Source organism: Pleurodeles waltl, chromosome 9 (assembly GCF_031143425.1).
Source record: "Pleurodeles waltl isolate 20211129_DDA chromosome 9, aPleWal1.hap1.20221129, whole genome shotgun sequence".
Taxonomy (NCBI): domain Eukaryota; kingdom Metazoa; phylum Chordata; class Amphibia; order Caudata; family Salamandridae; genus Pleurodeles; species Pleurodeles waltl.
The window spans coordinates 1,136,855,987-1,136,928,075 of NC_090448.1; positions in this window are offsets into that span (position 1 = coordinate 1,136,855,987).

The window sequence follows — 72,089 nt, forward strand, 5'->3', positions numbered from 1 at the left end:
TGCCGGAGGCCTCGGTAACCTGGGCACGCATGGATGCTAGTTCTTGCTGCTGGCACATGGGGGTGCACTTGGAGGTCAGTGTACCCCCCCATCCTCCTTCCTCACTCACAGTACTTACGCATCAATGTGGTATAGTTCTAGGGTGCAGGCTGCTAAAATTAGGAATGGCAGCATGCCATCCCTCTACCCCCCTCTCTCTTCTCCAGCACCATAAGGAGGAGGGGGCAGTAGAAGGGCACAGGGGGTTCAGCTCAGTGGGGTACAATGGGACCAAGCCCCCCCTTTCTATCTATACCCCACTCCACCCGCACGGCCCAAATGTGATAACTCTTCATCAGGGAAAAGTGATGGGCCCCCCCTCTTCTGACTGATCTCTGATTCGCACTCTGGATGAGTTAGGAGGCTCGCATTCACCACTTCGTATCCTCTTTCGCAGCTCCGGTTTTGAGGGTGCCCATCATCAATTGGTAAAGGTTGCGACGTCTTCAAATGCCCTGTGGAACTTATGGCCTAGTGGAGGTTTGCATACAGTGGCAAAGAGGCCTGACCTGGGGACGCATTGGGAGACGGAAGTCTGTCTATTCTTCTAAGCCCCTTCTTTACCCACATCAACTGCAGCAACAGGACGTGGGAAGCAGGTGATTGACTGGGGGACCACCCGCACAGGTGCACGAGACAGCGGGGGTAGGGACGGACCCGATCTTGGCACATTGATTACTAGGCAGCAGACTCTTGTAGCCCACCTGAGTGAAGTACAGGGAGAGTACGGACACCTTCTCCTCTCTGTCCACCTCCCGTCATGCATAACATGCTCTGTGTCTCCTACACAACAAAGCGACTGAGCACGGGACTTATCCTATCCAATATTGCCACATTATAGACTAAGGGAATACAGTCCCGTGATGGCCATCGGAAAGTCCAGTGATAAATCCTCCGGCAAGCCAGCCAGACAGCTTCTCTTCTCTGAAACCCTCCACCACTCCCACCGCCGACCTCGCTCCGAGAATCCCAACCGACGAACTTGCTCATTGCTACTGAAAACCCAGAGCAAGGCACTACCATGGAGTGCAACCTTCAAGAAATCAAAGCGGTGGGTCAGTGGCTAGAGGGAATAGACTCCATCATATCCACACTGGCGGCAGAAACCAAATCCATACACCTGAATATGGCAGGCTTTCAATCCAGAGTGTCTTACCTGGAACAGCGTGTATTCGCAGTGGAGGACCATCTCAACACCATCCCTGAACCGGACCGCAGCAAGCTCATTGACTTGGAAGACAGGAGCCGTAGGGACAATGTACATTTCTTTGGATTCCCAGAGCACATCGAAGCGACGGATATATCTAGGCTTTCCTTAAAGAGACCCTCCCTACCCTAACGGGCATCTTGTCGCTTCGACTCCGCCTATGCCAAATGGAGGTGAAATATGGACTATTCGAACCGGCCCGCATGTGGGTTACTTAAAACAGACAGTCTAAAGACTTCTATGACCCAGAAGACCTAAGCTTTTACCTAGACGACCTGTCACTCACGTCTATGGACCTGACTCCTCAGATTCTGCCCGATGACACAACTACGGACTCCTCGGATGCACTCCTACCGCTCATTTCATCTGAAGTACAGCCCCTCAGTGGCAGAGAGACTCATCAAAGAGGCAGAGATCCGGTGAAACTTCTGAGGCCCCATGATGACAGAGGCAAAGCGCTCCTAGCTGTGTCTCTTTACACCCAGCAGTCAGTCATGGACAAATCTCGTTCTCCATTGAAACCCAGACCCACCTCCGCTTGAACTGTTGGGGGTATCCTGAATCCGGCAAACATGGAGTGCCACGGAGGGCTAATGAGTATTACACTTAGCACCCAGTCGTCTGACTATATGTGTGTTTGCAATTGTTAGACCTGACAGCCTTAGGGTGGTCACCCCTAACTTTTTGCCTGCCTCCCTCCACTTTTTGGACACTGTTTTTGCTGGCTTTTAGACCCTGCACACTTTACCACTGCTAACCAGTGCTAAAGTGCATATGCTCTCTCCCTTTAAACATGGTAACCTTGGATCACACCCAATTGGACTATTTGATTTACTTGTAAGTCCCTAGTAGAGTGCACTATTTGTGCCTAGGGTCTGGAGATTGAATGCTACTAGTGGGCCTGCAGCACTGGCTGTGCCACCCAATTAAGTAGCCCCTTATCCTTGTCTCAGGCCTGCCATTGCAAGGCCTGTGTGTGCAGTTTCACTGTCACTTCGACTTGGCATTTAAAAGTACTTGCCAAGCCTAAAACTCCCCTTTTTCTACATATAAGTCACCTCTAATGTGTGCCCTAGGTAACCCCTAGAGCAGGGTGCTGTGTGGGTAAAAGGCAGGACATGTACCTGTGTAGTTTACATGTCCTGGTAGTGTAAAACTCCTAAATCTGTTTTTACACTACTGTGAGGCCTGCTCCCTTCATAGGCTAACATTGGGGCTGCCCTCAAACATTGTTGAAGTGGTAGCTGCTGATCTGAAAGGAGTAGGAAGGTCATATTTAGTATGGCCAGAATGGCAATGCAAAATCCTGCTGACTGGTGAAGTTGGATTTAATATTACTATTCCAGAAATGCCACTTTTAGAAAGTGAGCATTTCTCTGCACTTAAATTTTTCTGTGCCTTACAATCCACGTCTGGCTGGGTTTGGTTGACAGCTCCTTGTGCATTCACTGAGACACACCCCAAACACAGGGTACTCAGCCTCATTTGCATATATCTGCATTTTGAATGGGTCTTCCTGGGCTGGGAGGGTGGAGGGCCTGCTTTGACACAAAGGACTGCCACACCCCCTACTGGGACCCTGGCAGACAGGATTGAACTGAAAGGGGACCTGGTGCACTTCTAAGCCACTCTTTGAAGTCTCCCCCACTTCAAAGGCACATTTGGGTATAAAACAGGGCCTCTGCCCTACCACCTCAGACACTTGCTGGAGAAGAAACCTGAACCAGAACCTGCATCCTGCCAAGAAGAACTGTCTGGCTGCCTAAAGGACTCACCTGACTGCTTTCTACAAAGGACTGCTGCCTTGCTGTTGCCCTGCTGTCTTGCTGAACTCTTGCCTTGCTGCAGAAGTGCTCTCCAAGGGCTTGGATAGAGCTTTCCTCCTGTTCTCTGAAGTCTCAGGACCAAAAAGACTTCTATCTTTCAACTAGACTCCTTGTGTGCTGAACAATTTGACGCACAGCTTGCTCCGCGGTGAAAAATTCACTGCATGCCAACCTGGAAAGACGCCGCTCGACCCCGTGAGGAAAAATCGACGCGACGCCTGCGGTGCGACCGGAACTTCGAAGCATGGCACACCTGGACAACGCCGCCCGACTTCCAGAGAGGAAATCAACGCAGCGCCTGCCGTGAGGAAGAAAATTCCATGCACAGCCCAACGGAACGACGCGCAGCCGAACAACAAGCCCAGGATTCCACGCACAGACCCCGGGGCGTCTGAAAACCCCGTGACCCACAGAGGAGACTGTCCACGCACCGGAAATCGATGCAACGTCTTCCCCGCGTAAAAAATAATGACGCAAGTCCATGTGTGAAGGGGTGAAATCGACGCACACACCATTTTCCACGCATCTTCTCCTCTGCGGCCCTTTGCGGACATTTTCCACTCCAAACCAGGTACTTTGTGCTTGAAAGAGACTTTGTTTGCTTTTTAAAGACTTAAGACACTTTGGGGGTTATTCTAACTTTGGAGGAGTGTTAATCCGTCCCAAAAGTGACGGTAAAGTGACGGATATACCACCAGCCGTATTACGAGTTCCATAGGATATAATGGACTCGTAATACGGCTGGTGGTAATTCCGTCACTTTTCCGTCACTTTTGGGACGGATTAACACCTCCTCCAAAGTTAGAATAACCCCCTTTATATCACTTTTCAGTGATATCTCTACAATTTCATATTGCATCTTTTATGGTTTTGACCTGCAAATATCCAGATAAATATTATCTATTTTTTTAAACACTGTGTGGTGTATTTTTGTGGTGCTATATTGTGTTATATTATGATTTATTGCACAAATACTTTACACATTGCCTTCTAAGTTAAGCCTGACTGCTCAGTGCCAAGCTACCAGAGGGTGGGCACAGGATAATTTGGATTGTGTGTGACTTACCCTGACTATAGTGAGGGTCCTTGCTTGGACAGGGGGTAACCTGGCTGCCAACCAAAGACCCCATTTCTAACAGCAATTGTATGCACTCTTGGACCCGTGGAGCTGTTCCCGGCTTTGTTGTTTTATTGTTTACTTGTTTGACTGTTCATGAGCTTGGCCCATTCTAGCTGCTTGCTATCTTGCTCTTTTGTCATATTACTGTATTGCCTTGTGAACACCCCACACCTCGTCCCTTCTTAATACCCTCCCACCTCTCTCTGTTTCCCCTCCCCTCCGCCTGTCTAACAATACCCCTCCCCGCTTCCCACTTCTACCAAAGAGCATAGGTCTCCGCCACGGCCGACGCTAATACATACCCCCTTCTCTCTTCATTCCCTCCTCTGTCGCATCGCTCCCCCCCTTACTCTCCTCCACCATGCCCCATGTTGAGACAGGGAGACATAGAAATCTCAAGATCTCCCTTCTCCCACGGACGCCGTTTCACTTTACTGGTCGCCATAGACTTAGTAGGCTCATGGCCCATCTATTGTGCTACGTGACCTCCTTCTCCAGCTCCCCTATTAAGTTCTTGTTCCTTGCTTCCTCTTGCCTGCCTTGTGCCACCCGCCTCCTCTAGTGGCCCTCCCATGGCATATGATCTCCTCAGGTTTGGACCCGCAGCTTACAGTTACGGACTTCTGAGAATCCTCTCCCCACTAAGGACTTGCTTTCCTCACTCCCCTCACCCTCTTTTCCTTTTTTCTTTCCTCTCTTTACTATCCCCCTCCTATCCACTTCCCTTTCTGTTTTTCTCTTCCTGTTTCATCATTTCCTGCATCCTTCCCCTCCCCTCTACCACTACCTTGCTTTCATTTCCCGTACCTTATATCCTATTTCACTCCCTCCCTGAAGATCATTACGGAAGAGCAGCCGGAGCCCCCCCACTTGCATCCTTATCTCCCCCCCTCTTTTTTTCCTCCTCACTGATACTCATCCCCCCTCACTCTCATCTCTCTTTTTCGACTCGCCCCCTCTCCTCCAATCTTCCTCTTTATCCCCTTTCCTCTGCTAGCCACAGAGACACGCTGTTGCTATGACTAATATGGCAACCACCCCTCCCCGTCCGCTTCAAATCCTCTCCTGGAATGTCACTGCCTTCACCCGGTACGTGAAGCGGAAAAAAGTACTTTCCTATTTATGCTCCAAACAGGCAGATATGGCCCTCTTACAGGAGACACAACTCAATGCTGTTGAATCTAGCAAATTGCACTGAGATTGGTCGGGAGAGCAATTTTCAGTAGTTGCCCTTCCCCTCAGTTGCCGGGAGGCGGGACACCCAGAAAGTGCAGGGTAACAAACCTGTTGTGTAAAACTCTTCCTGCAGAGTTGGTCAGATCATGGTCTGACCCAGAAGAGAGGTACGTGTTTGCCAAACTAAAGATTGGTAATCAATTGATATGTGTTGGATCTGTTTATGCACCCACAGGTCTCAAACGGTCCTTCCTCCTACGTCTAACTCACCTACTCCCAGAAATCAGGGCTTCACGCTATCTGATCAGGGGAGACTGGAGCCTTCCTAGGGACGTGGTTTTAGATAAGACCGGCCCCATCGACACCGGACACCGGTAACAATCCTGACAGAGCAATAATGGCAGATATGCTCTCTGATCACAGTCTTGTGGACCTCTGGAGGCTTACACACTTGGCAGACAGAGAATATAGGGCCAGATGTATGAAAAGTTGTTGCACTCGCAAACGGTGCGAATCGCAAAAATCGTCAGTTTGCGAGTGCAAAAACGTGGTCTGCGATGCATGAAAGGCATTCGCAGACCAAAACTAAGAAATCGCAAAATTAGTGTTTTTTTGCAGTGCGACCTGGTTTTGCGAGTCGCATTTTGCGTTTCGGTATTTCCAGTAGGAAATTGCGAGGTGCAAAATGCGATTTGCAAAAGCCAAATCGCCAATAGATGCATCAAAAAATCGCAATTAGCGATTTTTCGCAGAATGGCATTTTACACATGCAAAATACCACCAAGTGAAACCAGGTGGTAACCAGGTGCAACATATATAAAGAGGCCCAGAATGCCTCAGACTCTTTTCCACAATGGCTGCACTCTACGTCATGGCGAGGAGGATGAGGATCTTGGCAGGTTTGAGGAGAGGGAGAAGGAGACAGAAGCGCATTTTCAGAGTGCGCATTACACTATTTGACCTGACAGAGGAGGAAATATTTGAAAGGTATAGGTTAAGCTCAGTTATGATACTTGATCTGATAGCTGAGCTACAACCCCTACTGCAGCACAGAACACTAAGGACACATAGGGGGTCATTCTGAGTACCCCCGTCGAATGACCGCTCCGCGGTCAAAAGACCGCGGGCCATTTCGACTTTCCCGCTGGGCCGGCGGGCGAACGCCAAAAGAGCGCCCGCCGGCCCAGCGGGAAAGGCCCTGCAACAATGAAGCCGGCTCCGAATGGAGCCGGCGGAGTTGCAGGGGTGCGACGGGTAAAGTTGCACCCGTCGCGATTTTCACTGTCTTCAAAGCAGACAGTGAAAACCCTGCTGGGGCCCTGTTAGGGAGCCCCTGCACTGCCCATGCCAGTGGCATGGGCAGTGCAGGGGCCCCCAGGGGCCCCACGACACCCGTTCCCGCCATCCTGTTTCTGACGGTGAAAACCGCCAGAAACAGGCTGGCGGGAAGGGGGTCCGAATCCCCATGGCGGCGCTGCAAGCAGCGCCGCCATGGAGGATTCTCCCAGCCGAAGGAAATCCGGCGGTAAACCGCCGGACCCGGCTGGGCGACCGCGGCTTTACAGCCACGGTCGGAATAGCAAGGGAAGCACCGCCAGCCTGTTGGCGGTGCTTCCGTGGTCGTCGACCCTGGCGGTCGATGACAGCCAGGGTCAGAATGACCCCCATAGTATCCCCATCCATGTGCAGGTATTATGCTCCTTACACCTACTCGCCTCAGGGAGCTATCAAGGGGTCATAGCAGCGGCTGGGGGGGTGTCACAGAGCACCCTCTCCAGATTTTTCAACGCCATGCTAAGCAAACTCCAACAGTACATCAGATTCCCCCACACCCCACAGGAAATACAGCAAACAAAAATAGAGTTCTAGCAGATAGCACAGTTCCCCCACGTCGTAGGTGCCATAGATGGCACACATGTGGGAATATGTCCACCATCAGTCACAGAGTATGTGTACCGAAACCGTAAACACCAACATTCCATGAATATACAGGTGATATGCAATGCCTCCTATATCATAACTGATCTCGTGGCCAGGTACCCAGGGAGCAAACATGATTCATCAAACTTTCGTCACAGCGGCATTCACACAAGACTGCTACCTGGGGAGTTTGGTGAAGGATATCTACTAGGTAATGTTATTCTGTACACTGGCACATAGATGACAAACCCATGTCAGATGGCAGAGTTACTCATCACACCTTCTGTCCCATCCAGGAGACAGTGCCTACGCAGTGCGCACCTACATGATGACGCCCTACCTCAATCCCACAACACCTGCAGAATGGAGATAGAATGCAACACACAGGGCAACCCGCAACGTGGTGGAGCGCACATTGGGCCTTCTGAAGAGTCGCTTCCGTTGCCTCCACAAAAGTGGAGGGGCACTACAGTACAGTCCAGAGACAACATGTAGAATAGTAGCTACTTGTGCAATCCTGCACAATATAGCTACAACCAGGGGCATACCTATAGAAATCAGTGAGACTGAATCAGATGAGGATGACGATCCCATACCACCTCTACAGCCAGCAGACAGGACCAGTGCAGCAGAGGGAAGGCAAAGGCGTGCTGACATCACACACAACCATTTCAGACGTGAGTATGAATGACAAAACTCCACTGACAACTGTACCTGAAGTGATAGAAATTTATTAGCTTACGTCAGGTAATGAATGGTGATAAATGAAGTAAACAGGTGATGGCAAAAACTAAAATTGACGAAAGAACTGAGTCACGCACTATTACGTCATAGTGGTAACACCAGTGTTAATGCGGCAAGAGTCACTTTCTCCTCCCACGCACACCACTTGGGTGCCCAGTTAACTCACTGGCACCCTGAATGTCTCCTTCAGTGGCAGTGCTGCGCCTGGCACTGCGCCGTAGGGTGTCTGCTGCAGGTACGGCCACACTACTGAGGCTAGAACTGTAGTCAGTGTCCCCCAAGGCTACCTCACTGCGAGTGGCTGATCTCTGTCCCATGACAAATTCAATCACATTAGTGATGTGCGCAAGGCCCTGGACCACGTCCCTGCTGGTGTGTGCAGCCTCCACTTGTGCCGCCAAAGCGCGATGGGCGATGAGTGCTGTGGAGTTTGCCATCCTGTTGGAGGACCTGCAGTAGCTTGCAAACATTGTCCTGGATCGGTGTTCATGTCTGCGCCGGCTAACCCTCTCATGGCGCAGCTCCTGGCAGAGGTCACGCACTGCACTAGTAAGGTCCCTAGTGTCCTCAGAAGCCTGCACCTGTCCCTCACGCAGCTGTGTGATGTTGCTATTCAGTGTGTCAAGTTGCCGATGCAAGCCCATCATGTGTCTATTGTGGACTCTCAGGTTCCGGTCCAAACTAATATTCGCTTGTTATGCAGGCGCTGTTGCTGCAACATAGCAGCCTCAAGGCCCCCGAACAAGGATGGACCCTCACCTGCCTCATGCGGTTGCTGCTGGGACACTCTGGCACTCCTGCATTGTGCTGCCTGACCCCTGTCCTCCAGTATCTGGCTGCGCCTGTCTGGTGCAGATGATGTGCTTGGCCCCTCCTGCTGCACATCCGAGTCGCCACTGAAGTCTGGCAGTGGTAGTGCCCTGGGCCTGCGGCGCACAGTGGAGATGTGGCGGGACCCACTGGTGTTGGTGTCAGAGGGCTGCTGGGTGTCCATCTCCCCTACACATGGACTGTGTGTGGCTGCTGGGCCAGGCCCACCTGCAACAACAAAATGCGGGATATCAGTTCTGTATGTTACATTATCTGTCTGAAAATGGCAATAAAGGTACAGGTACTGCTCTACATGGTGTTGTGTGTGTTGTGTTACCTTAGGTGTCGCTATGCTTCATTACATTGTCATGCTACTGTCTGTACTAGTTTATGGACCGCAACTCCCATAATGCATTGTTGTGCTGCTTCTAAGATGTGGACTGGACTACTTCACACACTACTTCACATTACATGCTAATTCCTAAGGGGCTTTTGTGCATACACATATTGGGTTTACACACAACATTGCACTTACCTTGGCTGGTACTCGGTTGACCGGAGGTGTCGATATCTGTGACCCCTGTCACAGCTTCAGGGAGGAGTGTGGATTCCACCAGGTCCTCCAGTGGTGTGGAAGGTGGTTCGGTTGGTGGTCCGCCACCTGTGCCCCTGGCCTCTGCAAGTCTCCTTGCCACCCTCTCTTTTGCCCGGGAGCGCAGGTCGTACCACCTTTTCTTAATCTCCTCTATGGAGCGCTGTGCCACTCCAATGGCGCAGATTTTTCCCTGGATGTCCAGCCATAGCCTTCTTTTCTCGCTCTCAGGAACCTGGAGTGATGATTTCCCAAACAGGCGGTCATGGCTCCTCACTACCTCTTCAGTCAGTACCTCCAGCTCCTGTTCACTGAACTTGAGCTTGCACTTCCTCTCCTGCTTCGCCTGTGATGGTCCTGGGTTCTCCATCTGGCTCAGGTGTTGCTGCTCCTGCTGAGTGCTGCTCTATGTGGCTGGGCTGCTCTCTGTCAGGATGCTGGTTTGGGTGTGGCACCTGAAACTGCCTGGGATGACTCATTTCCTGCTGGTGATGTCATCAGGCTCGTCCAGGTGTGCATTCTCGAACTTTCTCGCATTTTACGATTTTTTACCGAATCGCAAAAAAATCGCAAATTGCGAGAATGCAAATTGCGATTCGGTAAATGGGACTGGCAAACCACAATTCAGAATCGCAGCTTTGTTACATAGCCAATTGCGACTCGGAAATAGCGATTTCTTAAAAATCGTTATTTGCGATTCACAGACCCCAGTTTTCATACATATGTCCCATACTTTCCTCTCTCCAGCACATGGCACCCAATCGAGGTTGGACTACTTCCTTGTGTCGCAAAAGGTGTTGGCTAAGGCCCGAGATGTACAGATTTTGGAAGGCGCTCTTTCTGACCACTCTCTGATTTTAACCTTGGTGGACATGGACCTCCTCTCACCGGGAGGTAAACCATGGCGCTTTCCAGTACACCGCTATAGAATGTCCCATGGCACAACTCAATTGCGGACGCATGTACCCACTTACTTATAGGATAATCAGGGTTCAGTTGGTTCCCAGAGGGTACTGTGGGCGGCCACGAAAGCCACAATACAGGGGCAGATGGTGAGGGATGCGGCGATCTCCAACCAACAAAAGAAAACTCGCCAACTTGAACTCGAACGCAATATTGCATCTCTCACCCAGTTGTATACAAACAAACCCTCCCTCCAACTCGTCGACACTTACAGCAGGCAAACTTGGTCCTTAATGAACTATACACCTCTCAGGCTGAATATGCTTTGCAGTGCCTTCAAGGGCAGCATTATGAACAGGGTGAGAAAGTGGGTAGACTCCTGGCGGCTCAACTCCGTCAACAGGAAGCTGCACAAGCTATACCTGCGCTTTCCTCCTCCACCAGCAAACTCCTCACTCGCCCACAAGACATAGTTCAAGAGTTTGCAAAGTTTTATCAAGACTTATATACTCCTGAAACAACGACTAGCCCTGCCAAACTGGACTCCTTTTTAGATGGGACCCATCTCCCTCAATTGACAGATGAGGGACGTGCCCTACTGGATGATGAGATTAATAAGATCGAAATAGCACAGGCAATAGCCAACCTCCCATACCATAATTGGCCGGGAGAGGATGGCTTCCCGGCGGAATCCTACAAATGGACCAGCCATAACTTGGTTGACTTACTATATGAAGCCTTTCGTGAAGCCAGCCGCGAGGGATCTCTAGCCCCTATTTCTAATAGAGCAGTGATAGCGGTCCTTCCCAAACCCGGATGTGACCCTCCCCTATGCGGTAGCTATTGCCCTATATCTCTCCTGAATGGCGATATTAAAATACTCGCCAGTGTCTTAGCGTCCCGCCTATGTAAAGTACTCTCAGCTCTAATCCACCCCACACGGGTGGGATTTGTTCCAGTGCGGACATCTAGAAATCATCTCCGCTCCCTCTCCCATGCACTTTGGTTTGCTAGAGATCTCCCAGAGCAGGCCCTCACCCTCTCTTTAGACACCAAAAAAGCAATTGACCGCATCGAATGGGGCTACCTATTTGCCACTCTAAAGAAGTTTGGCCTCAGAGATCACTTCATCTCCCAAGTGCATCTACTCTATGATTGCCCTAAGACAAAGGTCAATTGCGGTGGATTTATCTCCTCTGACTCCTTCCTAGGGCACAGGGGAACGAGGCAGGGGTGTCCGTTATCGCTCGCCCCTCTTATTCCTACTAGCAGTGGAACACTTAGCGGCCACCATCCGCCAATCCCCTCTCCTCACTGGTATACCAGTACAGTGGAACATCTCTAAGCTCTATTTATACGCTGATGATATAACCTACTCACCTTAACGGATTTGGATCACTCCATCCGGCACTTGCTAGAGATTATCGACTGGTTTGCACAGCTATCTGGATACCGGGTGAACTGGGACAAAAGTAAAGCACTACTCCTCTCCAACATTACCACCCGGGCATGATCCATGGTTTCCCATTCGGAAGGAAACCATCCCACCTTAAATATCTAGGAATCCTAGTAAATAGGGGCCTGGACCACATGGTGGTGTATAACCTTGGCCCCCTACTGACTCGTATGTCTCAGCACTTTGACAAATGGGCCCATCTGGGGCTCACTATGTGGGGCAGAGTCCAGGCAGTGCGGGAGGTCACCCTACCACGTTTTACCCATGTCCTTGGTATGCTGCCCATGCAATACCCCTCACAACTCTCAGGAGAATTGATGCATCAATCTCAGCTCGCCCCCGCTTATCATCTGCCAAACTCATGGCCCACTGCTCTAGTGGAGACATGAGACTCCCATCTGTGAAACAATACGCTCTAGACCTCCACCTATCTAAATTGGCGTATATGTTACCGGGGGCATCAGTACCCCCACAACGGGTCCTTATTGAGCATCAACTGCTCTCAAATAATGGTGGCCTGAGCATCTTATACAGAACCTACGAAACTCAGACAAGTCTCAAAAACCTGATGTTGCAGGCAGCACTTACAGCCTGGTGCCGGGTACACTGCCTTCTTCGCATACATCCCCATATTCATAAAGGGGCCCCTATATGGGGTAATGACCGGCTGCGTATAGGAGGGACCTCTTTCTACTGGTCACAATGGAGCTCTGCAGGTGTTAACGACTTTGGCTAACTCAAAGAGAGATGAACTTAAACCTTTCACTATACTACGGGAGGAATTTGGCCTTCAATCAGGCCAAGCACAATGAGATCTGCAACTTCGGCACTGTCTCCACAGTGCATTAGTGGTCCCCCTGGACCCTCTAAACCTCCCCTGTGCTGTCTTATTTAAACATGTGGGGACATTCCAAAGGAGTGATGTTGGGTCTCTATGGAGTGCTCACCCATCATCTCTACTCACAGCCCCTCCTTGCCGACCTACGCGCTAGCCTGCAGCGCTGTCTCCAAACAGTCTTCGAGGAAGAGGACTGGACAGACATACTGAATGCGCTGGATAGGAGCACGCGGGAGGCACGCATGAAATTCTGCATCTTCTAAATAATTAATGACTGGTATTGGACCACAGCAAAATTGTGCAAAATGGGCCTTCTGCCACATGTCCACTGCTGGCGTTGTACTGAGGTACACTGCAATTTAATACACATTGTCTGTGATTGTCCCTTGATGCGCCCCTTTTGGGAGTCCGTGAGAACCATTCTCGGCAGCTCCATCTCTCTCCGGCAGTCGCTCCCTACCTCTCCTATTCGCCTCCATGATATGAGGGACCTCCCTGTCCTGTCTAGACCACAACGTTGCCTCTTACATACCGCCCTTGCGCTAGCCAACATATGCATCCTCCGCCACTGGAGATCACCCCACCCACATCGGAGGAGTGTATAGTGGCAATGACGCAAACTGCAGCACACAAAGGCATCGTCTATAATTTGCAGGACCAGGCCGCCCTATTTACACAGGTTTGGACACCCTTCCTCCCTGGAACGTCGTAACTCGTAATAGTATACTCACTTATAGAGCATTCATAGAATATATGAGACCTGACCATGGAACATCCACAGGCTACTCACTGGCACTTTAACAGAATAAACCCACGCATCCACGTATATTCCCTTTAATTCAGGCTGATGCCCTCCACATTCTGTGGTATCATCTCGCCTTCTGTCATCCATTTCTCTATCTATGAGCTCCCTCACCTTCCGCTTGCCCTACTGCAGACCTTTCTTCTCCTCCCCACCATACTCTATTAGCCCCCCTCTCTATCTTCCCCCTCCTCCTCCTTCCCTCACACAGACCACGGTGCTGGGTGCCTCTACCATAGCATCCCTTCCCATCCCTTCCCTCCCCTCTCCACCCCTCTTTGTTATACTTCTTGTTGCCTCTCTAGACCTTCTGTTCCTCTACTATACTCTCCCTTGATTCACCCTGCTGCTTCTGCCTTGCACCCTAGTCATTGTTCCTACATATTCACCCGAACCTAAGGCAGCCCCGAGAAGCACTGCAATATTGGGGTTGGACGACAGAATAAGGGATCCATGAGCTACCCATAGTCCTACCTCTTACCATCCCCGGCTGCCAGTATCATAACCTCCACAGTGACCGGGATAGACCTGCGACCAGATCGAATAGACTGATAATCTCTGCCATGAGCTGCTACACCCTTTGGCTCCCAGGCACCGCATAATGATACTGCTTAAATACACCCTGCTCCTGGAGTGTCCCTCTCCTTTTTTCTTTCTTTCCCTTTCCCGCCTCTTCCGCCTTTTCTTCCCTCTCCATTCTTCTGGCTGCCCACTTGTTGATTGACTACGTTTATGTCTGAGATCTTGGTATTGGCTACACATGGTAGAACAATGGCCCTCATTCTGACCTTGGCGGGCTGCGGAGGCCGCCCGCCAAAGTCCCGCCGTCAGGTTACCGTTCCGCGGTCGAAAGACCGCGGCGGTAATTCTGACTTTCCCACTGGGCTGGCGGGCGGTCGCCTTCAGACCGCCCGCCAGCCCAGCGGGAAAGAGGCTTCCACGATGAAGCCGGCTCGGAATCGAGCCGGCGGAGTGGAAGCTGTGCGACGGGTGCAGTTGCACCCGTCGCGTATTTCACTGTCTGCGCAGCAGACAGTGAAATACATGTAGGGGCCCTCTTACGGGGGCCCCTGCAATGCCCATGCCAGTGGCATGGGCACTGCAGGGGCCCCCAGGGGCCCCGCGACCCCCCCTACCGCCCTCCGGATCCCGGAGGTCGGACCGCCGGGATCTGGATGGCGGTAGGGGGGGTCGGAATCCCCGCGGCGGTGCAGCAAGCTGCGCCGCCGTGGAGGATTCAATGGGGCGGCGGTACACTGGGGGGAGCCCGCCAGTGGTGCCGGTCCGACCGCGGCTTTACCGCCGCGGTCGGAATCCCCATTGGAGCACCGCCGGCCTGTCGGCGGTGCTCCCGCGGTCCTCCGCCCTGGCGGTCTTTGACCGCCAGGGTCAGAATGAGGGCCAATGTGTCTTGTATGCATGTAAGCTTCTGATTCTCAAATTTAAAAAAAAAATGCACAAAAAAAATATATATGTATTCTGAGTTAAGTATCGAAATAGGTCATAACGAGGCTGGGAGTAAGGGGTCGCGGCCTGGTTTTAATAGCGGTACAACAAAAGCCTCACTGGTCATGGGCAGGACGTAGCCTTGGCATTTAACTGTTTAGTAGAGAAGTCACAACTGGGAGACTAATCATGCCTCATACATTACATAAAACCCAAAGGGCATGCCATCGGAGACCAGTGCTTTTCTTTTAGAATGAGATTGAATACATTGGTGACTTTTTGTTCTGATATCAGGTCATCTAATGCTGCCACACACTCAGGAGACTTAGGGACAGATGTATCATGCATTTTACTAATGGCAAAAGGCCCGATTCACAGAATCGGCAATGTGCAACCTGTAAAATACATTTTGGTATGTATGAATTCCAAAATGCAGTTCTGTAACATGTTACCAAATCTCAATTTGGAATTGCCAATGCATACCGAAAAGGGGCATGTTCAGGGCGGCCCTTCATAATACCGAATCGCAGCGCTATGCAAGAATGTTTTGTGAACGAAATGGGATCGCAAAACATTCACATCTTACCATCTACTTTAAGTAGGTGGTAATCCATTTGCAAATCGGAAGGGGTCCCCCAGCGACCCCTTGCCCTTTGTGAATGTTCATAAAAATATTTCTTAAGAGCAGGTAGAGGTCCCACGGACCACTGCCTACTCTTAAAAAATGAAAAGAAAACTTTTCATTTTTCTTTTTTAAAAGTATTCCATTTTCCTTTGTGGAAAACGGGCTGTATTTATAAAAAACAAAAAAAAGATTGCTTTATATAAAAGCAATCACAAACATGGTGGTCTGTTGACCCCAGCAGGCCACCACTCCTGTGATTTGTGTGTTTTCCTAATGGGTCACAAATTGCAACCTACCTCATTAATTTTAATGAGGTGGGCCGATTTGCAACCCATTAGAAAATGCCAAATGAAGCCCTCTGAGTTTCATACATTAAGAATAGTGATTACCTAATTGTGATTTGCAGACAATCGCAATTAGGTAATCGCTATTTCTAACAATGATACACATGGCCCTTAATCTAATTTGTGGATTGTATATGCAAAGCATTTTCTTGTTTTTGCACTGCAGGAGGATTTTTTTTTTGCTTTTGTCATGGGTGGACTAGGAGAAAGAGTCTCTGCATGCCCCAAAGATGTAAAAGGCCAGTTCTCCTTTAACTTGGAGGCGCATGAGGTTACTAGTGGCAACCAAGCATGGCCAAGGAAAGCTGCAGTTTTACTTATACAGCCAAAAGATGTTGTCAGAGGAGAATACAATTGCTTGAAAGCTGAAGTTGCACTATACAGCTAAAAGATGACTCACAGAAGAATACAATGGAGATGGAAAGCTACAGTTGTGCTATATTTCTGACAGCTGTCCTCACAGAAGATGGAGGACTGCAGTTGCACTAATGGGAATACAGGTTTGCTCACATAAAACTATAATATAGAGGGAAGAGTAAACTGTAGCTGCGCTAGACAGTCTCTTATAAAAGATTAATGCTGAAAGAGGGCAGTAGGAGCATAACATTCAGAGAATAGCAGCACTTTTTGAGTGTCACAGCTCTTACTGGGTGAACACGTAATGGTTCATCTAGTTCAACCCGTCCCTGCATTCTGTTATTTGAAATCCTTTATTAATAAATATACAAAGAAATAGCAGTACCAGAACGAAAATAAAATACATTTGTCCTTTTTGCACTATTCTTATATAGGCTTCACACCAGTTGTAGGAGGCTGGACTGGCTTGAAGTGAGTACCAAGAGGTACTTACACCTTGCACCAGGCCCAGGTATCCCTTATTAGTGTATAGGGGTGTCTAGCAGCTTAGGCTGATAGAAAAGGTAGCTTAGCAGAGCAGCTTAGTCTGAACTAGGAGACGAGTGAAGCTCCTACAGTACCACTAGTGTCACTTGCACAATATCATAAGAAAACACAATACACAGATATACTGAAAATAAAGGTACTTTATTTTTATGACAATATGCCAAAGTATCTCAGTGAGTACCCTCAGTATGAGGATAGCAAATATACACAAGATATATGTACACAATACTAAAATATGCAGTAATAGCAAAAGAAAACAGTGCAAACAATGTATAGTCACAATAGGATGCAATGGGGGCACATAGGGATAGGGGCAACACAAACCATATACTCTAGAAGTGGAATGCAAACCACGAATGGACCCCAAACATATGTGACCTTGTAGAGGGTCGCTGGGACTGTAAGAAAACAGTGAGGGTTAGAAAAATAGCCCACCCCAATACCCTGAAAAGTGGGTGCAAAGTGCACCTAAGTTCCCTAAAGAGCACAGAAGTCGTGATAGGGGAATTCTGCAGGAAAGACCAATACCAGCAATGCAAAAACAATGGATTTCCAGATGAGAGTACCTGTGGAACAAGGGGACCAAGTCCAAAAGTCACGATCAAGTCAGGAGTGGGCAGATGCCCAGGAAATGTCAGCTGTGGGTGCAAAGAAGCTGCCACCGGATGGTAGAAGCTGAGGATTCTGCAAGAACGACAAGGGCTAGAAACTTCCCCTTTGGAGGATGGATGTCCCACGTCGTGAAGAGTTGTGCAGAAGTGTTTTCCCGCAGAAAGACCGCAAACAAGCCTTGCTAGCTGCAAAGCTTGCGGTTAGGGTTTTTGGATGCTGCTGTGGCCCAGGAGGGACCAGGATGTCACCAATTGCGTGAGGGGACAGAGGGTGCGTCCAGCAAGACAAGGAGCCCACTCAGAAGCAAGCAGCACCCGGAGAAGTGCCGGAACAGGGACTACAAAGTGGAGTGAAATGGTGCTCACCCAAAGTTGCACAAGAGAGTCCCACGGCGCCGGAGGACAACTCAGGAGGTCGTGCAATGCAGGTTAGAGTGCCGTGGACTCAGGCCTGGGTGTGCACAAAGGAAATCCTCGAAGAGTGCACAGGAGCCGGAGTAGCTGCAAAACACGCGGTTCCCAGCAATGCAGTCTAGCGTGGGGAGGCAAGGACTTACCTCCACCAAACTTGGACTGAAGAGTCACTGGACTGTGGGAGACACTTGGACAGAGTTGCTGAGTTCAAGGGACCTCGCTCGTTGTGCTGAGAGGAGACCCAGAGGACCGGTGATGCAGTTCTTTGGTGCCTGCGGTTGCAGGGGGAAGATTCCGTCGACCCACTGAAGATTTCTTCGGAGCTTCTAGTGCAGAGAGGAGACAGACTACCCCCACAGCATGCACCACCAGGAAAACAGTCGAGAAGGCGGCAGGATCAGCGTTACAAGGTCACAGTAGTCGTCTTTGCTACCTTGTTGCAGTTTTGCAGGCTTCCAGCGCGGTCAGCAGTCGATTCCTTGGCAGAAGGTGAAGAGAGAGATGCAAAGGAACTCTGATGAGCTCTTGCATTCGTTATCTAAGGAATTCCCCAAAGCAGAGACCCTAAATAGCCAGAAAAGAGGGTTTGGCTACCTAGGAGAGAGGATAGGCTAGCAGCACCTGAAGGAGCCTATCAGAAGGAGTCTCTGACGTCACCTGCTGGCACTGGCCACTCAGAGCAGTCCAGTGTTACAGCAGCACCTCTGTTTCCAAGATGGCAGAGGTCTGGAGCACACTGGAGGAGCTCTGGGCACATCCCAGGGGAGGTGCAGGTCATGGGAGTGGTCACTCCCCTTTCCTTTGTCCAGTTTCGCGCCAGAGTAGGGCTGAGGAATCCCTGAACCGGAGCAGACTGGCTTATGCAGAGATGGGCACCATCTGTGCCCATCAAAGCATTTCCAGAGGCTGGGGGAGGCTACTCCTCCCCAGCCCTGACACCTTTTTCCAAAGGGAGAGGGTGTAACACCCTCTCTCTGAGGAAGTCCTTTGTTCTGCCTTCCTGGGCCAAGCCTGGCTGGACCCCAGGAGGGCAGAAACCTGTCTGAGGGGTTGGCAGCAGCAGCAACTGCTGTGAAACCCCGGGAAAGGTAGTTTGACAGTACCAGGCTCTGAGCTAGAGACTCGGGGGATCATGGAATTGTCTCCCCAATGCCAGAATGGCATTGGGGTGACAATTCCATGATCCTAGACATGTTACATGGCCATGTTCGGAGTTTCCATTGTGACGCTATACATATATTGTGACATATGTATAGTGCACGCGTGTAATGGTGTCCCCGCACTCACAAAGTCCGGGGAATTTGCCCTGAACAATGTGGGAGCACCTTGGCTAGTGCCAGGGTGCCCACACACTAAGTAACTTAGCACCCAACCTTTACCAGGTAAAGGTTAGACATATAGGTGACTTAAGTGCAGTGGTAAATGGCTGTGAAATAACGTGGACGTTATTTCACTCAGGCTGCACTGGCAGGCCTGTGTAAGAATTGTCAGATCTCCCTATGGGTGGCACAAGAAATGCTGCAGCCCATAGGGATCTCCTGGAACCCCAATACCCTGGGTACCTCAGTACCATATACTAGGGAATTATAAGGGTGTTCCAGTATGCCAATGTAAATTGGTGAAATTGGTCACTAGCCTGTTAGTGACAAGTTGGAAAGAAATGAGAGAGCATAACCACTGAGGTTCTGGATAGCAGAGCCTCAGTGAGACAGTTAGTCATAACACAGGTAACACATACAGGGCACACTTATGAGCACTGGGGCCCTGGCTGGCCGGGTCCCAGTGACACATACAACTAAAACAACATATATACAGTAAAATATGGGGGTAACATGCCAGGCAAGATGGTACTTTCCTACACAACCCCCCCCCCCCAAACGAAGGACAATAAGACTAGCCATGACCTGATGAGTTTTCATTGTCTAAGTGGAAATATCTGAAGAGTCCATCTGCATTGGAGTGGGTACTCCCAGGTCTATGTTCCACTGTATAGTCCATTCCCTGTAGGGATATAGACCACCTCAACAATTTAGGGTTTTCACCTTTCATTTGTTTTAGCCAAAGTAGAGGTTTGTGGTCTGTCTGAACAATGAAGTGAGTGCCAAACAGGTTTGGCCTCAACTTCTTCAGTGCCCAGACCACAGCAAAGGCCTCCCTCTCTATGGCAGACCAACGCTTTTCTCTAGGGGTCAACCTCCTGCTGATAAAAGCAACAGGTTGATCCTGGCCCTCAGAATTAAGTTGTGATAAGACTGCCCCTACCCCTAATTCAGATGCATCAGTTTGGACAATGAATTTTTGGGAGTAACAGGGGCTTTTCAGGACAGGTGCAGAGCACATGGCCTGCTTCAGCTCCTCAAAAGCTTTCTGACAGTTTGCTGTCCATAATACCTTCTTAGGCATTTTTTAGATGTGAGGTCATTAAGAGGGGCTGCAATGGAGCCATAGTTCTTTATGAACCTCCTATAGTACCCAGTGAGGCCTAAAAAGGCTCTCACCTGAGTCTGAGTTGTAGGGGGAATCCAATCTATAATAGTTTGGATTTTCCCTTGAAGTGGTGCAATCTGTTCTCCACCTACCAGGTGTCCCAGATAAACCACTTTCCCCTGCCCTATCTGGTACTTTGAAGCCTTGATAGTGAGGTCTGCCTTTTGCAGGGCCTCCAAAACGTTCCATAGGTGGACCAGGTGATCATCCCAGCTGGAGCTAAAGACAGCTATATCATCTAGATATGCTGCACTAAAAGCTTCCAGCCCTTGCAGGACTGTGTTCACCAACCTTTGAAAAGTGGCAGGTGCATTTTTCAATCCAAAAGGCATTACTGTGAATTGGTAATGGCCTCCAATGGTTGAAAATGCAGTTTTTGCTTTTGCATCTTCTGATAATTTGATCTGCCAATACCCTGCAGTCAAGTCAAAAGTGCTTAGATACTTGGCAGATGCCAGTGTATCTATTAGCTCATTTGCCCTGTGTATAGGGTGAGCATCAGTTTTGGTTACCTGGTTGAGACCTCTGTAGTCAACACAAAATCTCATTTCCCTTTTACCATCTTTAGAATTAGGTTTTGGTACATGTACCACAGGAGAGGCCCATGGACTTTCAGAGTGCTCAACCACTACCAGTTCAAGCATTTTCTGCACCTCTTGCTTTATGCAGTCTCTGACATGGTCAGGCTGCCTATAGATCTTACTTTTGACAGGCAAGCTGTCTCCAGTATCTATAGTGTGCTCACACCAAGAAGTGGTGCCTGGCACAGTAGAGAAGAGTTCAGAAAACTGACCCAGATTTATGCAGTGGTCTTTCTGCTCAGCAGTAAGACAATCTGCTAGTACTACACCTTCCACTAGAGCATCTTATTCTGTGGAAGAGAAGAGATCAGGGAGAGGGTCACTCTCTTCTTCCTATCCCTCATCTGTTGCCATGAGCAGGGTGAGATCAGCCCTGTCATAGTAGGGTTTCAGGCGATTGACATGGAGCACCCTAAGGGGACTCCTGGAAGTGCCTAAGTCAACTAAGTAGGTGACTTCACCCTTCTTTTCAACAATTATGTGGGGTCCACTCCATTTATCTTGGAGTGCTCTTGGGGCCACGGGCTCCAAGACCCACACTTTCTGCCCTGGTTGGTACTGAACCAAAACAGCCTTCTGGTCATGCCATTGCTTTTGGAGCTCTTGGCTGGCCTGAAGGTTTTTACTGGCCTTTTTCATGTACTCATCCTTCCTAGATCTTAGGCCATGTACTTAGTCCACTATGTCTTGCTTTGGAGCTTTTAAAGGTTATTCCCAACCCTCCTTAACAAGTGTTAGAGGACCTCTTACAGGGTGTCCAAATCGGAGTTCAAAGGGGCTGAAGCCCACTCCTTTTTGGGGTACCTCCCTGTAAGCAAAAAGGAGGCAAGGTAACAGGATATCCCATCTCCTGCGGAGTTTTTCAGGGAGTCCCATTATCATACCTTTGAGAGTTTTGGTAAATCTCTCCACCAGTCCATTTGTTTGTGGATGATAGGGTGTGGTGAACTTGTATGTAACACCACACTCCTTCCACATGGCCTTTAAGTAAGCAGACATGAAATTGCTTCCCCTGTCTGATACCACCTCTTTTGGGAAGCCCACCCTGGAAAAGATTCCCAGGAGGGCCTTTGCCACTGCAAGAGCTGTAGTGGTCCTTAGAGGAATTGCTTCAGGATATCTGGTGGCATGGTCCACTACCACCAAGATAAACCTATTGCCTGAAGCAGTAGGAGGGTCAAGGGGGACAACTATGTCAACCCCTACCCTTTAAAAGGGAACCCCAACCACAGGCAGTGGAATAAGGGGAGCCTTTGGAGTGCCACCTGTCTTGCCACTGGCTTGACAGGTTTCACAGGACTTACAAAATTATTTTGTGTCCTCTGACGTTCTAGGCCAATGAAACAAGGGAACAAGCCTGTCCCAAGTTTTCATTTGCCCCAAATGTCCAGCTAAGGGAATGTCGTGGGCTAGAGTTAGGAGGAACTTTCTGTACTCCTGAGGAATCACCAATCTCCTGGCAGCTCCAGGTTTTGGATCCCTTGCTTCAGTGTACAAAAGGTTATCCTCCCAGTAAACTCTGTGAGAGTCACTGACATCCCCATTTGCTTGTTTGACAGCTTGCTGCCTTAGACCCTCTAGTGTGGGACAGGTATGCTGTGCCACACTCAGTTCCTCCCTGGCAGGTCCCCCTTCACCCAAAAGCTCAGCAGTGTCTGCTTCCAGCTCCTCTGGTGTAGGTTCAGCACAGGGTGGAAATTCGTCTTCCTCAGAATTAGAATCCACTGTAGAGGGAGGGGTAGTAGGTAGTGTTTTACCTTTACTAACCCTAGCTGTAGGGAGAACTTGGTCCATTCTTCCAGGATCCAAGTCACCCTGTCCTTTTTGCTTTTTGGCCTGAGCCCTGGTTAAAGCAAAAATATGCCCTGGAATGCCCAGCATTGCTGCATGAGCCTCCAACTCCACTTCTGCCCAAGCTGATGTCTCTAAATCATTCCCTAGTAGACAGTCTACAGGTAAATCTGAGGCAACCACAACTTTCTTTGGACCAGTAACCCCCCCCCAGTTGAGATTCAAAATAGCCATGGGGTGGCTAAAAGTGTTGTTATGAGCATTGGTTACTTGGTACTGGTGACCAAGTAGGTGTTGTTCAGGGTGGACCAGTTTCTCTATTACCATTGTAACACTGGCACCTGTGTCCCTGTAGGCCTGAACCTCAACACAATTTATTAGGGGTAGTTGCTTGTACTTATCCATGTTAAGGGGACAAGCAACCAAGGTGGCTAAATCAATAACCCCCTCAGAGACTAGCACAGCCCCTGTGGTCTCCCTAATCAGACCAACCCCAACTAAATTACCAAATGTGATCCCAGCTACTCCCTTGGATTGGCTATTAGTAGGTTTGCTCCCACCACCACTGCTATTACTAGGGGCACTAGGTGTAGCAGCAGGTGTTGTAGTGGTAGATGACTTGGTGCTTTTCTTTGGACAACTGGGATCTGTTGTCCAATGGCCTTTTATTTTACATAAATAGCACCATGGTTTCTTTTCTTTGTTTTGATTTGAAGAGGATTTGGGCCCACCACCCCCACCAGAGTGTTCCCAGCAATGCAGTCTAGCTTGGGGAGGCAAGGACTTACCTCCACCAAACTTGGAATGAAGAGTCACTGGACTGTGGGAGACACTTGGACAGAGTTGCTGAGTTCAAGGGACCTCGCTCGTCGTGCTGAGAGGAGACCCAGAGGACCGGTGATGCAGTTCATTGGTGCCTGCGGTTGCAGGGGGAAGATTCTGTCGACCCTTGGGAGATTTCTTCAGAGCTTCTAGTGCAGAGAGGATGCAGACTACCCCCACAGCATGCACCACCAGGAAAACAGTCGAGAAGGCGTCAGGATCAGCGTTACAAGGTCGCAGAAGTCGTCTTTGCTACCTTGTTGCAGATTTGCAGGCTTCCAGCGCGGTCATCACTCGATTCCTTGGCAGAAGGTGAAGAGAGAGATGCAGAGGAACTCTGATGAGCTCTTGCATTCGTTATCTAAGGAATTCCCCAAAGCAGAGACCCTAAATAGCCAGAAAAGAGGGTTTGGCCACCTAGGAGAGAGGCTAGGCTAGCAACACCTGAAGGAGCCTATCAGAAGGAGTCTCTTATGTCACCTGCTGGCACTGGCCACTCAGAGCCGTCCAGTGTGCCAGCAGCACCTCTGTTTCCAAGATGGCAGAGGTCTGGAGCACACTGGAGGAGCTCTGGGCACCTCCCAGGGGAGGTGCAGGTCAGGGGAGTGGTCACTCCCCTTTCCTTTGTCCAGTTTCGCACCAGAGCAGGGCTGAGGGATCCCTGAACTGGTGCAGACTGGCTTATGCAGAGATGGGCACCATCTGTGCCCATCAAAGCATTTCCAGAGGCTGGGGGAGGCTACTCCTCCCCAGCCCTGACACCTTTTTCTAAAGGGAGAGGGTGTAACACCCTCTCTCTGAGGAAGTCCTGTGTTCTGCCTTCCTGGGCCAAGCCTGGCTGGACCCCAGGAGGGCAGAAACCTGTCTGAGGGGTTGGCAGCAGCAGCAGCTGCAGTGAAACCCCGGGAAAGGTAGTTTGACAGTACCCGGGTCTGAGCTAGAGACTCTGGGGATCATGGAATTGTCTCCCCAATACCAGAATGGCATTGGGGTGACAATTCTATGATCCTAGACATGTTACATGGCCATGTTCGGAGTTACCATTTTGACGCTATACATATGTCGTGACATATGTATAGTGCACGCGTGTAATGGTGTCCCCGCACTCACAAAGTCCGGGGAATTTGCCCTGAACAATGTGGGAGCACCTTGGCTAGTGCCAAGGTGCCCACACACTAAGTAACTTAGCACCCAACCTTTACCAGGTAAAGGTTAGACATATAGGTGACTTAAGTGCAGTGGTAAATGGCTATGAAATAACGTGGACGTTATTTCACTCAGGCTGCACTGGCAGGCCTGTGTAAGAATTGTCAGATCTCCCTATGGGTGGCACAAGAAATGCTGCAGCCCATAGGGATCTCCTGGAACCCCAATACCCTGGGTACCTCAGTACCATATACTAGGGAATTATAAGGGTGTTCCAGTATGCCAATGTAAATTGGTGAAATTGGTCACTAGCCTGTTGGTGACAATTTGGAAAGAAATGAGAGAGCATAACCACTGAGGTTCTGGATAGCAGAGCCTCAGTGAGACAGTTAGTCATAACACAGGTAACACATACAGGGCACACTTATGAGCACTGGGGCCCTGGCTGGCAGGGTCCCAGTGAAACATACAACTAAAACAACATATATACAGTAAAATATGGGGGTAACATGCCAGGCAAGATGGTACTTTCCTACACCAGTGAGTTATGAAACCTCTGTATTTATTCTATGTACATGAGAAACAAAACTTGCACAATACAAAACTGTGGTATGCGTGTTCACCGACAAAGCTGATATCTTGAGAAAATGCATAAGGCACTGCCCTTCATCTAGGTCCAGCTTTTTCAAAGCCTCAGGCATGTGCTGGTAAGCTGAAATGTCACTTTGCAGCCTACATATGCTGTACAATGGAGATGGAGAGCATGGTGCACTGCAACCGGTTGTCCTCAGAGAATAACACAGGTCAATGCTTGAAAGCTGAAGTTGTATTATATTACCAACAGAGGTCCTCGCAGAAGAGTGTAATGGAGATAGAAAACTGCAGTTGTGCTAAACTACCAATAGAGGTCCTCGCAAAAGAACGCAATGGAGATGAAAAGCTTGTTGGCTATACTACCAACAGAGATCCTCACTGAAGAGTACAATGATGTCATAATCCTTTCTGGGTGTATACTTGCACTTTGGATGAGAGAGATATGCAAAAGGCAAACCATGTTGACATCTTGAGAAAATACACAGTCCTGCTTTCCATGTAGATCATGTTTTCTTAAAACAGGTGTAATAAACAAACATTAACTTCTTCAAGGTCACATCTGCCATGTACTATCATTAAACATTTCCTTTCTTTTTAGTAATTTTGATCTGTACCCAAAAAGTAGAAATACATATGCACAACTATTGCAGGATCACTCTAACATTCTGGAATTTGTGCACAAAATGAATACTTATGACTGCAACATCAATATATTGGAAAAAGTGCAAGGGCTGCAAAGCTTCTGCAGCTCCTCGGGTCATTACTAGAGGTCCTTCTGAGGTTAGATATAATTGCTTGAAATGTCAGTCACAAAGTTGAGCTGTGTGGCTTTGACCTAGAAATGAAATCTGCTTATACACTCTTCCCACTTTAATGCTGTGTTTGTTAATAGTGATGAGTGAAGATTGTTGATGACACCTTACTACACATAGAAATTAGAATTCACAGGGAAGTACACATGTCTGAAATGTTAACCTCTTGGGTAATTATTGTTGCTATGTGTATGTATACATGTGCCAGGGTAAACTAGTTATTCAAAGTGACGGCGCCCAATAGCTAAAGTGGTCTTGTCCATTAACTTAACATTGCTCTGTCATGGAGGGAATATTATTTGAACAGACAAGCACTGCAAGAGTGTTGATTGAAAGCCTCTTTACATCTTTTGTATGTTTTATTATACGTTTTGGAAAATATGAGGCTGACAAGACAGCTAAAGCTGTCTTCAGGCCAGACCCTAAAAGGAGAAAGGAAGTAAATTGCTATCCTCCTGAGCACCTGAATTCAAGTAGTAAATAGATGTTTTTTTAAATGATAAAATGCACAACGAACATTGGCAAAGCCAATAGGTCCACAGAGATATTAGCTTTGACAACACTTGTCTACTTTGCTATAGTTTAATATCATTTTCCCTCACTAAGATTGCCGACACATTCATTTGGAAGCAATGTGTCAGCCATTTTGAAACAGTAAAGAATGATAAAATATGGCAAAACCATTCCAAGATGCAGACACACTTGAAGCCATCTTGGAAAGATTTATTTTTTTCTTTAGGCAAACACATTAAATCATTGTTACCCGTGCATGTGATGACGCAGAGACAAAGGTTTTACATTTATTAGCGCATAAAACGTAGTGCTGCAATAATCAAGTGTGACTTTCACCGAACTAATAAAGATTGTACGGGGACAAATGTGCCCTCAGAGTAGTTCGCCAACATTTATAAGCGTGCTTTATATAACGTGATGTATTAGAATTGTACTAATCTGACATAACCGTAAACGTGTGCCATGATTTGCTTGTTTGAAATGTTTTAACTTAGCATAACTTTAGTGGAGGCTTCGGCCTAGTTGCCTTGTCTCACGGTTTAGATGCTCGTATTTTTCTAATGTGCTAATAAAACGTGTATTCTTGCTTGAAGCTGTACTTTTCCAGTGAGATCGGTTCACATGCTTATCTTTAAGGTTTCGTGCCAGCCTGGCATCTTCTTCTTTGCTCCAAGGTCAATCTGCAGGTGCAGACAATGGAAGCTCTGAAAGTGAATTAATTGGTAAAATATGTTGCAACTTACGTTCCCGACTCCAAGGATAATGTAGGCCTAGGTAGAAGCTTGTAAATTGTTGTTTTTGATTGGACAATTTGAAGCCAACCTATGAACCCTCCAATGGAAGACCCTACTGGATTTGAACTGTCGATTATTTAAACCTGGTGCACAAGAAGAAAGCAGCCATTACTTATTGCAACCATTGAGGACACTAGACTTTGCAGACATTATGGCCCATCTTACCGACCTCGTCATTTTGCCATCTTCTACGATGCCAATTGATGTTCGACGCCATTTTGAATGAGACTTTGATGCTTTCTCTAATCGAGAGAAAGAGACTTTCAGAAATTCTCACCCTAGAGACTTTAACTTTGATTCGTCCCTTTGCATAAAGTAGTAGTTTTGTCCTTTTATCTTGCCGCTGTGAGGCAATTGCCCCGTCCACCCTGCCCCCTTTACCCCCGTCCCATGCTGATCAACCGGTACCTGTGAGACAAAGACTTCTTTGAATGCTGATTGAATTTGGTAAATATGAAAGGATAAAATGTACAATTGCATTGTGTTTTCTTTTTAGGTAACCAACTGCTGATTTTTTATATGAGCCCTAGTTAGGAGTTTTTTCCAAATTAATGTTGCTAAATTGTTTTTTGCATGAAGTCCCACATGCAGATGCTAATTTGATGTTAGATGAGGATTCATTTGTTGCACGATGCAATTTGAGACGTTGTTATGCTGACTAATGTATGCAATTAGCCTATTACGGATTATCATTTTAGTGGTTTGCGTTGCTATCATCGAATGCATTGTTATTCAAATGCTGCATAGATTGCATCTTTTCGCCGTTATGGACAGCTATTAATGTTCATTTACATATATCATTTGGTGTTGAGACACATTTATATCGTGCTAGCTTTGTTAATATAGGGAAATAAATTCATTAATTTTGAATAGACTGGTGTGGTTATTCATGGCCGAAAGGTCATGGTTCGCCGAAATGTTTTCTGGATTAATTGTGAAGTGTTATGTTGATCAGGGCATTGCTTATGTTCGTTATTGATTATTGATTTGATTAAATTGATTACTCTCGGGTGAAGAGAGCCCCACTTGGTCAAAAGATTCATCGACCCAAGAGCGTCCAGATACAGGTAATTTATTAGGACGGAACGCTCTATCAGTAGATGGTAGCAGAGGATGGTTTCGCCCTTTGGGACCCCACTCGTGAGGTAACGGTTTCGCCCTTTGGGACCCCACTCGAGAGGTAACGGTTTCGCACTTTGGGACCCCACTCGAGAGGTAACGGTTGCGCCCTTTGGGACCCCGCTCGAGAGGTAACGGTTGCGCTCTTTGAGACCCCACTCGAGAGGTATATGGTGTTGAATTAGATTTTTTCTTGGGTAAAACAGATTGAGAGAATGATGATGCCCTAAGTCCCCCGCGACTTTCCCGGGATCTCGGAGCTTGCGAATGGAGAGAATGGAGGTGTGAAATCGGCGTTGGCGGTACTAGTGACGGTATGAGTGAAGTCAGGGTTTTGCGCTTGCACAGCTTATTGCCGCAGATTGTTTGAAAAGGTTGCGAGGATTTTAGAGAATAGCGGAGGTGCGACTCCGAGTGTGAGAGTAGGGAAGTCGTCGAACTTCATGTGCATGTGGGGCTTTGTGCAGAAAAATGTCCACGTGGTTGTTGATGTTGAGACGGGCCCTGCGAGGTCAAGAGACTCCGGAGTATGTTGAAAAGTGTATGAGACACTTGTTTTATGTTGTGGTCTGGTCGGTTTAATAGGTTGACCGGGCGTGGTCAACGAGTCGGTACGTGTGTTAAGGGAGTGAAAGAAAACTTCGACTTCGGGCTTTGACAAATTCTAAGTGCACTAGAATAGATCATTGACAAGTTGAGAGCAGAGTCTGCGGGTCAGGATTTGCTTGCGAAAGTGGGGACCGAGAAAGATGGAATAACTGCCGAGGCTAGTGAAAAATCCCTAAGGTCCTGAAGCGATTGTGTTACCCTTCCTGTAGTAAACCGACAGATCTGTTTTATTATTATTTGGTTGCTCGCGATACATGCCAGAAGTTGTTACGAGAGGAGCTGAGTGAAGGAGGACAAGCCGCGAGGCTTTGTCAGCCGCAGTGTGTGTGAGTGTGACGTCACTAGGAGCCGCGCTGGGATAGGTTGGTTGCAGAGAAGGGCCACGCACGGATTGGACGCAGTCCGTGGGGCTCGATTGGAAGGGGAAAGGCAAGCGAAGAGTATTCCGGGAATTAAAGTCACTTATTGATTACAAACTTTGTGAAATAAAAGACGAGAAAATGAAATTTTTTAAAGCATTAAAGAGTGCGATGAAGGGGGAGTCTTACATTAAAGCGAGCGTAGGAGAGGAGACGCCACCCGAAGGTACACCAGCTTACATTGTAATGGAGGAAAGGGGGGTAGCTCCGTGCCTTTGGCTAAAGCAATGGCACAAGCTGACAGAGAGACATGGGAGCGTAGCGTTCCCGATCCATGGGACATTCAATATAAGGATCCTAGAGAATTTGAGATTCGCGATGTACGACATGAAGGTACCTCCAAGGCCAGCACAGTTTGAGGCTCTAGCGATTTGGGAACTAATGGCTAGACAGCAACAGCAAAAGAAGTTCGAGACCAGGATAAGAAAGGTAGAAAAGACACTAGCGGACGCTAGGTGGGATAATGCACAGAAAGTGTGGAGGTCAGATATATTGCAGGGGATAAAATTGTTTCCCGCAATTGCTAAGGAAGAAGAGGCGACAGGCAAGAAAGCTACCTGTAAGACAAACAGGAGGTGTTCCAAAGATAGAGAGGACGAGAAAAAGTTAAGGAGAGAAGACGATTCAGAGGATGAGGAGTTCATCATGCAATTGCTGAACGACCGTCCACCACCTTATGCAGAGAGTGAACAAGGTCCAAGTACCAGTTCTGCCCCTCCGGCACCGGTACAGAATAATGAAACTCCGAATTCAGAAACGCCATCGGGATCTAAGGACCCGAGTTTACTGTTTACCCCGCAGATACCGCAGGTTAGGAGAATATATCCAGATGTGCCTATGTTGAAAACAGCAGAAAATTATCAGCCGCAGGTCCCAAGGTACTACAGCAGTGACAACAGTACGGGAATGATTCTAGATCCAACCGTAATGGGAGTACAGAATGGTCGCAACCCAACATTGGCACAAGCTGAATCAACCCAGCTTTTGATGTCTCAAAAGCAGATGCAGGGGGGAACCGCACATGCTCAGATGACGGGGAGTCAGACGGGCATGCCGGCAATGATGACCCATAGTGTGGGAATGAACATGCCTCAGAACCTGGGGAATGGACAGAACCCAGATGCGATATCCCTACCCATTACTGTAGGTCCACCGGTACCTTTGTACATTCAGCCTAACTCAGGTATGAGCGGTCAAGGATCAATGGTGCAGAGTGGGACGGAAAGGAGGTGCATAGAAAACACTCCAGAGACAACTCCGATAGCGGCTCTGCCGACTGGATCTGGGTCCTTGATGGAGTTTAGTCCCATATGTGCTCAGTCAACAGTGGTGAGGTCGAGTTCCCCACTGATGATACCGCTATCATCGAACACTGAAAAGTTTCCGCAACCATCAAAGGCAGTCGATGTGAATGCTACACTGATGGGGTTGAATGCGCACCAGCTGACGCAGTGGTTCAACAGTCTGAATTCCACACAAAGCTCAGCCAGTGGGAAGGGAGAAGACTATCTGAATAAGGTCAGGTTGAACATGGAAGCAGAAGAATTGGTGGAAGGGACTATGGGTTTGAATAGGTTAGAGTCCTACTCGGAAGAAGAGCTGAGGTATCTATGTCCCAGGATTACGAGAGAAGTGAACAAGGGACATAGAAGGTTGCAAGAAATAGCTGACAAAAACGGGGTTGAGATAGACAAGACAAAACACTTGAGCAGGAGCTATAGATTGGATTTCGGGACCACAGACTTTGAACACATGAGGTCAGCAGGCATGAAAACGCACCTTAGAGAATTGCTGCAGAGTGCACAAGTGTGGAGGTGCTTAGACAAATGGGAGAGCAGATGGGCAAGGAAAAAGGAAAAGAAGAAAGACAGTGTCCCAGAGCACAAGGAGAAAAGACCACAGAGTAGTGATGCAATAACTATGTTACCAATGAGGGAGACAGCAGGGGGAAAATTAATACATGTACCGTGGCACAGGAGCGACATTCAGTCTTTTACGGATGATTTTCCCAAACTGAGAGAGAAACCGATTGAATGGTATCAACAGACTGATAGGTTTGTGAAGCTTGCAAAATGTCTTTGGGAAGACCTGAACACCCTCTTTGAGATTGTGGTTCCGGCAGATTTGTGGGAAGACTGCAAAAGGGCTGTAGGTTGGCCGACAAGTGAACCAGAGAGAGACAGGGATACGGGTGCACCATCACCTATGGTAATGAGCTTGTACTATAAGGTGATTGAGCACTTGAAGACGAAGGTTGCCGCGAAAAATGTGGATTGGCAGAAGATTGATCGGACTGCCCAAGAGGCTAAAGAGTCGATTCATGGTTACTATGAGAGGTTATTGAAGGTGTTCAAGAACTACAGTGGCACGGAAACAATAGAGGCGAAGGACATGCTCCATTTTGTGTTTAGATTTGTGGAAGGGCTGAGACCAGAGATAAGTCAGATGATAAAGACGCATTTGATTTGTTGGCAGTCGAAACCGATTGATGAGGTGTTGAATTATGCGAAATACTGTAGCGACGAAATTGAAGTGAAACAGAAAAGGTTGAAAGAGAAAGTGATGGTGATGCAACTTAAAGCAGCTCAGACAGGTTTGCAAGGGTTGCAAGGGTTCCAACAGCAGATGCCGCAGCCGCTGCCGCAGGGAAACATGGTGTTTCAGCCACAGGTGAGAGGCAGAGGCAGAGGAGGCTTTGGGAGTAATGGTCCGGATTTGAACACTGTTGCAATTCCGAATGGTGTGCAGGCAATGAAAAGGGTGATGCCGTGTCACGTGTGCGGAATCGTCGGGCATTGGAAACGCGAGTGCCCGATGGTGATGCAGGAAGGTGCAGGTGTTGGTCAGCAAAACAATGATGTCAATGCATTCCAGACAATGAGGGGACCGAAAATGAGAGGTCCAAACCCAAATTTCCAGACCATAAATCAGCTGCAAGGATTACAGCCCATGCAGCCGCAGCAGATGCAGATGCCCCGTATGCAGATGACGCAAATGCAGCCAATGCAACAGCAGTTTCCCATGGTACCTAATCAGCAAATGCAAATACCTTTGGCACCAATGAGTCAGCAGCAAGTGATGGTTCCTCCACAGGTCTCGGGTCAGGTGATGAATACAAATGGCACAGTACAACAGTTCCCATTACACAGTGAGAATGGAATAAACAATGCATGGGAGAGTGAAAGTTCAGATGAGGAGGGAAATTGTGTGCTTGCAGCGTCCTTGGAAGTTGATCAAAAGGGTCCGTATGTGGAGGGAAGAGTTATGGGTCATTGTGTTTCATTCTTGGTTGACACAGGAGCCACACGCTCAACTGTTAGGAGCATTGAAGTACCAAATTTGCCACTCTCAGGGAGAACAGTTCAAGTAGTGGGAGTAGCAAACAGGCACCTGACAAACCCAATCACAGATCCAGTACAAGTCAGAATTGGTAACTATCAAGGGTCACATAATTTTGTGGTATGTGACTCAAGCCCGATATCACTGTTAGGGAGAGACCTATTGTGCAAATTGGGATGTTCGATTATGTGTTCGAACAATGGAATTAGAATTCAAACAAGCAGTGATGGGGAAGAAGGGGACAGTGTAGAAGGGGATGAGATGGAAACTGTCGATGAAGAATATCCTCTGATTACCCTTTTTCCGATGATAACTGAAGCAGATATTCCAGCTGAATTACGGGAAACAGTCGGAAAGGAAGTGTGGGATATGACAGGAAAAGAGGTGGGATTGGTGAAAGGAGTGGAACCAGTGAAAGTGACCATAAAACCCAATGTAACCTTTCCCCAGACCCCACAATATCATATGGCACAAGACACCCTCATGAAAGTCGCCCAACTCATTGACGAGTTTGTAAAACAGGGAGTACTGAAAGAAGTGTTAAGCAGTCCATGTAATTCACCAATCATGGGACTAATAAAGCCGAGTGGAAAGGTCCGAATTGTGCAGGACTTGAGGAAAATAAATGACATCATAATTAAATGCTGCCCTGTAGTACCGAATCCAGCTGTGATAATGTTTCAAGTCCCTTGCGATGCCGAGTGGTTCTCAGTCATCGACTTGTCACAAGCATTCTTTTCGGTGCCTCTTCATGAGGACAGCCAATTTCTCTTTTGTTTCAAATTCTTAGACAGAGTTTACAGTTGTTGTCGAATTCCTCAAGGGTTTTCGGAGTCACCGTCAATTTTCAATCAGATTCTAAAGAAAGACTTGGAAGCGTTAGAATTGCCATTCGAGTCAACCCTAGTACAGTACATTGATGACTTACTGATTGCATCTAATACAGAAAGTGACTGCACAGCCGACACCATTGCCTTATTGAACCATTTGGGAAGGAATGGACACAAGGTGTCTCCTTCAAAGTTGCAGTTCTGTCAGAAGAAAGTGAAATATTTGGGTCATCAAATAGAGAAAGGGTCACGGAGAATAATGAAGGAAAGAATAACAAGTGTACTTCAAATGAGTCCACCAAAGACGAGGAGGGAGGTGAGGAAGTTTTTGGGGATGGTGAGCTACTGTCGCCAATGGATTCCCAACTTCTCAACTCTAGCAAAGCCTTTACTGAAACTGACCCAGAAGGATGCATTGGATGAAATTGAGCTGAAAGGAGATGGACGCTTTTATTGAATTGAAAGAATGCATGTGCAGGGCTCCAGCTTTAGGTATGCCTGATTATACAAAGCCTTTCACATTGTTTTGTCATGAACGTGATGCGTGTTCCTTGTCTGTCTTGACCCAAGCCCATGGTGGCATAAACAGACCAGTAGCGTATTTTTCAGCTACTTTGGATCCGGTTGCAGCAGCACTGCCAGGGTGTTTGCGCGCCGTAGCAGCAGTTGGTATCAGCCTCACTCAGAGTGAAGGAATAGTAATGGGACACCCATTAACAGTCATGGTCCCTCACTCAGTTGAGATACTTTTGACCCGCTCCCGAACGCAACACATGACTGGAGCAAGACTCACAAGGTATGAAACAATAATTCTGGGCTCACCGAATGTGCAGCTGAAAAGGTGCACTACGTTGAATCCAGCAACCTTGCTTCCCAGTGAAAATGCTGAAATTGAGAACGCTGAAGACGTCGAGCACGACTGCCTTCAGGTGACTGAATTTTGCACAAAACCCCGACCTGATATTAGGGATGCTAAGCTTGATGAAAATGACCATATTATTTTTGTTGATGGTTCATGTCTAAGAGATGGGTTGGGAATTTTGAAAGCAGGATATGCTGTATGTACTGTAACAGGTGTCTTGGAAGCGTCCTGGCTTCAAGGAGTCTATTCCGCACAAGTAGCAGAGCTTGTAGCCCTTACAAGAGCATGCCAACTGTCTACATTGATGAAGGTTACCATTTACACTGACAGTCAGTACAGGTTTGGAATTGTGCACGACTTTGGGCAACTATGGTCACAGAGAGGTTTCCTGACCTCTTCAGGGTCCCCAGTGAAAAACGGGGAGAGAATAAGGGAATTGTTACACGCCATTCGGATGCCAGCCGAAATTGCAGTGGTAAAGTGTAGTGCTCATACAAAAGGACAGGACTATGTTTCCCTGGGAAATGCATATGCGGATCAAGTCGCAAGATTTTGTGCCTTGAACTGTATATTGCTCAGGGATGAATGGAATTTGATAAGTGAGCCAGAGCTCGAACCAGCTGAAGCATTTGCCTTGAAGGTCGTGGATACAATGGATGAGCTAAAAGCATTACAGAATAGCGTCAGGGAGGATGAAAGAGTTTCCTGGATTAAGTCACAATGTACAAGGAGACCAGATGAGTTATGGGTTTCAAATGAAGGAAAATGTGTTTTACCAAATAGTCTCTTATCGCAGCTAGCGCGGTTCTATCATGGACAGGCTCACCTAGGGAGAGATGCCATGATAAGATTGTTCAAAACTGATTGGTTTAACCCCAGATTCAGTCAAGTTGCAGAAGCAGTTTGCCATCGTTGTGTCATTTGTCAGCAGATGAACCCAGGAAAGGGAAGGGTTGTGGACGTGAGCCACATTGGCAGGGCGGGTGGCCCGTTCAGCAGAATGCAGATGGACTTTATTGAGATGCCTGTGCATGGAGGTCTGAAGTATGTGTTGGTGATTGTGTGCATTTTTAGTCACTGGATTAAAGCATACCCCACACGTAGAAATGACAGCCTTACAGTTGCAAAACTATTGTTGAGGGAGTTGATACCACGTTTCGGATTCCCGATCTCTTTAGAGTCAGATAGGGGAAGTCACTTCAATAACGAGGTGATAAAGTTACTTTGCGCAGCGCTGAACATTGAGCAAAAACTGCATTGTAGCTATCGCCCTGAAGCCTCAGGACTGGTGGAACAAATGAATGGTACACTGAAATCAAGAATGGCGAAAATATGTGCATCGACAAATTTAAAATGGCCTGACGCATTGCCTTTGGTGTTAATGTCAATGAGAAACACCCCTGACAGAAAGACTGGATTGTCCCCGCACGAAATTCTCATGGGCAGGGCCATGAGACTTCCTGCAGTTCCCGCAAACGCGCTTTTGAATATTACAGATGATATGGTGTTAGACTACTGCAAGGGTCTGGCTGACGTGGTTCGCTCTTTCTCTCACCAGGTGGAAGCAACCACCTTGCCACCGATCCAAGGTCCAGGACACACACTGAAAGCAGGTGACTGGGTCGTGATAAAGAAGCACGTGAGGAAGTCGTGTCTGGAACCCCGTTGGAAAGGCCCTTTCCAAGTGATCCTGACGACCACTACCGCTGTGAGGTATGCGGGAGTTCCCAACTGGATCCACGCCAGTCATACAAAGAAAGTGTTGTGTCCCACAGATGAGGAAGTTGAAGCGCTGAAACTGCCAGTACCTGATAACAAAGTGCCGAGCGCTGAGGCAGAGCAAAACAGAACTAGAAGCGAACAGGCAGAAATAGAGGAGGGAGAAATATTCTCTGAGGACGAAGCAACCGATTCACTTGGGGAAGGCCAAGGAGGAGCCTCAGACAGCGACGAAGCAGCTGAAAGTGACAAAGAGCCTGAAGAAAGTAACGGTGACAAAGGGCTCGAAAGAGGTGAAGAAGCAGGAGAGCCTGATCAGAGGAGGGCTTTCCCAGAAGCAGACGGTACAGAAAAAGAAAAGGAAAACCTGATTGACTCCCCAGAAGGAGGGGACAAGGCAGAACAGAACGAAACTGTTCAAACTTCTTCAGAAGAGATCGCAGGTCCATCAAGTGGACACAGTGCAAAGAGAAGACCAAGTATATCACCAGTAAAAGTAAGGACCAGAGAAACGTTGAACGACAGTGAAGGGCCAAGAGTGAAAGAGAAAAAAAAGGAAGTGTCTGTCGTGGTACCAACATCGAGTGAAGGAAAAGACTTGGCCAAAGAGGAAAGTACCAGTGAGACAGAATCAAAGAGAGATGCAAAATTGAAAAGGAAAAGGATACCAAACAGGAGATATTCCGGTCCAGAATGGGCATATGTAGTCAATGACGATTGGACCGACGAATTTGTATCTCTTAGCCTCAAGAACGAAGAAGAAGAGATACCTATAGAAAAAAAAAGTTTTATGGACACTATTGATTGAAAAGGTGATAAATGACATTGCTTGCTATAATATACAACGAGCTGAGACATTGCTAAACCGGATGAGACGTTTGCTAACTTGATAAGACTTTGATAACCTGATTGACTCTTAAACCCGATTTGAGACAACGTTGCTAACTGATAAAAGACTGAGTTATTGCCGAATTGAGACAAATGCTGCTAACCGATAAGTGACTGGGCTCCTGAAGAAAACTGTGTGAACATTGCGCTCGTTCAGCTTCATAACAATTTGCTAAATCGTTTCTTTTATAAGTGCTTCTAGCTCTCTGATTCTATACAGATCATGACTAAGTACGCTACACAAAACAGTAGAGTGAAATATTGTAAATATGCGTGTATAGGCTTGATAACTGCATGTGTACTAATAATAATGGCAATAGTGCTTGCAACGCGTGGTAAGGGTGAGAATGAGAAAATTGATGCTTCTACTTCTGCTCCTGTTACTGTCACTGAACTAACCGCATTGAAAAGACTAGAATTAGATGAGAGACACTTGCACGATAAGAAGGAACTTTCGTATAATGTTTTCTATCGCCTACTAACAGAATATGTTGAGACTATGGATGCGAAAGATTGTTATGTGTGTACACAGATACCGACATCGGTAACGGAAGGGGTGACTTATCACCACATGCCTCTTACATATGGGATTACATGTAGTTTAGTAACTTCTAGATTTTATGGTCAAACTAACATACAGTATTTTTATTCAAATTATGATGTTACCTTTGCATATGTTCCTATAATAACGCAACTAAGCCAGATTGCTAAAGATTGGGATGCTAAAATAATGAGGGAATTTTTCGAGCCAATGCAACCTTTTGAAACAGCTCACGCTCATAGGGAAAACCTTACCTGCTCGCTCTCTGCAGTAGAAATAAGCTTTTTAGATCGCACAGATGATAGAAGGGCACAAATGAATGCGAAATTAGAAAAAGAGCTAAGTAAGAGGACTTCAGTAGATAATTATGCTTTTGCCGCAATAAAAACACAAGGAAAAATAGCTTTAGACGCTTGGCATGTAGGGAAATTTTGTATATATCGTGGTGAGTCTTATTATGATAACATTTTCGTGGGAGCGAGTGAATGTAAACATACGTTTATCTTTAAGGCCAAATGGACATTCATGCTGAACGGACTTGACCCTGTCATACCTGGTGTATATTACATTTGTGGGCATAATGCCTATTATCGTCTTCCAAAGGGATGGTGGGGGAGATGTTATTTGGGTATAGTTTTCCCAAAGGTTTATCAACTGGATGACCTATCGGTGATTCCAAAGACGTCTGGATCTCATCATATCCAGAAAAGAGAGACCGCAGCTGCTGTGGTAGGAGATATATTTGGAGCCATAATTCCGTCATTGGGAGTTGTGTTGAATTCCATCAAAATAAGAAAGTTGTCTACTATAGTGGATAACATGTTGACAAAGTTTTCAGGTGCTATAATCCTGATGGATGCTGAACTTGCAGCGGAAAGAGCTATGACTCTTCAAAACAGGCTTGCCCTAGACATTCTTTTAGCAAAGGATGGCGGCGTTTGCAAAATGCTTGGTGCGCGTCACTGTTGCACGTATATACCAGACAACAGTATGAAGATTAAAACAATGCTTGCAAATCTAACAAAAGAGAGTGCAGACTTGAAGGAATTGAAAGAACCAGGAGTTTGGGAGAAGGTTGGAAAGGGAGTTCCTTCAGTGGGATATTGGCTTGGTGGCATTTGGAATGGAATATTACTAAAAATAATACAGGGAATACTAATAGTACTAATTTGCATCTTTGGGATTTGGGGAATAAAGAGGGGAATACTAATGATCATGGAAAAAATTAAAAGAAGGAAGGAAGAGAAAAGAATGAAAAGAATGGCAGAAGAATACAAGGCAAGAACAAGGGGAACTAAAAGGCAAAGAGAACTGACAGAATTTTAATGGAATAAAATTTGTGGGAATGGTTTTGTGTGATGACAAATAGTCATCAGAGGAGGGATTGATGACGCAGAGACAAAGGTTTTACATTTATTAGCGCATAAAACGTAGTGCTGCAATAATCAAGTGTGACTTTAACCGAACTAATAAAGATTGTATGGGGACAAATGTGCCCTCAGAGTAGTTCGCCAACATTTATAAGCGTGCTTTATATAACGTGATGTATTAGAATTGTACTAATCTGACATAACCGTAAACGTGTGCCATGATTTGCTTGTTTGAAATGTTTTAACTTAGCATAACTTTAGTGGAGGCTTCGGCCTAGTTGCCTTGTCTCACGGTTTAGATGCTCGTATTTTTCTAATGTGCTAATAAAACGTGTATTCTTGCTTGAAGCTGTACTTTTCCAGTGAGATCGGTTCACATGCTTATCTTTAAGGTTTCGTGCCAGCCTGGCATCTTCTTCTTTGCTCCAATGTCAATCTGCAGGTGCAGACAATGGAAGCTCTGAAAGTGAATTAATTGGTAAAATATGTTGCAACTTACGTTCCCGACTCCAAGGATAATGTAGGCCTAGGTAGAAGCTTGTAAATTGTTGTTTTTGATTGGACAATTTGAAGCCAACCTATGAACCCTCCAATGGAAGACCCTACTGGATTTGAACTGTCGATTATTTAAACCTGGTGCACAAGAAGAAAGCAGCCATTACCCATTGCACCCATTGAGGACACTAGACTTTGCAGACATTATGGCCCATCTTGCCGACCTCGTCATTTTGCCATCTTCTACGATGCCAATTGATGTTCGACGCCATTTTGAATGAGACTTTGATGCTTTCTTTAATCGAGAGAAAGAGACTTTAAGAAATTCTCACCCTAGAGACTTTAACTTTGATTCGTCCCTTTGCATAAAGTAGTAGTTTTGTCCTTTTATCTTGCCGCTGTGAGGCAATTGCCCCGTCCACCCTGCCCCCTTTACCCCCGTCCCATGCTGATCAACCGGTACCTGTGAGACGAAGACTTCTTTGAATGCTGATTGAATTTGGTAAATATGAAAGGATAAAATGTACAATTGCATTGTGTTTTCTTTTTAGGTAACCAACTGCTGATTTTTGATATGAGCCCTAGTTAGGAGTTTTTTCCAAATTAATGTTGCTAAATTGTTTTTTGCATGAAGTCCCACATGCAGATGCTAATTTGATGTTAGATGAGGATTCATTTGTTGCACAATGCAATTTGAGACCTTGTTATGCTGACTAATGTATGCAATTAGCCTATTACGGATTATCATTTTAGTGGTTTGCGTTGCTATCATCGAATGCATTGTTATTCAAATGCTGCATAGATTGCATCTTTTCGCCGTTATGGACAGCTATTAATGTTCATTTACATATATCATTTGGTGTTGAGACACATTTATATCGTGCTAGCTTTGTTAATATAGGGAAATAAATTCATTAATTTTGAATAAACTGGTGTGGTTATTCATGGCCGAAAGGTCATGGTTCGCCGAAATGTTTTCTGGATTAATTGTGAAGTGTTATGTTGATCAGGGCATTGCTTATGTTCGTCATTGATTATTGATTTGATTAAATTGATTACTCTTGGGTGAAGAGAGCCCCACTTGGTCAAAAGATTCATCGACCCAAGAGCGTCCAGATACAGGTAATTTATTAGGACGGAACGCTCTATCACATGTGCACCCATGCACACTCATGCCAGCCATCTTAAAATGCTAATTGTCAAAATCAATCTCAGCAGGTCTACCCAGAATTTCATCCTTCTGAAGTCAATAAAATATTCAGTATACCCGAAGCTGTGAATATTTACTTTACAAATACATTTATGATAAAACTCACAATGTGTGCGGTGTAACTGAGCCATTATCTTCTTATGATTTGTGAAATATCTCTGGAATAAGGTCTGGCTTTTATCTGCTAAAGCACGTAAATAGCATTTGTGCTTTCTTGCGTCTGTCTGATTTAGCACATCAACAACAGACCTATTGACTTTGCTAGGGGTAATTCACAAATCACAAAAAGACAATGGCAAAACTATATTACACTGGGAATCACAAACATACAGTTCAGTGGTACACACATTATTGACCTCAGAAGGATGACATACTGATTGAACCTGAAAAATTCAAACCTGTGATCATTAGGTCAAACAGATTTCTGGAGTTGATACCTTAGCTCACTAAGCCACCAGTCTCAGCTTTTAATACATTTCTTTGTGCTGCTTTAGTTGCATCAAGTGAATAAAGTAAACAACAGCTGTAACACTCAAAAGCCGAGCAAAAATAAGAAGAGAAATGCAAAAGCCATATTTCAGCTGACTAAAATGCTTTTCCACTCAATCAAGTCAAATATTGAACTAGGTATGGCAACAAAGAAAAAGGAGAAACAATACACATAGAAAAGTAAATATAAGTGCATTTTTTAGAATAGTGTTATTAATCGCTCAGAGAGGAGCAGTATAGAGCTGCCATTGCCATCATTACAGTCACATCAAACTTGATGCAAATACTTTTTATAGGACAAGACTTCTTGGTAAGAGGCTGTATTTTAATTTACAGGGTATTATTATTTGGTATACTTAATGACAATAAAATTGAAAATAACTTAAAACGTTTGGCAGTCAGAGTGCTGCTCTGCAAATAACACCTCCCTTCTACCTTATAAAAAAAAGTCTAAAGTGGAAAAAGTTGCAAACTTTGTCTAGGTATAGTATTTTGTACTGGAAATCCTATGCTAGACATCACGCACACTACAGTGCAAGGGTGTGTGCTTGGCATTAGGTAGCCTAATGGTGTTCAAGCGCTGGGGAGAGACAAGACAGTGTCATATCTTAGTAGATATGGCGCTAGCCTGCTCTCTCCGCTATGATGTTGCATGACATCTTTGTATACCTGCCCCTTAGTTGTGTATCTGCAAGCTTCCTGACTTAGTAGTAGCATTCGCTTTTTCATAAACTTTATTTACTTTTGATTGTGCTATGTCTTTAAGAATAAATACGTAAATCACAATAAATGCAAGCCTCTAAAATGATTTAGGGCCTGCTTTAGGACTCAGCAGATGGGTTACTCCATCACAATGGTAACTGATATCCCGTCTTCCAAAATCGAAATCCCATAGGATACAATGGGATTTAAATTTCGGCAGACGGGATATCCGCCACCATTGTGACAGAGCAACCCCTCCGCCAATATCTAGATCAGGCCCTTAATTGTGGGAAAACATATGTTGTTGCTTGCATGGATAAACAAAGCATAGAGCCATCGCTTTAGGAAAATCATTGTTTACACTCCTTCATGTCACCCAGTCCAGAGGCTGCATTGTCCACATTAAAAGTAGATTACAGGATGTGAACCTGTAAGGTAAGTCTGGAAAAAGACCATGCCTTGGCCAACCATTACTGCAACTGAAGTGATTTTTTTAGATGTCTCTGCATGTGTGCAAACAAAATGCAGCCACTCACTGTGAATAAAGCCAATGGATGAAGAGGGCTAACCCCTTGCTCTACTCCGTGGTGGTGGGGGAACTTTAACGGATGAAGAGGGATGACTGAAAGCCCCTCTATGTCTTTATGTATACATGTATTTCATATTTTTTGTGAAAACTAGACTAGACCAGATAAGACCAGACCAAACAAAATTAGAAAATTGAAAGAGCTTGATTACTGAAGAGAAATAAACTATTTGTATGCAGATGTGAACAAGGTGCACAAGTTTTGTGCAGTCAGTCAAAGTGAACAGAGTCGATGAGTAAAGTAGGTTGATCCATTACCCAAGCTGTATTTTGTGGGTGGAAGCAAAATGCGAATGACATTTCCTCTGACCTCTGGATGAAGCCTCCTGACCAAAAGCCCCTCTGTGTATATATAGTGCAATTATTTTGGAAAGCAATAGTCTGGAAAGACAGCTAAAGCTATATCAAAGGTCAGATGTATAAAGTGACCTTTCCGCTGTCTTCCAGGAAAGACATTTTCTCAACAAAAAAAGAAATGAATATTCCTTGCATCTATGCAAATAATTTTAGTTTGAAACCAAGTGTTGCTTAATCAGTTTTGTTCACTGTGATCAAATATCTGACTGGATGGAGGCGGTAGCAGGCCACTGACTATAATAGACTTATCAGCAGTGTTCGAACCCTTCACCATGCCACTCCTTTGTCACAGTTCTTTCAGTGTGAAGTCAGAGATCACACCACTTAACTATGAGTTATGATTACGAGGATGAGAACCAGTTGCTGAAGTTACAGTGCAGGACTAAAATCCAACCTCCCAATGTGTTGTGTGCATGTGTCCCTCCTACCCAACCACTTCCTACCTAACTTGCACTCCTTACCCACTACAGGCAACCAGTGCAGCCTATGTTCCCCTTACACAATTCCTAACTCCACTGATATCATTCAGTGCTCTTTTGCTTTGCATCTTGGTTCACGCTATGCAAATTCCTCTACATACATAATACTTTCATGTTATCAACCAGTGGAGACATCTCCATCATCTTCAGCTAAACACTACACACAGATCATTGTGGTTGGCTCTTACATTGATACTTTTGCAATCTGGCCATGATTGGTTCCAACCTAAAAGAGCATGCATGCCCTACATCACCTCAGGTACTTTAGGCAGCTGGTTCCAGCTGACCCATGCTACAAACTCCAATAAAGGTTGTAAATACTTGACATCTAGTAAAAGAGGTGCCACTGTAAAGGAGTTAGGGTATCCAGGCTGGATGATGGCAGGGCCGGTTCGGTAACTACAACCATCTCTGGTAAAAAATATTCAAGCCAGCCATATTTTCTTACACCCCCATCTCTCTCTCTTTCCATCCATCCTTTCTCTGTCCCTCTCTTCTCCCCCCTCTCTAATGTTTCTACCTTGTCTGCCTCTTTCCTTTTTCTTTCTTTCTATCACCTTTCTCGCTTTCAGTCCTCTTCCCCTTTCCATCTCTCTTTCTCTGCGTATGCCCTCACTGTGCCTGCTGCTGTCATCCTGGAAGGCTGGAGAGAGTGGAAGAGACAGTTTTGCGTATTCAAATGTAGGCCTAGAGTGATTCCAGCCCACCTGGGGAAAGCCCCATGAGATAAATGCCCTGGCCCGCTCTGTACCAATGGATTTTCTTAGACTGCCAATCATGCACTGCTCAGACTTCTGAGGGTTCAGTTGAAGGCTTCAAGTATTTTGTTGTATTTTTGTCACTGCTTGTCACTTGGCTTTACCATTTGCACACAGTGCTTGCTCTTAATTGATCGCTTCAAGGCTCTGTGTATTGTTCTTCAGGTTGGAGACTCACTTTCAAAAAAATCAGCACAGTAATTCCACCAGGAATGTATTGTTCTTTCCTATCAGAGCTTGCAGCTCGCCTTTGCAATGCCTCCATGTTGTCCATCAGAAGCACTCACCGCCACCTTATCATAAGAAGAATGATCAAAACTGCAGAGACCTTTATATGGGGCATATTTACAAAGAACTGGTGCAGCGCAACGCTGCACCAGTATTGGCAGCAACCAGCTGCATCAGTTCTGAAACGCAGGGATGTGCAGTATTTACAAAAAATATGGCGCATCCCTGTGTTTCCCCCCGCGCTGATGCTAAATTAGTTGCCTGGCGCCAATGCAGCCACCCTTGCGCCATGGTGCAAGGGTGGCTGCGTTCCAGGGGAGATTGTTTTTGTGCAGGAACAGACACTTTCCTGCACAAAAACATTCTTCAATGGCGATTTGCTCTTTCTATGTGTGCTCCTGAAAAAGCAAAAAATGAGGAAAGCATTTCTCCTCGTTGCCCCATGCTAAGGCCACCCCTGGGGTGGTTTTAGATTTTGGAGTTGCCACAGTTTTATGATTTCTTGTAAATATGGGGCAGCGTCAAAATGCAATGGGTGTTGCTGTGGAACACCCACAGCAACACCCATTGCACGCCCCTTCCACAATAAGTGCTGCATGTGAAGGGGTTGTATTTACAAGGTTGCGTTAAGCCACAAAAAGAGGCTTAACGCTGGTTGCCGGGCCAATCATTGGAGATACGGCCCAGCAGTACCCCGTGGACTTTTCTGGTTCAGGAACAGGTGATCCGGAAGAGAATGGCCCGGCAACCAATACGGATGCGCCTTCGGCCGGAGGAGTTTTTTTTTAAACCCATTGCAACCTCGACCATAGAGAGAACAGATTCTCCTGATGTAACGGACAACGACGCGCCACCCACCGCAACAGAGCAGAGGAGAGAAGTTGATGCCGGAACCAGGACACAAGATCAGGCAACCGCAAGAGGATTGTCCCGACGTCCAGTGGGACGAACAGGAGGCAGAAAAGCGCACAGACCGACCACGTTCTGGGAAGAGCGTGGCTTAGACAGGTATGATCCGAAAACAGAAAGGGGGGAAGGGGAGCCGTAAGAGAGGGATTGGTGGGAAGGTGAGGAGGTTAGCTGAGTAAGGGAATATTTCTGTTCTTCCGTTTATATTTGTGTTGTTATTATTTTGCCTGGTGATTCAGTTTTTCGAATAGGGTGTTTATCACGTTACTCATTGGTCCAGGGCTACTATGAGTGGACACAAGCATCACAAGTAAATTACTGGTGGGGGGGAGAAGAAAGCAGAAATACAATAAGAAGACAACGAAAGAGAGAGAGATAGAGACCACTAAGCCAGAAAGAAAGAAAGAGAAGAGAGAGCACAAGAGAGAGAAAAGGAAAACCCTAGCAAAGAGACAGAAGAAGAAAACAAGATAGAAAGTAAGAACAATTCAAAAGGAACTAATAACACAGGAAAAGGAAAAGGAAAGTCAGCAAGAGAAAGGAAAGGGACTTAAAAGAGAAGAGAGAAGAGCCAGACAGAATAGGAAAGAAGGGAAAGAAAGAGGAAAACAGTAGTTGTACTATGTACCTACCAACCAACGTTCTTGTATTCTTCTTTCTTTCCATGCGCCTCCTTATTCACCATTGAGAAAAGAAGAATACAGAGAGAGTGAAGACCACGTGGGAACAAAAGAGGAGACAAGAACAAATAGAGAACAAGAATAGAATTACAGGACTGTAATATCCTCAAAAATTCAATAAACCACAAACATTATAATATCCATTGTGAGTCTCCATTACTGTGACCCTGTTACACGCTGCCTTGTAAATGCGACGCAGTGAACAGCACCACCGGAACATCCCAAAAAGTGATGCTGCGGTGGTGATAGGGGCTTGTAAATATGCACCGAAGTCTTCAATTTATCTTTGTAAAAGGCTTCACTATACAGATATACAACATCATTCTACTACTCTCTTATCCTTAACATATCCCTGTTACTTGTTTCCAGGTTAGAGTCCTGTACTGTGGCCATACCAGGGAGTTGTGGTTGGTGGCTCTGTTGACCAGGCATATCAACTCTTATCCCTGAGAATAGAGCCACCGGGGCTAGAGATTAGGGGATGAGGAAACAACAAAAGTGATGGCCGTGCTCAGGACACAAACATCAAGATTATGGTGTGTTCTTCTTGCCCAAGCAATGCAGTCAAGGTCCGAAAAGCCCAGTCCGATGGCCTGGGTATTTGCCATTGCTCAAGGCTATCTTGTCGGATAATATAAGATAATATAAGATAAATTACCTTGGCAGAAACAGAGATGGTGTTAGTAAATATGAGGCCATAATTCTAACAGATAACAGTTGTGACAGCAAATAAATCAGCATGTCCAATAAACAAGCTTTTAATCAAAAAGGATAAAATCCAGTAAATATAGAAACGTCAAAGGTTATTTTAAAATTAAGAAATATTCCAGAAGGCAAACATATAGGCCCTCATTATAAAATAGGCGGTAAAAACCACCTACCGCCACGGCGACGGCTGCCAAAAGACCGTCACCGCAGCTACCAGCCGTCTGTCATATTATGACCATAGCCAGATTTTTGCCACAAGAAGGGCGGAAATTCGGCTGTGGCCGTACTAGCGGATGGCAGTAAGGTGGCGCTGCTACCACCATCAGCACCACACCAGTAGACCACCGCCAGCTGTATTATGACAAATAATAGAGCCCGACAGAGTTCTGCTGGCGGGTGCTGGTGGCGGTAGCAGCGCCCCGTCCCATCTCCTGCCAGAGGAACCCCTGGATCCAGGTAAGTCGGGTCTCCAACAGGGGAGTGGAGTGGGGGGTGTTGTGTGTGGGGGGTGGGTTGTGCATGCATGTGTGTGATTGAATGCAGGTGTGTTGATTGTTGATTGATTGTGTGCATGTATGGAGGTGTGAGTGCATGTATATTTTGAATTCCCAATGCGTGTCGGCGTGTATGTTTGGAAGTGTGTGCGGAGGTGTGTGTGATTGTATGTATGCATGCGTGTATGTATGTGTGAATGAGTGTGTGTATGCGTGTGTGTGTGTGTGTGTGAGAAGGGGGCCATGGATGTAGGGGGGGTGAGGTGGGTTTGGAGAGGTAGGGGGTGGGGGTGTATTTGGAGTGGTGGGAGACCCCTATCAGTGACAGGGAAGGAATTCCCTATCACTGATAGGGCTACCGCCATGGTTTTCGTGGTGTTACAAACGCCATGGAAACCATGGCGGTAGGTGGGGTCATAATCCAGCAGGCGGCACAATGGCGTCCGCCGGGCTGGAGATGGTTATCTCCAGCCCAGCGGCTGCTCCCGCCAGGCAGTCGGAGTGGTACATTGGTGGGGATGTGGTGGTAGTGACCCCCATAATGTTAAACAGAATGCATGATGACTGGGTACAAGGAATTAGCATAGCTTAATCAGATGCTGCAAAGAGTCTGACATGAAGTCGAGTCTCAATGCAAAAATCTGAAGTCCAAATCAAGAGACAGACTGACGCAGTTCTGCTCTCGTAAAGTCGGGGCAAACCAGACACCTCTAAAATGTACCACTTTTTAAAGAATATTGTAAATGGATATCACACATTCAGCATAAGGTGAGCAAGGCTGAACAAATCATATTTCAGAATTATATGTCACCTACTAGCACTACCCCATAAATGAATATTAATGGCTCTATTCTGACCTAACATCATCGGATGCGACAGTACAAATCTAGTTACACAAAACCATGGAAGTCACATACCTGAATGGGTTTACAGTGTTTCTGGAAGGAAGGGCCTTGAATGTTGTGAAAGGCTTCCTCTGTGGTTCATGGAAAACCAGCATACCACCACAAAGTGTAATACAGTGTATTTTGGGTGAGGTGTGATAAGAGGAGAAATGAAAACACACTTCATGTTGCCTTAGGATTCAAAATGGAGTAGAGGCCTGGTTTGGGACTGCAAGTGTCAATCAAGCACAGGAAAATACAGTTCTGCCAACTGCATGTTTTTGTGTAGGTCTGTTCATAAAGTTGAACACACTTTTATTAAATCAAAATCAATTTTCATACCATCTAACCGCAGATGCCAGTCAACATTATGACCCATATCTAACCGCTGAGGGTCATAATGCTGACTGGCATATGATTTAACGTCGGTGTCATTGACAGTGGGGCATCTGGCAGTAAATGGCATCTACAGCTGTTTACACCTGGCACCTGTCCGGTCTATGTGTGTGTGCTGTCTCGTCACTCCACAACTTGTGTAATCAAGCCCCTCGCCTGCCATCATCTGTTACGGTCTGTCAGATTTTTTAGCCTGTACTCAGGCCTTCTGCTTGCTTGACTGAGCATCTAACTCGCTAGCGCTAGGGCCGGCCTTGTCTTCAATTCCATCAGGTATTTCCCTGGAGGCCACCCCGTGGCAACCGCTGGTGCCACTGCCACTTACCCCAGCGCCTTGAGGTAAACTGCAGCAGGCACGCAGCACCTTCGAGAGACAGGGATGGGAGTAGTGAGGAAGAGATCGGGGAGGGAGAAGAGAGAGAGAGGAGAAAAGGAGAGAAATAATAGATTAATGGAAAGAGAGGCGAGAATGGACCGGGCTAGTCTGAGCATTTTGCCAGGGCTGTGTTTGGCTCCCCAGACCAGTCTTCCTAGCAGTGAGTGTGGTTGTAGGGGTTCATGGCTGAACCACTAGTTTTTAGTGGGACACTGGCTCTTGATCACTGAAAACTCTTCACCCTCACAAGTCTTTTCCTGTACAACCTTCTGAGCTCATATCACCTGCCAGACATATGGTAGACGTGTTACAGGGCCCTACAACTACTGGTCTGATGATGTTGGTTAACCCTGCAACCCTGAACCGACGGGTGTTTGTGGTTGATTCTTTTGCTGGGCACAGTACTGTGAGTGTTTGTCAATGCGCGATGCCACAGTCAATATTGCAGTGTTCGTGTGTTTATGTGTCTGCAATTGCTCCTCAGTGTCATCAAATTTATTACCATAAATGTTTAGTTTAGTTTAAAGGATTTATAGAGCGCGTGGCTACCCGAAGGCTTCCCAGCGCTGAAGGTAGATCATAACCAAACCATAAACCCAGGGGAGCCTATACTGAAAATAAGAATGTCTTCAATTTCTTACGAAAGAAAAATTCCGACTGTTCTTGGTGAAGTTCCAATGGAAGAGTGTTCTTTAACTGAGAAAGACTTGCCTCCCCATGTAGCTTTCTTAAAAGGGGGAGTGTTTACCAGCGAAGCAGCGGAGGGTCTGAGTGGCCTTGCAGGGACGTGAGATGACATACATTGCCTGAGAAATCTCTCACCCTTGTTATGGAGGGTTTTGTGTGTCATACATATGGCCTTAAAACTGATCCGTTGTTTTATGGGAAACCCATGAAGAGAGGTCAATGCAGGTTTGGCCGGCAGATGTCTGAGGGTATTCATAAGCAAACGTGCAGCAGCATTATGCACAACTTGCAATCTCCTTATAGCATAACCCGGAGAGCTAAGAAAGAGAGAGTTGCCATAGTCTAAGCGGGACAGTATTAGAGCCTGAATGACGAGTCTTCTGGCCAGGAATGATAAAATAATGAAGATTTTCCTCATAGTTCTTAAAAAGCCAAAGCAGGATGCAGCCAGCTTTTTGATTGATGGTCCATCAATGGTCCATCCAAATGTGTGTGTATATTTGTGTTTTGTGTTGTTGTGTGCCTCGTAAGAAAATAAAAAAAATATCTGTTGGACCACGAGGATGTAAAAAGAAGACCTGGACAAAATAAAGGATGTCAGACATAGCGGGAGGTCCATTAAATAAAATGGAGGATGCACTGGGTGGCTGTTTGTGTCATCCAGCCTTGCTTATGTTTAAATGTCCCCCTAATTTTTGACTGTTTGCAAGACGAGACTAGGCAGAGAGGAAGGGCCTGATTTAGTGTTTGGTGGACGGATTAAAGGCAGACAGGATGGCAGAGGACTTTACATATGCCACCCTGCCTTTACTCCGCACACCAAATTTAGTGTTGTCCGCTGGCCCTGCGGATCTCTCCCTACATTGGCAGGAATCACCATCATAGCGGTTCCTGTCAATGTAGGAAAGGTTTGATGGATGGCACCATTAAACATGACAGCTTGCCCTCAAACTTTCCACAGTGTTTTCTTTTTAAAAAACAAACTCCCAAAATACAAATGACCCCCAAACCATTGGAAATTTCTCCTATGGTGTGAGGAGCATTTTTCTTTTTTTATTGTCCTTCACCACCAGGATTTACCTGGTGGTGATATACAGTCAAAAAAACAAAAAGGCATGTGACTGACCACTCTAAATAGAGCGGATGGGTGGAATGCCTTACCTCTGATGGTCCCTACTTTCTTGAGCTGTCAGAGGAATGGTTATGCCAATGAAGTAAATTTTACTCTGTTGGCATAAACCTAGCAGTCAACTCACCTCTAAATTGGGCAGGAAGACCTAGAGTCTGGTGTAGAGGGTACTACGTCACTGTTGCAATGGAGTAACTTCACCTCCAATCACTAAATAAAGCCCTAATCTTTTTACTTCTCACAAACTCATGAGGACTGAGCTTCCACAGCCTGCAACGCTCACTCCCAGGACGTGGGAGCAGATTTGCTATATCTTAATATAACACAACACTTGGTTAATTTTACATACAGAGCTTAGTTTGAGCCAGTGCTGCAGGTGAAGCCCACTGGCCCTCTTCTTTGGGGATTTACACTTATATTTCCTTTTTAGACCTTGACCCAGAGCAAGACAGTGAAAAACATACAAGCTGGAAGGAAGAGGAGAAAGATGGGAAAAACTGTGACAAATAGAAAACGCAGGAACCTGCAAGAGTGAAATAAGGGGCAAGGAGTGCCTGGTGGTGGATTGAAGAGGCATGAGGTGGATTCAAGACTATGCACACCAACTTTCAGTAGCACTGGCTGTGGGCTTCTGAGCAAAAGCTTTGGGTCCCGGCATGTATTATTTCACAAATAGAGCACTGATTACGTGCGACCAATTCCATTTATGAGTGTTCATAAACCTTCTGTAAATTTGTACTGGTAAGTCAGCCTCGTTTTATTTATTTATTTATTTTTTTCAACTGACTGTGAATGCATCATATTTCAAAAGCTCTGTAAATGAACCCACTACATACATGAAACCTGAAATATACATAACCATGGCATCTATGCATGGTATCAACGCATTAAAGATGGTATTGACAACACTAATTAATGTAATGTGAATATCAGGCTGGAAGGGAGTATTCAGTTCCAGTGTCACATTGTCCCTACACCAGCTTAAAGCGACTGGTTACCACTACATTTTACCTAACACATTTCAAACCAGCAAACTTCAAAGGTCTCCTGAAGGCGTTCAGAGAGTATCAAGGGCAGGGTGGGGGCTGGGGTCGATGGGCGTTGGGGGTGGGAGGGAGTGAAGGGTTGGAGCAGAGCCTTCCTTCCGAGAAGAATGATCAGTTTTCCACTTTTCAAACACGTGCATTGAAAAAAAACTAAACCTTGATGGTAAAAGTTATTAAAGTCCATTGCAACCAAAATAACGTCCGAAGCTTCCAACTAACATGTACTGGAAGGGAACTGAAGCAGTGCTTAATTTGTGCTTGTTGTTTCCGGTTCTGAACACCGGCACTTATTTTTGAGGGCCGGTGCTTATTCTTCTGCCTCAAGCATTTGCTGCGAGCAAAAGACACATATGGGACAGACGAATGAAGGGAAAAACGAAAAAGCGCCACAAAGGGAGAAAGTAGAAAGCTGCAAGAGTGAGCTGAAGGGGCAGGGAGTAGCTTTACATGGATTGAAAAGGCCCGAGATGCCTTCAGGATTACGCCGCCTCAGTATTCCATGTTCACACATTTAATTGCAGCAGCCACGTGTTTAAGAGGAAGACTTTGAGCACCAGCACCTTTTTATCTTCAAATTAAGGGGGTCATTCTGACCTCGGAGGTAAAAGGCCCTTACCGCCGGTCAGAACTCCGCCATACTACCGCCGCGGCCGCGGTAAACCGCCACGGTCATTCTGACCACCAAATGTTAATCCGCCAAAAACCCGACATCCAAGGAAGGCCGCCTCATCAGCGGGCCGCGGAAAACTGGAGATGACCAAACCTCCACCGTCACGCCAACACAAACACGCCCATGCCATTCTGACCCACCAATCCACGCGGCGGTCTTTCAACCGCGGTAATCCATTGGCGGTACACACCGCCGCGGTCAAAATACACACACAGCTCCAAAACACAGCCACATTGGACAAATAGAAATACACACACCTGACACACATACAAACAACACTCCCACACATCCAACCAACTATAAAACACACACCCACATCACCTACAAACACCTACGACCGAAGATCAGAGACGAAGGAGAGAGAGACACATCACAGAATAGAGAGCTACATCACACAGAGGCACACTACACCATCACACACACCACATAGAAGCACAAAGCACCACACACCAACACACTCTTCACCATATACACCACCCCACACCTCATCCACACCACCCAATGGCACCCCAAAGGCACCCACGCTTTTCGGACCAAGAACTCCGGGTCATGGTGGAGGAAATCCTAAGAGTTGAACCCCAGCTCTTCGGCTCACAGGTGCAGCACACCACTATAGCCAGGAAGGCGGAGCTATGGCAGCGGATCGTGGACAGGGTAAACGCGGTGGGACAGCATCCCAGAAATCGAGACGACATCTGCAAACGCTGGAACGACTTACGGGGAAAGGTGCGCTCGATGGTCTCGCGACACAACATCGCAGTGCAGAAGACTGGCGGGGGACCCCCACCCACTCCACCCGAATTCACAGCATGGGAGCAAGAGGTACTAAACATCCTGCATCCTGATGGCCTCGCTGGAGTACACAGAGGAATGGACTCTGGTAAGTACAATTTCAACTACTTCACCCCCCCCAGCATGCTAACCCCCACCACCAGCCTCACCCCCAACCCCCATCACACATCCTCCCTGAGAATGTCTCTCCAGCACAACCCACCCAACACCAACCCCTGCATGCCACCACAAACTATGGACACCCATCACCTAAGCATGACCACTGCACATACCCCCCCCAAACACCCCCACAACACCTCCCCCAAGGGAATGACAGCACTGGGGGACAAGGGCACCCATAAATCGCACACAATAGCACACACAGAAACAATAACCATACTCTCTTACCCCATGCAGGACCCGAACGCCAACACACCGGCCAGGAGGGTCCAGAAATGTCCATCCCCCCCCCGGACGAGGCACCCAGTGATGACAGCAGCTCTGTCGACCTGGAACCTGATGACCAGCCCGGACCATCGGGGACCTCTGGACAGTCGGTTCCCCACACACAGGCCACAGCAGACCCAACCCCCTCTGGGAACAACAGCACAGCTCCCACCCAGCGGGCCCATGCCTCTGTCTCTAGGACAGGTCAATCAGCGGTGTGTCTGCCACTACAGGGCACCCAGGCTAACCCACCACCCCAACAACAACAGGGACCTGGGGGCAGTGGTAGTGGGCACACCGTCCAGGGGACAGAGGCCGGGGGAAACAGGGCAACTCGGAGGGCTGCTGTGCGACAGGGGGGGGAGGAGAGGCCCAGGGAACCCACTCTCCAAGAGGCCCTCACCACCATCATGGCAGCCTACCACTACTCCCAAGAGACGATGGCGACGGTACTGGCCAGGTTCCAGGAGATCCAGGCACAGCAGGAGGAACGCTACATGGGGTTCAACAATCATCTCACCAACATCTCTACCGCTATGGGGAGCATAGTCCAGGCCCTCAACTGGATAGAAGACACGTTGCGGGACCATGTGGCACCACACAGGGCCCCTGTCACTAGCCCGGACCAGGAACAGCCTACCACCTCCGCCGGCGCTAGTGGACAGGAGGTCCCACCACAACGACAGGCCACCAGAACCCCACCTCCTGCTGAAGAACAACCACCCCGCAAGAGGAGCCTGAGATCCAAAAAAAAGACAGAGTAGGATGTCAAGACCCCCGCCAGCATGAGATACCCCCTGAAGTCATCCCACTGTCCCACATTGCCACCCTGTCCAACCTTGAACTGCCCCTGCTCCATCCTTCTACAGGCATATGGACAATGCACCTGTGAGACTGAGAACTGGACTCTGCCATGGACATTACTCCACCCCCACCCATCACCGTGTTAATATCATGTACCATTATCTAGCACCAAAAATAAATCACTCAATGCACTGAAATCATGCTGGAGTCAGGCTGTATTATTTACAAATGTATTACACATTACCGATCAATTATGTTCTGTTAACTTTGTGCTGAACACATACCGAGATCAATAAGCATTAGTCCATGGGCTAACCAAGCAGAAGTCACGCAGTGGGTCATACAGCACTGAAAAGGGAAGGGAAAATCAAACATCAGTTTCAAAGAACTGGGGGGTCATAGACAAAGTTGAGAAGCTGGAGGCATTCAGGAAAATTACAATGGCGTGTGTGATTCTTACCTGTGTGCTACTGAAAATACTGTTGGATAACTCTGTCCCTGTTGTCTGTGTCGTCCTCTGAGTCTTCCTACTCTTCACTCTCCACAGGCTCCACAGCTGCTTCAACACCACCATCTGGACCATCCTCCTGCAGGAAAGGCACCTGACGTCGCAATGCCAGATTGTGAAGCATACAGCAGGCCACGATGATCTGGCACACCTTCTTTGGTGAGTACATCAGGGATCCCCCTGTCAAATGCAGGCACCTAAACCTGGCCTTCAGGAGGCCGAAGGTCCTTTCTATGATCCTCCTAGTTCGCCCATGGGCCTCATTGTACCGTTCCTCAGCCCTGGTCCGGGGATTCCTCACTGGGGTCAATAGCCAAGGCAGGTTGGGGTAACCAGAGTCACCGATTAGCCACACACGTTGTCTCTGTAGCTGTTCCATCACATAAGGGATGCTGCTATTACGCATCACATACGCGTCATGCACTGAACCAGGGAACCTGGCATTCACATGGGAGATGTACTGGTCAGCCAAACAGACCACCTGGACGTTCATAGAACTTTTCCTGTTTCTGTACACCTGCTCATCGTCTTTTGGGGGGACTAAGGCTACATGGGTCCCATCAATGGCACCAATTATGTTGGGAATATGTCCAAGGGCATAAAAATCACCCTTCACAGTGGGCAAATCAAGCTCCTCATGGAATATAATGTAACTCCGCTTGTGTTTCGTCCGGGCAGACAACACTCTAGACAAAACCTAAGAAAACATTGGCTGAGACATTCCAGATGACATGGCCACTGTTGTCTGGAATGAGCCACTTGCAAGAAAATGGAGGACTGACAGCACCTGCACCAGAGGGGGAATTCCTGTGGGTTGGCGGATGGGGGACATCAGGGCTGGCTCCAGCTGGGCACACAGTTCATGGATAGTGGCACGGTCAAGTCGGTATCGTAGTATGATGTGGCGTTCTTCCATTGTCGACAGGTCCCCCAGTGGTCGGTACACGCGAGGATTCATCCTTCTCCTCGCAAGTCCCAGCGGACGGTGCCTAGGAAGGACAACATGGAGCACAGAGTCAAGCTAATCACTGGTACGTTCACCACAGCTTGCATAGCACACGGTTATCTAGGCATTGAAAGGCGTGTATGTGTGGCAATGCCAGGCCTAGGCCTGTGTGTCGCAGTAGAAATTATGCCATGTGGGCCCTTGAAATGGCGGCTGCCTGACCTGTGAAGTGGGACAATGGGATGTGAGGTCACTGCGCTGGCGGAGCACACCGTGGCGGTAGGCGGTCAAAGACCGCTATACGGAGCCGCATTGGATAACATTGAAGCCTATGGGTTTCAGGAGCCAATGACGATGTGCGCCGGCGGTCGCGGTACGCACCGCCGCGGTACGCACCGCCGCGGGCGTGACCGCCATTTTCTATCTGCTTAATCACTCGAGACCTGATCATCCACAGGAGAGGACCTATACTGCAAGTGCTGCTGTGAACTCGGTCTGGAAGAGGCAATGGCTGCTGCGACTGGGGAAAGGGCCCCAGCCTTCACGTCTGAAGAGTTGGAGAAGCTCGTGGATGGGGTCCTCCCCCAGTATGCGTTACTCTACGGTCCTCCAGACCAACAGGTGAGTACACCGGGTGCACATGGAATGGCCAATGCCTGTGTGGAGTAGGGTGGATGTAAGTTGGTGGGGTGGGGGGCGAATGAGGAGTGCAACGCACAACAGATGAGAGCATGTGCTATATTGCAAGGTTGGGGAGGGGGGGGCAATCACATCTAACATGCAGTAAGTTGATTAATGTTTCCTTCCCACCCTGTACATGTCACATAGGTCAGCGCCCATCAGAAAGTCGAGATTTGGCGTGCCATCGCCAAGGAAGTCCGGGCCCTGGGGGTCCACGTCAGACGTGGCACCCACTGCCGCAAGAGGTGGGAGGACATCCGCCGCGGAACCAGGAAGACCGCCGAGTCACTGCTGGGGATGGCCTCCCAACCTAGGAGGGGTGCCAGTCGTACCCTGACCCCCCTGATGTCCCGGATCCTGGCGGTGGCCTACCCTGATTTGGATGGGCGCTTGAGAGCATCACAGCAGACACAATGGGGTGAGTATCAGCACATTCAGCTATCTTTCTGCGCAGTGGAGGCGTCTGGGTGGGGGAGGAGGGTTGTGGGTGACATTGGGCCAGGGCGCTTTCTGTAGTGTAGTCCTCTCCCTTAGGCATGGCCCTGTGCTCCCGGCCCCCACCTCTGTAGGGTGACAAGTACAGCTATTGATGGTCCAGCCTCACACAGTGCGCGTTTGTCGTCTCTTGACCTGTTGTCCGAGTCAGAAGTACTGAGTAGTGTACCCCGAATACGCGGCTTAGTGCATGCGGCTCCTGTGTCTGTCCTCTCCGCCAACGGTGTTGACATTGCATGCACTCAACCAGGTCTTCTTTTTCTCCCCCCACCCTTCTTCTTCATCTTCTTGTGCATGTGTGCATTAGCATCATCAGGCGGAGGAGATTTGGCATCGGAGCACGAGGGAGCTGCAAGCCACAAGGCCCCGGTGGGCCCAGGAACAGACACCGAGGGCACCAGTGAGCCGGAGGGCGAGGGGAGCACCACAACGGGGACCGGTGGTGAGAGCAGCGACACAGACACGTCCTCGGATGGGTGCTCCCTAGCGGTGGCGGCAACATCCGTGCCCCCCGACTCTACAGGTACAGCCGCCACCCAGCGCACCAGCCCCGCCCTCCCTGCAGCCCCTCAGCCTACGCTCCGTGCCCGCTCGCCCAGGAAGGCGGAGGTCTCCTTCGCCCCAGGCACCTCAGCCCCTGCCCCTGTCACCCCTGCTGCCCTCAGTGCGGAGCTCATTGACCTTGTGAGGACGCTCATTGTTGGGCAGACTACCCTTTTGAATGCCATCCAGGGGGTAGAAAGGGAGGTGCATCGGAGCAATGCCTACCTGGAGGGCATTCATTCGGGTCAGGCTGCCCATCAACGATCGTTCACTGCTCTGGCCTCAGCACTGACGGCAGCCATTGTCCCTGTTTCCAGCCTCCCTCTTCTGACTGCCTCCACCCTGTCTCTGTCTCCTGTTCCTCAGCCTATCCCATCCACACCATCTGACCAGCCTGCACACACCTCAACACCCAAGGGCAGCTCATCCAGACACAAGCACCACAGATCCCACAAACACTCACCCAAGCAACACCCAGATGCAGACATTCCAACAGTCACTACCACCCCTGTGTCCCCCTCCTCCTCGTCTCCCTCCTCCCTCCCTGTGACGTCTACACTCACACCTGCATGCACACCAACATCAGCCAGTGCTTCCATCACCACCACACCCTCCTGTACAGTCCGCACGCGTGCAGTCACCACCCCCACTGCCATTTACACATCCCCTGTGTCCTCTCCCTCTGTGTCTGTCACCACCCCTTCCAAGACACACAAACGCAGGCAGCCACCCACCCAACAGACATCCACCTCACGACAGCCTACAGCACCTGCACCTTCACCCAATGACAGCACACCTGACTCTCCTACAACCACATCCTCTTCCTCCACTCCCATCACCACTTCTCCTACCCTTTACCTTGGCCCTAAAAAACTTTTCCTGGCTAATCTTAACCTCTTTCCCTCCGATGACCTACCCCCTCCATCTGCAAAGAGTCCCAAGAGCACCACAGCCACCACCAGCCCGGCTTCGGGTGTCACTGTTGTGCATGGGTTCTGGAGTCCACCCTTTGCCAGCAGTGACACCTCCATCAGCAGCAAGGACACATCCAGCACCCCCCCCCGGCAAGAGGACCAGGAAACACAAGGGCCGCCGTGCGAGGACTGACACGGCTGCCCCCAAGGAGCAGAGTTCGCCCACTTCACCAGCCACAACGTCTAGGGGAGGCAAGGGCCCGAGAGCCCCATCTAAGGAGCGTAAGGGCAGCAGGGCGGAGAAGTCAGCCAGCAGGAGCGCGGAGCAGGTGGGCCCCACATGCCACATCCCAGCTGTAAAGGAGGACACCAAAGGGCCCAGGACTCCGTCCCCGAAGGGCCCAGAAACATCACGGTCGGAGGGCGACTGAGCAGGGAGTCCAGGCCAGGTCTGGCTCCCTTGAACCTACTGGATGTGCACCGCTGAACAGGGCCCCGCCGTGAAGATAGGCACCGCTGAACAGGGCCCGCCGTGCAGAAGAGCACCGCTGAACAGGGCCCGCCGTGAAGATAGGCACCGCTGAACAGGGCCCCGCCGTGAAGATAGGCACCGCTGAACAGGGCCCGCTGTCAAGATAGGCACCTCTGAACAGGGCCCGCCGTGCAGAAGAGCACCGCTGAACAGGGCCCGCCGTGCAGAAGAGCACCGCTGAACAGGGCCCGCCGTGAAGATAGGCACCGCTGAACAGGGCCCCGCCGTGAAGATAGGCACCGCTGAACAGGGCCCGCCGTCAAGATAGGCACCGCTGAACAGGGCCCGCCGTGCAGAAGAGCACCGCTGAACAGGGCCCGCCGATCAGAAGAGCACCGCTGAACAGGGCCCGCCGTGAAGATAGGCACCGCTGAACAGGGCCCCGCCGTGAAGATAGGCACCGCTGAACAGGGCCCGCCGTGAAGATAGGCACCGCTGAACAGGGCCCGCCGTGCAGAAGAGCACAGCTGAACAGGGCCCGCCGTGCAGAAGAACACCGCTGAACAGGGCCCCGCCGTGAAGATAGGCACCGCTGAACAGGGCCCCGCCGTGAAGATAGGCACCGCTGAACAGGGCCCCGCCGTGAAGATAGGCACCGCTGAACAGGGCCCCGCCGTGAAGATAGGCACCGCTGAACAGGGCCTGCCGTGCAGAAGAGCACCGCTGAACAGGGCCCCGCCGTGAAGATAGGCACCGCTGAACAGGGCCCCGCCGTGAAGATAGGCACCGCTGAACAGGGCCCCGCCGTGCAGAAGAGCACCGCTCCGCTGGGCCCCGCCGTCTCAAGCACCGCTCCGCTGGGCCCTTCATCTCAAGCACCGCTCCGCTGGGCCCCGCCGTCTCAAGCACCGCTCCGCTGGGCCCTTCATCTCAAGCACCGCTCCGCTGGGCCCCGCCGTCTCAAGCACCGCTCCGCTGGGCCCCGCCGTCTCAAGCACCGCTCCGCTGGGCCCTTCATCTCAAGCACCGCTCCGCTGGGCCCCGTCGTCTCAAGCACCGGTCCGCTGGGCCCTTCATCTCAAGCACCGCTCCGCTGGGCCCTTCATCTCAAGCACCGCTCCGCTGGGCCCCGCCGTCTCAAGCACCGCTCCGCTGGGCCCCGCCGTCTCAAGCACCGCTCCGCTGGGCCCTTCATCTCAAGCACCGCTCCGCTGGGCCCCACCGTCTCAAGCACCGCTCCGCTGGGCCCCGCCGTCTCAAGCACTGCTCCGCTGGGCCCTTCCTGTCAAGCACCGCTCCGCTGGGCCCTTCATCTCAAGCACCGCTCCGCTGGGCCCTTCATCTCAAGCACTGCTCCGCTGGGCCCTTCATCTCAAGCACCGCTCCGCTGGGCCCTTCCTGTCAAGCACTGTTTATGGTTCACTGTGCCCACCATGCCTCCTCCTTGACCAGTGGAGACTGTCATCCACCTAATGGACTGTGGCTTTGCACTCCCCAGGATGGCAGAGTGGGCAACCCACCCACTGTAGAGACTTGAGAGACTGTGGCTTTGCACTCCCCAGGATGGCAGAGTGGGCAACCCACCCACTGTAGAGACTTGAGAGACTGTGGCTTTGCACTCCCCAGGATGGCAGAGTGGGCAACCCACCCACTGTTATCCACTTGAGAGACTGTGGCTTTGCACTCCCCAGGATGGCACAGTGGGCAACCCACCCACTGTAGAGACTTGAGAGACTGTGGCTTTGCACTCCCCAGGATGGCAGAGTGGGCAACCCACCCACTGTTATCCACTTGAGAGACTGTGGCTTTGCACTCACCAGGATGGCAGAGTGGGCAACCCACCCACTGTTATCCACTTGAGAGACTGTGGCTTTGCACTCCCCAGGATGGCACAGTGGGCAACCCACCCACTGTAGAGACTTGAGAGACTGTGGCTTTGCACTCCCCAGGATGGCACAGTGGGCATGGTGGCCCCTTCGTGGATCTGGCGTCGTGGACTCATGTGGCTGTGGTGCCCCCCCCTCCCTTCCCCCTGAGGTGCCTGTAGTATTTTCATCAGATGCCCCTGCAGTGTTCTCTCCAAAGGACTCAGGCCTCCAGTGTGGGCTTTGCCCTTGTGTCGCTACACTGTAGCCCACGGACTGTTCTATTTAACTTTGATGTAGCGGACTAATTGCCTCGGTTCTCCATGGCAGTGTGTATAGTATTATTTTGTTATGGATTTTTTGCATAGTTGACCGATACATATCAGAGTCTATTTTTTATATAAAATTTTTCATCACAATTTAATTATGTCTTTGCATTTTTCAGGGGGGTTTGGGTGGTGTCACTGTGCATTGTTGCTCTGCATTGGTGCGTACATAGTTTGGAGGGGTGGGGGTCGCATATGTGTATGCCCGTAACCTTTCCTCCTCCCCCCTCCCGTGTGTCGTAGGTGCAGTACTCACCGTTGTCGTCTGCGCCGGAGTTCGTACTCGTGGTAGATGAGCAGGTAGACGAGAGCAGGTAGGATGTTTAATTCGGGTTCCATGCTGTCCTCCGTACTCGTGGAGTGTGTTTTGGTGAGCGTTTTCCCGTCCGTAGTCTGTTTCCGCCGTGTTTTTATCGGCGGTGCTCCCGCCCCGGAAAAGGTGGCGGATTGGTGAGTTGTAATACTGTGGGCGGTACATTGTCTGCCGTCTGCCTGTTGGCGGTGACCGCCGCGCTGTTTGTCTGTACCGCCGTGGCGGTCGGAGTGTTAATGTGGCGGGCTGTGTTGGCGGTTGCCGCCAGGGTCAGAATTCCATTTTTTGGACCGCCGGCCTGTTGGCGGGTTGGCCGCCGCTTTATCACCGACCGCCAGGGTTAGAATCACCCCCTAAGTACTGAACTGAGGACAGTTTGCAGGAAGATTGCCAGGTTAGAGCAAGTGGCGAATATAGAGATCTAATCAGTCCTGAAACTGATAGAGTCTCCTATCTAGAGATATTCAACTCTGTGTTTTTGCTGGAGAGACATACAAATTTAATACACTTTACAGTGCTGAATTCCTGATTTACTTTTCCGGGTGGAGAGATTTGCTGTTGTTGTTGGACTAATAAAAAGAGCATGTGAGTGTGGGTGAGAGAGCCCTTTGTCTCTATTTCCCTGCCCTTTCCTCCACATCTGAGGCAAAGCTACCCATCCAGTATGCATAGATAGCAGAGATGTTGATTGCATCTCTTTATAATTAGAATTCTCCTGGGAAGAGCAAAGGAGTACTCAAAGCTGGGGTTTGGTCATTGTAGGACTGGGACAAAAAATTGATCTGGACACTAAGATCAAAGTGCACCCCGTTAGCGAACCACTTAGCCAATTAACGGGCATACAATTGCAAATCAGGCCAGTTTTGATCCTGTAAAGGGACACTGTTATGGAATTCTTCAAGGTAAGGGAGGCTGCATGCATTTTTATTTGCTGCGGGCAGTGTTTGTGGTAACACCAGGGAAACAAATTGAGCCACCAGACTATGGCCCTCATTATGACCCTGGCGGTCCGAAGACCGCCAGGGCTGCTGTGGCGGTCTCACCGCTGACAGACGGCGGTGAAGACCATGAAATTACGAGTTCTGAGGTTTGGTCGAAGCCAAACCACCGATACTCTGCCCGTCCCACCTCTTTTCTGCGGTCCGCTGGGCTGGAGGTGAGCACCTCTAGCATGGCGGATGCCGTAATACCACTTGCGGTATAACGACATGGGTGACCGCCAGCATTTTCTGACTGTCACAGCAGCAGAAAAAGGCTGGCGGTCTTGCATTCTTGCATCCTTCACGACATTCACACACTCAGACACGCACACACACCCCCATCCCCTGTCGGACGATCCACTTACCTCGTCCATCGAGGAGGTCGCCCGGGAGGGGACGGGTCTAGGCGCTACCACTGCCGAAAGCACCCCGCCATCACGACACTGCCATGCCGTATTACGCGTCGTAATACGGTGTGCAGTGTCCTTTTGGTGTGGCAGTGCTGGCAGTGGAACCGCCTCTTCACTCTTTTCCGACGACAGTCAGCACGACAAGTGGCGGATTTCAGAAAACAGTGATAATAGGGCGATCTTAACACCGCCAGCACTGGCGGGCTTTGGGCGCCCGCAGCTTTGGACCACGGAAGTTGTTATGAGGGCCTATATAACTGGCCCACAGAACCAAAGAACAGGCTCACATATCAAACTCTCAGACCGGATTGCCCTATATACCAGTACGACCCTGGGTTTAGTTAAATGGTGAATTTGTAAATATTTTAAAAAATCCTTGCTTCGGATTTGGTATTGATCCTGCAGATCAGAAAATATAGTAAATCATGCAAATGCAATGTAAACTTTACTGAGTGCTCCTCCATCGTTTGCATACTTCCAACAGAATTAAAAGAGGAACGGAAGTGTTCATCAGAAGGCTGAGCGTCTGTGACGTTTCTGAACTAAAGATGGCCTTCCATCTTCAGGAAAGTGCCTCAAATGTCTAGTAGTGTAAATGCTTACAATGGTATCCCGCAGCACACATAGGGTCAGATTGAATACAAAGTGGCACAGTGCTGCAACAAAATTTGCAGCTCCGCGCTGTGTCACTTTAGAAATTCAGGGATGTGCTGTATTTACTAAAATACTGCGCACCCCTGTGTTTCCCCCTGCGCCGGCACTAAATATAGCTGCCAACACAGGCATCTTTGCACCATAGTGCAAGGGTGTCTGCGTTGAAGGGAATGATTGATTATCTGCAGGAAGGTGTCCCTTCAATCTACAATGGTGATTTGGCAGGGGTGGCTCCTTCCCAGTGGCAGAGGAGCGCCGGATGGGAGGCAGCCCCTGGGCCCCCACCTGGTTGAGGAGCAAAGACAACAGGATGGCCCCTGAGTTAGGAGGGGGGGTCGCCCATCCAGATTGCTGACTCTGGCACCTGCCTACCCTTGGGAGGGCCGGCCGAGGCCCTGTGCCCCCAACGATCAAGGGCCCCAGGAGGGGCCAGTTGTAGATACCTGGTCAGCATGTGCGGTGGAAGCCTCATTGGAGGTTCCCTGCACCGCCAGGCCCCAGTATCTTCCTTTGGGGGCATTGTTGTGGCCCCCCTTGAGGAAGGGCCAGTGGAGGCCCGGGGGCCCCCAGCGATCACGGTCCCAGGAGGGGCCCGTCCTTAAAGCAGAGGGGGTGCGTGGTGCCCCCTCCTTTCTAAAATCAATTGCTGACCTTGGTCCGCCCTTGTGAGGGCCGGTGGAGGCCCAGGGGGCCACCAGCGATCGCGGCCCCAGGAGGGGCCCGTTAGTAATACAGAGGGGGTGTGAGCCGCCCGCCTCTACTCCAGAACTCTCAGGAGGCCCCCGTTTTGGGCAGAGGAGCGCCGGGGGCCCCTTCTTCATTCTTTTGGCACTGGAGGTGCCTTCATCTCAAACCAGATACTACTAAATGACAATATGTACACAATAAGTTATTTTTAGAGACTTTTATTGATTTAAATGTTGCCTACCTGTTTGATGATGTTTTCATATATGTGTGCAAATGTTCCTTTTATGGGCATAAAATGCTAATATGTTTTTCTGACTTGCCATACATTTTATAATGTTCCTAATATGGGCGTCTATGATATTCGTATGACAAGTGCTCTAGTGTAATAACGTGTTTCCTGACTACTGCTTATGTTGCAGAATACTGAGTAACCTGTGTGTTTTATGTGACTACTGCTAGTTTGCAGAGTACCTAGGCCCATATTTATACTTTGTTAGCGCCGCATTTGCGTAATTTCTTGACGCAAAAGCGGCGCAAACTTACAAAATAGAATTGTATTTTGTAAGTTTGCGCCGCTTTTGCGTTAAAATGCAGCGCAAATGCGGTGCTAAAAAAGTATAAATATGGGCCCTAATGTGTAACGTTCTGACAACTGCTAAGGTAGCAGGATACTACTGATCTGTGATGTTTGGTCTAATGATTGTGTTGTGTACAATAGAGTATATTTTCATGTAACTTGGTGTTGTGTTTCCTTTGTGGTGGGGATAGTGCGTCACGTGTGTTGTGTGTGTTGTGCGAACGCTTTACACATTGCCTCCGGGTTAGGCCTGCCTGCTTGTGCCAAGCTACCAAGGGGGTGAGCAGGGGTTATCTTGAACGTGTAACTCCCTTGCCCTGACTAGACTGGGTGGGTTCTGCCTGGCTTAGGTGCATACCCTAGCCAACCAGAAACCCCATTTCTAACAAATATATCATAAGCATATGCAAGAATCTTAACTTTGCAACCAGCTGCAAGGATAGGAAGTATCTGTTAGGCATGCCAACTATGTGGATAAAAGGATCCATATATAAGGAATAAAGTACTGTCTTGGCAGCCCTTTTGTATGTACAAGTTGAATCAGGTCTCTTATGTGATGCCTTTTTATCCTTGGCATGTAGTCTCAGTAAGTTCCCCACATCAATCACTTATGGGCCTTTTTCCTCCAATGGCAGAGTCCGCTTGAGGGGGTAATCCAGCTCGTAGCAAGTGACTCTCTCTGGGGTCAGCTACTGTGCTGTGGATCACACTTTTATGTAATTTAACCATTCCTTTAAGTCCTCTTGGACGTTGTTAGTAAAAATGCACAGCGTAGGAAATATACATCAGTGAAGACTTTGCGCCTACATAACACCAAGCAATGCCACCAGAATTGCTTGTCAACAGAAATTGTATTTGCAAAATCGTCACAAAGACTTGGCCATCGTCCATAATGCAAAATCATTAAAAATGAAACACAGTTAAAACCTCAACATGGTTGGTTGTGAAATCTTGATGATAAAATGTCACCCAATTCCAGGTGTCACTTACTCATTCCTCTTAATAAACAGATCGCAAATCAAATCAGGGTTTATGAAGCGCAACTACTCACCTGTAAGGATCTCAAGGCGCTAGGGGGGTTAGTTCCTGAGCTAAGGTTGAAGAGCCAGGTTTTAAGCGCCTTCCTGAATTGAGTCAGTGATGGTGACTGCCTGAGGTGCAGGGTGTTCCAGCTCTTAGCCGTAAGGTAGGCAAAGGATCCTCCACCCACCAAGACTTTCCATTTGCAGGGTACAGTGGCTAGTGCTTGTTAAACGGAGCAGAGAGGTCTGGTGGGGGAGTAGGAAGTGACGCAGTGGTTGAGGTAGGCGGGTCCTAGGTCGTGAAGGGCCTTGTAACTGTGGGCGAGTAGCTTGAAGTTCATTCTTTTCTCGATGGGAAGCCAGTGGAGGTCTCTTAGGTGGTTGGAGATATGTTTGCTACGGGGAATATCCAGGATGAGTCTGGCAGAGGATTTTTGTATGTGTAGTAATTTCTTCAGGTTCTTCTGGGTGTACTGGTGTAGAGAGCATTGCCATAGTTTGCTGTTGCCAATTGCATGGATGTCTTAATACATGCAGAACTTAGGGCTAGATGTATCAAGAAAGCCGTCTGTGAATCGCAAATAGCAATTTTTAAGAAATCGCTATTTCCGTGTCGCAATATGCTATGTAACATATTTGCGAATCGGAATTAGCGATTTCTTAAAAAACGCTATTTGTGTTTTGCGAGGCCCAAATACCGAATCGCAATTTGCGATTCGGTAATTGAAAATCGCAAATTGCGAGAATGCACACCTGGCAGAGCCTGATGACATCACAAGCAGGAGGTGACATCCCAGGCAGTTTGCAGGTGCCACACCCAAAGGAGCACTGAGAGATACACAGCCCAGCCACAGTGAGCAAGTCTGTGAACAAGACAGGACTGCACATCACCATGGACACCTCTGCACAGGGAAAGGAGAAGGGAGAGAGGAAAAGGAAACTCAAGTTTAGTGAGAGTAGGAACTGGAGGTGCTCACTGAGGAGGTGGTGAGGAGCCATGACCGTCTGTTTGGAAAGAGCTCACTCCAGGTCCCTGAGAGTGAAAAGCGCAGACTCTGGGCAGACATTCAAACAAAAATCTGCGCTGCAGGAGTTGCGCAGCGCTCTGTGGAGGAGATCAAGAAGAGGTGGTACGACCTGCGTTCCCATGCCAAGGAGAGGGTGGCAAGACAACTACAGGAGGCAAGGAGGACAGGAGGCGGACCATCCACCGAGACACCCTCTACCCTGATGGAAGACCTGGTGGAGTCGACACTCCTCCCAGAAGCTGTCAGTGGGGTCACTGGCATCGACACATCAGGCATACCAAGCACCAGTAAAGGTAAGTGCAATATTGAAATGTAACCCCATATGTGTATGTACAAATGCCCCTTAGGAATTAGCAAGTAGTGCAAAGCATTGTGATAAGTAGTCCATTCCACATCTTAGAAGCGGCACAACAATGCCTTATGGGAGTGGTAGTCCACAACCCAGAGCTGAAAGTAGCACATGGAATGTAATGAGGCCGAGCGACACCCAGAAGAACACAACACCCACAACATAGTGATATGATGTAACAGTACATTTATTACCATTGTGTAACCTTTGGTGATACATACATAACTGACATGCTGCACATTATCGTTGCAGGTGGCCCAGGCCCAGCAGCATCTGCAAGTGCCGTTGTGGGTGATACTGAAACCCACCCTGCATCTGACTCAAACACCAGTGAGTCACAGAATATAGCGCCTATCAGACGCAGGGCTAGGGCTGTACCGCTACCCGAACTGAACCAGGACTCTGACGACATGCGGAATGACGGCCACACACCTTCCCCAGATGGCAGATGCACTGTTATGCAGGAGTCCCAGCCCCAGCGTAGCAGAACACCCCGCAGGAGGCCTTCGTATGCAGGTGCACAGCATATGGAAGCAGGAAAGGGGCCATCAGTCTTCGGTGGCCTGGAATCTGCTATGTTGAAACAGCAGCGCCTGCAAACAGGAAAATATCAGCTTTACAAAGGCAGATGCAGGCACACAATGCCAACATGGGGGGGCAGCATCGGCAGTTGGATTGCCTTAATTCCAACCTCACAAAACTGCATGAGGGACAGATCCAAGCTTCTGAGAACACCAGGGAGCTGACAATTGCAGTGAGGGAACTGCGCACAGAGCTGCGGCATGACAGAGTCAGCCACCGCAGGCAGGAGAGGCGTTTATGGGCATGTTTGGTGTTTTCTGTCGCTCGGTCAATTGCCTCGCTACTTCAACAGCCCTCATATTGCGGTGTGCTGTGGCCGCACAGGCAGAGGCAGCGCACAGCAGTAGGCATGTGGCACAGGGACTGGTTCAGATCACTAATGTGCTGGACAATATGCTGGGTAACTGCTCCGCTACACCCAGTGAACTGGGACTAGGGGACACAGAGGACACATCTAGCCTCAGCAGCTTAGCAGCGCCCCACTGATGCTAGGCGTTGCAGTGCCAGGCACAGCACTGCCACTGAGGCCGACAACAGAGGTGCCAGTGAGGCCACTGCGCACTCGAGTGGCTTGCGTGGCCATAGAAAGTGACTGTAATGGCCACAGGGGACTGTTTTCTTATTCTGTGATACAGTAAACTATGAGTCAATGGTGAGATACTGTTATCTGCTTTTTTTTAAGACACATATTATTTTATTTTTTCTGCTATTGAAACATATGTTACCTGATGTTAAGGTAATAAATATTCTAACTACCAGTACATATGTCAGTGAAGTTGTGTTGTCATCACTTACATCTGAAATGGTTGTGCATGCTGTCAGCACGCCTTTACCTGCCCTCTGCTGCACTGGTCCTGTCTGCTGGCTGTAGGGGGGGGTATGGGATCATCATCCTCATCAGAGTCTGAATCAGATATTTCCACAGGTATGACCCTGGTGGTAGCTATATTGTGCACAATCGCACATGTTGCCACTATTCTACATGTCGTCTCCGGGCTGTACTGTAGTGCACCTCCACTTTTGTGGATGCACCTGAAGCGACTCTTCAGCAGGCCAAAGGTGCGCTCCACCACATTGAGGGTTGCCCTGTGTGCTGCATTGTATCTCCGTTCTGCTGGTGTTGTTGGATTTAGGTAGGGCGTCATCATGTAGGTGCGCACTGTCTCCTGGAAGGAGCCATCTGACGTCACAACGGCATCAATGCACCAGTGTACAGAGGGACAATACCTAGTAGATATCCTTCACCAAACTCCCCAGCTAACAGTCTTGTGTGAATGCCACTGTGGCGAAAGATGTATGAATCATGTGTGCTCCCTGGGTACCTGGCCACGAGATCAGTTATGATGTAGGCGGCATTGCATATCACCTGTATATTCATTGAATGTTGGTATTTACGGTTGTGGTACACATACTCTGTTGCCGATGGTGGACAGATTGCAACATGTGTCCCATCTATAGGCACCTAGGACGTGGGGGAACTGTGCTATCAAACAGGGTTTGCTGTTGTTGGCCTAAAGGTGAAACAAGCGTATCCCCTTGAATGTAATAGATATCATTAATTTTCTTATGGTCATGTTTCTGTAGGATGTCTTTCACTTCAGTTGTTTTTTGTGCTGCCACTACCTCTGCTAGGGATGTTTTCTCAGATTCCACTGCTCCTAGGATATGCTCAGTAGGTATTATAGGAGAATGTTTACTTCCCGGGTCCTGACCTTCATATCCAAGTCGTGACAAGGCATCGACCTTACCATGCTGACGACCAGCTTGAAATCGGATCACTGAGTCATATTCAATTGTCGCATGAATTAGGCCTTCAGTAGCTGTGTGAAGGGAGATACCTGAGTAGAGAAGTGGTTGATAAAACGCCTGTAAAAGTTGGCGAAAACTAGGAAACTCTGTACCTCCTTCACTGTTTTTGGTAACTTCCATTGTAAAATTGCCGCAACCTTTTGTGGATCCATGCTCACCCCTTGGAGTGACAACACATATCCTAAAAAACTTAACTTTAGGAACATGGAATTCACAATTTTTCTAGTTTTATGTACAATTGATTATACAGTAGTTGCCGTAATATGGCTCTTATATCTTTCACATGTTCAGATATAGAAGTTGAATATATTAGGATGTCATCAATGTAGGCCACCGCCCAAACATCCATAAACTCCCTCAAGACCTTGTTGATAAAGAACTGAAAGGCTGTGGGAGTGTTACATAACCCAAAGGGCATTACCAAATACTCAAATAAACCGAACATATTACAAAATGCTGTTTTCCACTCGTCCCTTTCCCTGACTCGCACTACGTGATAGGCACCCCATAACTCTAACTTGGTAAACACTGTAGCATACGTAAGTTGGTCGAGTAGACTGGAAATAAGGGGCAAAGGATAGTGGTTGTTTACTGTTACGTCATTAAGGGCTTTGTAGTCCATGCAGGTGCATAGCTCACCATTTCCTCCCCCCATGTTTAGGTACAAAAAACAGAGGAGAATAAGCAGGAGAGTGGGTGGCCTAATAAATCCTATGTGAAGCACTTCATTGACATATTCTCGAAGATGGATGTTTTCTTTCTCAGCCAGGGCAAATGTTCTGCTACAAGGAATACAAGCCCCAAGGAAAAGATCGATTTGGCAATCATAGGCCCGATGTGGAAGCAGAATAGTGGCCTTCTGTTTATCGAATAACTCTGCAAGATACTGATAGCAAGGAGAAATCTTAGGAGAGGAATCATCCGTCAGTTCAACTACAGCTTTTTTCCCATCAATGTCGGGGGGTTGGACCAAACAGTGTTCCTTACAAAAGTCCGAAAGAAAGGTGATGGTACACCTAACCCAATCAATGTCTGGATTGTGGGTCTCCAGCCAAGGGATATTGGAATGGCTTGGCATTGAGGTGTTCGAAGCAAATCAAAGTTTATTTTCTCACTATAATTACCCTGAATACTTAACAATACTCTAATCGTAGAATAAACAATGGGACCTGTCTTCAGGGCGCTTCCATCAATAGTTTTTTCTTCATTTCTCTGTTCCTTAAGCACCGTTGGAATGGCATATTGTGAAGCTAACGATATAGCCATAAAATTTCCAGTGCCCCCTTATTAGATCAAAAGCTGAAACCAAAGCAAACGTCGTCCCAAATCAACTGAGCAGTCACAAAAAGTTGACGATAGTGATGGTTGGAAAATGTTGGAGCCAGAGTTATTGAGGCTAGGTGAGTATGAAAACCCAAAACACGTGGCTCTCTTAGTTCTGGGCTTCCTAGTTTCCCCAACTCTCCTCTTTTCTTGGGTTTCAAAGGACAGTCAGGTAGGAAGTATCCCTTATTACCACAGTATAAGCAGAGCCTTAACGTCCTACGTTTTTGACTCTTTTCCTCGCTTAGTGGGCCCCTCAGACCCCCAATCTGCATAGGTTCTGGTTCATCTGCCTTTTCAGGATTGGTCTTTTTCTCTTTGAATAATACTATCCTAGTATCAGACCGTCCTCTATCACGCTGGCGTTCGGCGAGACTATGATCTAATTTTACTGTTAGGTCTATAAGGTCACTACAGTTTTCAAGAGGATCAACTACCTGAGCTAAAAGATTGTTGAAATCATCTTGAAGCCCCCTATAAAATAAGGAACTCCTCTTATTTTCAGGCCAGCCTGCTACTGCTACCAAACGGTTAAACATGGTTATATATGTCATCAGGTCCTTACTTCCTTGTCGTAGATTGAGCAACTGTTTATCCACTGACAACATAAAGGTATGAGCGTCAAATAACCGTTTTAATTCCTCTTTGAATGCTGAATAGTCATACAATAAAGGATTGTTCTGATCTACTAAGGGAATAGACCAAGTGGCTGCTGTGCCACCCAAGTATGACAAAACAAAAGCCACCTAAGATTGCTCATTAGGAAAGCAGGCCGGCTTGAAAATTGCAGTTGACATTGGTTTATTAAGGCAACAAATTTTGCAGGATCCCCCATAAATCATTCAGGTGGATCTAAACGAATAGTGGAAAGGGTAGTTACATGTATTACTGGGGCAGTAGCACTCTGACTAGAACCAGCAACAATAAATTGATTAAAGGTGTCTCCTGAGGACTTCCTTCCTTGATGTACACCCTGAGTACTGGGACCTGCAGCAGGTGCTTCTTGCAAAGCATCCACTTTCTGCGCGAAAGTTTGTGCTTCCTTTTGCAGATTGCCAATCACATGGGCTAAATCAGTCGAAGAAATATCAAGTGCCTCCATTTCACTCAGGCGAAAACATAGCAAGGGCTCGTCGTTCTGTCAGGTCCTCACCTGTTTTTTTTTTCCAGGAGTGAAATGGATCAAAAAGCAGGTTCCAAACTTCCTGTGAGGCCAATAAGCCTCAACAAAGCCAAGACTGACCCTAGAGTAGAGATGACGAAAGAGCCATGGAATGCTCTCTGGGTT